Source organism: Coregonus lavaretus (assembly GCF_964263955.1).
Source record: "Coregonus lavaretus genome assembly, chromosome: 16".
Classification (NCBI taxonomy): Eukaryota; Metazoa; Chordata; class Actinopteri; order Salmoniformes; family Salmonidae; genus Coregonus; species Coregonus lavaretus.
Window position 1 is genome coordinate 46,503,787 of NC_140003.1, and position 72,089 is coordinate 46,575,875.

The 72,089-nt window shown below is 45.7% G+C and overlaps 1 protein-coding gene across 2 annotated transcripts; it reads left to right on the top strand.

Annotated features, from left to right (window-relative positions):
- Positions 1-2,981: 2,981 nt before the first annotated feature.
- On the top strand, positions 2,982-33,738 carry LOC311144127 (hemopexin-like). Of its 2 annotated transcripts, XM_084180112.1 has the most exons (12): positions 2,984-3,177; positions 3,537-3,559; positions 7,613-7,852; positions 8,489-8,728; positions 22,043-22,141; positions 22,593-22,747; positions 25,591-25,750; positions 30,416-30,628; positions 31,004-31,099; positions 31,347-31,480; positions 32,069-32,219; positions 33,335-33,738. In XM_084180112.1, the coding sequence occupies exons 1-12, from the start codon at positions 3,113-3,115 to the stop codon at positions 33,607-33,609; spliced, it is 1,851 nt and encodes a 616-aa protein (XP_084036238.1). In that variant the 5' UTR covers positions 2,984-3,112; the 3' UTR covers positions 33,610-33,738. The 2 variants fall into 2 exon arrangements, with proteins under 2 accessions (XP_084036239.1, XP_084036238.1); XM_084180113.1 differs by lacking the exon at positions 7,613-7,852 and having other exon boundaries at positions 2,982-3,177.
- Positions 33,739-72,089: the final 38,351 nt, after the last annotated feature.

Here is a 72,089-nt window from a genome sequence, read left to right on the forward strand (position 1 = left end):
GTAACTACAATCATGTTGATCCATCCTCAGTTTTCTCCTATCACAGCTATTAAACTCTGTAACTGTTTTAAAGTCACCACTGGCCTCATGGTGAAATCCCTGAGCGGTTTCCTTCCTCTCCGGCAACTAAGTTAGGAAGGACGCCTGTATCTTTGTAGTGACTGGATGTATTGATACACCATCCAAAGTGTAATTAATAACTTCACCATGCTCAAAGCGATTTTCAATATCTGCTTTATTTTTTATTTTCACCCATCTACCAATAGGAGCCCTTCTTTGCGAGGCATTGGAAAACCTCCCTGGTCTTTGTGGTTGAATCTGTGTTTGAAATTCAATGCTCGACTGAGGGACCTTACAGATAATTGTTTGTGTGGGGTACCGAGATGAGGTAGTCATTCAAAAGTCATGTTAAACACAGAGTGAGTCCATGCAACTTATGTGACTTGTAAAGCACATTTTTACTCCTGAACTTATTTATGCTTGCCATAACAAAGGGGTTGAATACTTATTGACTCAAGACATTTCAGCTTTTCATTTTATATACAAAATAATAATAAAGAATAAAATACAAGAATTAACATATTCCACTTTGACATAATGGGGTATTGTGTGTAGGCCAGTGAGACTAAATCTCAATTAAATCAATTTTAAATTCAGGCTGTAACAACAAAATGTGGAAAAAGTGAAAGGGTGTGAATACTTTCTGAAGGCACTGTATTTGAAAATGTCTACATTTGTCAGTCAAAAATGTATTTATTTTTTATTCTGTCATGGAAATAATTGTATTTCCTATTCCCACGTCATTTACAGTTTCTATGACTTTAGTTTTCCATGTGGGACAATTTATTGGTGAATTCTAAAAAGCTATCCAAGGATTGTTACATAAGGGGTGTGTTTTCAGGGAGTGATATCGGTTCTTGTAGAATACGTTTCATTTTCTTCCATACTGTTATAGTGTTGTTAACTATGAAGTTGTTCATGTTCTTAGATTTATCCTTTGACAACAGACACGCGAAAAATATTTTGTGAAAAGATTCTGGGGATGAGCATGTGAGTACAACAGAGGATCTGAAAGACCGTGACTGACATTATGAAAGCTGCTCTGGTTTGAACCAAAGCTCCAGGTCATGTAAATATGAAGGAGATAAGGACCATGTTCTGCATGTAAATTATTAATGTTTTTAATGGTCAAGGCTACACTGTACCATTGGGTCCATGCAAGAGACGGGTTGACGGCACGAGCTTAGAGCTGGACCTCTAGATGGAAATGAGCTGTTAGCTAAATCTGATGCATCACATCATTTCTCAGTATACTGACACTTATGTTTTTGTTGTACATTGTTCCTGTCCAAATAAACTTCATACATAAACTAAATGTAAAAAGTACTGTGAAGAGTTTTTATATGGTATAGCACAATATATAACAATATATAATAAGAGCACGTCAATAATACACTTTTTTTCGTAGAGCGTCTTTAATCTACAGCTTGAAGTGCTGAACAATCAAGCCTGGTTGACGAGACCACACAGCGAGGAAGAGCTGTGACTCACTGGTCTGGACAGGAGGCCGTTTGTTAATGCAATATTCGCTCAGAAATTGAGACCTCTTGGTTCTTTGGATTTGAAAATTCAACAGTTGTAATGGAAGCGGGCGGCGCTCGGGGGCTGTGTGTGGGTGGGCCTGTGGGTGTTTAAGTGAGAAAGACACGGAGGAGAACCAACCAGTAAAAGATCATATAAAAAAAAAATACATAGACAGTAAATCGAAAAACAGTAGAAAATAAAAACATGTCTACAAGACAACTGATTTAAGTCCAAACTGCCACTCAGGAACATTCAATGTCGTCTTGGTAAGCAACTCCATTGTATATTTTTGCCTTGTGTTTTAGGTAAAAGGACAAATTCCAACACAACACATCACTGAGTACCACTCTTCATATTTTCAAGCATGGTGGAGGCTGCATCATGTTATGGGTATGCTTGTCATCGGCAAGGACTAGAGAGTTTATTTTATTTTATAAAAAGAAACGGAATAGAGCTAAGCACAGACAGACTCCTAGAGGAAAACCTGGTTCAGTCTGCTTTCCACCAGACCCTGGGAGATTAATTCATCTTTCAGCAGGACAGTACTCTAAAACACAAGGCCAAATATATACATACTGGAGTTGCTTACCAAGACGACATTGAATGTTCCTGAGTGGCCTAGTTACAGTTTTGACTTAAATCTGCTTAAAAATCTATGGCAAGACTTGAAAATGGCTGTCTTGCAATGATCAACAACCAACTTGACAGAGCTTGGAGAATTTAAAAAATAATAATCGGCGAATATTGTACAATCCAGGTGTGCAAAAGAATCACAGGTGTAATCACTGCCAAAGGTAATTCTAACATGTATTGACTCTGGAGGTTGAATACTTATCTAATCAAGATATATTAATGTTTTATTTTCCATTCATTTAAAATAAATATTATACATTTTCTTCCACTTTGACATTACAGATTATTGTGTGTAGATCGTTGACAAAAAAAAAAAGACAGTTAAATCCATTTTAATCCCACTTTGTAACACAACAAAATGTGGAAAAAGTCAAGGGGTGTGAATACTTTCTGAAGGCAATGTAGGGATATTACCGTTCAGGTAATCAGTTTGTCATTACTCTATGAATTTGAAATTCTGCTCTTAATCTGACTAAGGAATTTAACTCAGATTTGACAATTGATAATTCTCTCTCCTTCTCGGCGGAGAAACTGTTTTGCTGTTGACGAGTTAGCCCCCTTCATTATCAACACATGGTGCCGACAACATCAAAACAGCCTTTCCAGACTCTCATCCTAAAAATGTCTCTCTCTCTCATCCTACATGTTTTTATATGATCCCTGACCCCCTTTAACTTCATGTCAATCATTAACCACTACACCCCACCCCTCAGCTCAGCCGCCACCGACAACCCCCCCACCACCATATCCCCCCGACCCCATCTCAGGTATAAAGGTCCAGCTGCAGCCCAGGTAACTTTACACACTGTGCTCTCTCCAGAACTTTCTCCTGGACCCAGAGGACTGCTCTCTTTTAGCTTGCTCTCTCCCTCTCTCTCTCTCTCTCTCTCTCATCATGAAGCTGCTCTCCCAGACACTGTGCCTGGCCCTGGCCCTGGCTCTCAGCCACACCGCGCCACAGTAAGTAACCACACAGAGCACTCTGCTCTCACCCTCATGTTTAGTGTGGATATTATTTATGCATTATAGAAAATGTTGTTAGTGCCAACCGTAATGTCTAGGTGCCCTCGGATACAAATAGTTGAAAACATGGTTTTTAGATTTGTTTGTACGGTGGGATGTCAATAACAGAGGACAGTCGTCTGGTCTCACTACAGTGGGATGTCAATAACACAGCGGACAGTAGTCTTGTCACACGGGTTTTCTGCTTTCTCAAGGCCAGGTTATATAAACGTTGAATCCAAGCAAACATGTTTTCTATCTGCATCAGCTGTACGCATCTGAGATGACAAAGTTTGCATTTCATCTTGTCTTTTCAGGAACCTTGAAGTCATGGTGAAAGGTGAGTTTGAGGAAAGGGAAAGGAAATGGGGGATACCTAGTCAGTTGTACAACTAAATGCATTCAACTGAAATGTGTCGTCCGCATTTAACCCAACCCCTCTGAATCAGAGAGGTGCAGGGGGGCTGCCTTAATCAATATCCACGTCATTGGCGCCGGGGAGCAGTTTAGTTGGGGTTAACTGCCTTGCTCAATGGCAGAATGGCAGATTTATTTGATTTTGAAGGCAACCCTGCAATTAACTACCTGTCATTTTCAATTATGTTATGACCTGGTTCAAAGGCTATACTGAATCAAGTGTAATGTAAGAACAACGCAATGAAAGAACAATCATTCTGCAATCATTTTGCAAATTTCCCCTATCAGCATTGAGCCCAATCTCATAGAGAGTAGGTATAGAAGTTATTTCAAAGATATAGCCCGCTGAAATAAAATGGTGATTAAATGCACCAATGATGGCATTTTTGTCCATAATTGGTCTAGAGTTTATTTGTTGGGGCAGAGAAGGGGGAAGTATCCCTTCAGAGATTTTACAATTTTCCAGAATTTAGCCTGATCCCCCTTACAATCAGAAATAGTGTTTACATAGTACTCAGACAGGCCTCAGAAAGAGTGTTTACATAATACTCAGACAGGCCTTTCTAATCAGTATTACACATTGATTCCTCAGTTGCCTAAAATACTGCCAATCTGGTCCTACGTTTATTTTTCTGGCCTTGGCCAAAGCAGCATCTCTCTTGTGTATAACTTCAGATAAATCAGGAGTGAACCAAGCGTTAGATCTATTTTTAACTCTCAGTTTTTTTGAAAGGGGCATGATTATCTGTGATTAGTATTGAAGACATATGAAAAGTAGCTTAAAGCTAATTGTTGTTCTGGGATAGATGAGAAGCCAAACATTTATAAAATGGCGCTGACAGAGAGGGCTGCCTCGCTTCTAGTCCTTAGGAAACTTTGCAGTATTTAGTTTTTTTTATGTATTATTTCTTACATTGTTAGCCCAGAAAACCTTAAGTGTTATTACACACAGCCGGGAAGAACTATTGGATATCAGAGCGGCGTCAATTTACCAGCACTACGACCAGGAATACGACTTTCCCGAAGCGGATCCTTTGTCCGTACCACCAAGGGCATTTTAACTGATTCCAGAGGCCGACCCAAAACAATGCTGCTGGAGGAGAGGCAGCCGGAGCTGTCTTCTAGTCAGACTTAGGAGGCGTGCACACCACCCATCGCTTCCGAGTATATTACTTGTTAATGTCCAGTCCCTAGATAACAAAGTTGACGAGCTCAGGGCAAGGGTTGCTTTCCAGAGAGACATCAGGGATTGTAACATCCTCTGTTTCACGGAAACATGGCTCTCTCGGGATATACTGTCCCCGTCCATACAGCCATCTGGGTTCTCAGTACATCGCACCGACAGGAATAAACATCTCTCCGGGAAGAAGAAGGGGGGTTATTTTTCATGATTAACGACTCATGGTGTAATTGTAACAACATACAGGAACTCAAGTCATTTTGTTCACCTGACTTAGAATTCCTCACAATCAAATGCTGACCGAATTATCTCCCAAGAGAATTCTCTTCGGCTATTGTTACAGCCGTTACCATGACAGCCCTCAAGGAACTTCACTGGACTTTATGCAAACTGGAAACCATATATCCTAAGGCTGCATTTATTGTAGCTGGGGATTTTAACAAAGCAAATTTGAGAAAAAGGCTACCTAAATTCTATCACCTGCGCTGGAAAAACGCTGGACCTTTGTTACACTAACTTCTGCGATGCATACAAGGCCCTCCCCTGCCCTCCTTTTGGCAAATCTGACAACGACTCCATTTTGCTCCTCCCTTCCTATAGGCAGAAACTCAAACAGGAGGCACCCGTGCTAAGGACTATTCGACGCTGGTCTGACCAATCGGAATCCACGCATAAAGATTGTTTTGATCAAGCGGACTGGGATATGTTCCGGGTAGCCTCTGAGAATAATATAGACGTATACGCTGATTCGGTGAGTGGGTTTATAAGGAAGTGCATAGGAGATGTTGTACCCACTGTGAATATTAAAACCTACCCTAAAAAGAAACCGTGGATAGATGGCAGCATTCGCGAAAAACTGAAAGCATGAACCACCGCATTTAACCATGGCAAGGTGACGGGGAACATGGCAGAATACAAACAGTGTGGTCGTTCCCTCTGTAAGGCAGTCAAACAGGCAAAACGTCAATATCGAAGCTGGTTGAGAGAATGCCAAGAGTGTGCAAAGCTGTCATCAAGGCAAAGGGTGGCTATTTGAAGAATCTCAAATATATTTTGATTTGTTTAACACTTTTTTTGGTTACTACATGATTCCATATGTGTTATTTCATAGTTTTGATGTCTTCACTATAATTCTACAATGTAGAACATAGTAAAAAATAAAGAAAAACCCTTGAATGAGTAGGTGTTCTAAAACTTTTGACCGTGTATGTGTGCATGTATGTATTTAAATCAGTGGAGGCTGCTGAGGGGAGGACGGCTCATAATAATGGCTGGAATGGAGTCAATGGAATGGTGTCAACCACATGGAAACCACATGTTTGATGTGTTTGATACCATTCCACTGACTCCATTCCAGCCATTATTATGAGCCTCCACGGATATAAATGTACACTATATATACAAAAGTATGTGGACAACCCTTCAAATTAGTGGATTCAGCTATTTCAGCCACACGCGTTGCTGACAGGTGTATAAAATCGAGCACACAGCCATGCAAACTCCATAGACAAACATAGGCAGTAGAATGGCCTTAATGAAGAGCTCAGTGACTTTCAACGTGGCACCGTCATAGAATGCCACCTTTCCAACAAGTCAGTTCGTCAAATTTCTGCCCTGCTAGAGCTGCCCCGGTCAACTGTAGGTGTTGTTATTGTGAAGTGGAAAGGTCTAGGTATCACGTTTCAGGTGAAGACCCAGATGCAGACAGTGTCGAAGACAGGAGCAAGGGGAAAACCGCTGGTGGGCTTGAAGAAACAAAACAAACTGGCAACAGACAAACAGAGAACACAGGTATAAATACACTGGGGATAATGGGGAAGATGGGTGACACCTGGAGGGGGGTGGAGACAATCACAAAGACAGGTGAAACAGATCAGGGTGTGACACTAGGAGCAACAACGGCTCAGCCACACAAGCTCACAGAACTGGACCACCGAGTGCTGAAGTGCGTAAAAATCGTCTGTCCTCGGTTGCAACACTCACATTAAATGTTTTACCGAGTTCCAAACTGCCTCTGGAAGCAACGTCAGCACAATAACTGTTCGTTGAGAGCTTCATGAAATGGGTTTCCATGGCCGAGCAGTCTAATATCACCACGCGCAATGCCAAGCGTTTGCTGGAGTGATGTAATGCTCACCGCCATTGGACTCTGGAGCAGTGGAAATGCGTTCTCTGGAGTGATGAATCACGCTTCACTGATAATCTTCCTGCAAGGAGCTTTAGCTATGAAACAGCCTACAAGGCAGAATCATGATTTATAAGCCTCTGAGGCTGCTTTTGAATCTAAACAAGCTCTGTGGCTGAAATTGTACCTGATCAGCCCGTCAGGAATGGAGTTCACCCACTCCGTAAATGTAAATATTATCCATACAACATTACTTATAAACTGATAATGAGCGCCAAACACAATTTTTGCCATGCGTTTTTTTTTTCAGGTGATCTAATAATTTAGCCAGGTAAAAATGTATTTGAAAGCGGATTTCACGATGTGACATAATGGTAGTCTACTGGTTGGGATTTACATTGGAGATTTGCAATTTTTATCATGGTTCTATGTCGAATTTGAAGCATTTTGAATGAAGAGCCGTTTGGGAGCCAAATGAGCCGGCTTATGAAAAAGACTACAGAAGTACCGAAAGTAAAACAAATTCTAGTACCAAACTATTTTTCATGTTCTAGTATTGAAAAAGTACTGATGTTTCGGTGTACCGTGCAACATTACTAGGAACCTATGTTTTTTGCAAAGATTAGATTGATCGAATACCTCTATAGTTAAACCCTTACCTGTCCCTACAGATCGCCCTGAGAGGCCCAAGACTCACTGTGAGAAGCATAGAGACGGTGACCAGACGACCAGTCCTAGTGGGCAACCTATCGTGGGGGCTTTTGTACCCCAGTGTGATGAGCAGGGTCTGTACAGAGCCTCTCAGTGCCATGGTTCTACAGGACACTGCTGGTGTGTGGACAGCAGGGGGCAGGAGAGAGCAGGGACCAGGAAAGGACCCGGCACTGGCCGGCCTAAGTGTGATGAACCAGGTGAGAACTGAGAAGAGTTTTAATTTATAAACACTACAGATAATAAAGTAATATCTATGTCATGATTGTAGTTGTAAATCTCCCAAATCCGTCATGAGGATTTGTTTGTTCTATGTAGTATGTATCTAGCAAGCTTTGATTGTTTGCATTCTAGTCAGGCAATTGTGGCTAAGCATCTTAGCTAGCTAGCTACCTAGTAGTTAGCAATGTTAGCTTTAGGAACTACTGCATACTAAAAGGGTAAAGGGTGTGTTTTTATTTGCGACTGGCGGGAATAGGTATGACCATTCAATCCCAGATTGTTTGACTTCAAGGCAGTTCCACTAACAACAGTCTCAAGAGAGTTAGCGCCCTTGGGAGTTCTCATAATGCCCTACTGTAATATACACTAATTGTACTAGCACACGTTTCTTACACCTGGAAAAGCTTTCGATAGCCTCCTGGATGGAGCGTTCCACTCAGACACCAATGGAGTGAATTCAGAGGGTAGCGTGACAGAGTCAAACCCGGTCCCTGCATCTGTCAGTCCAACGCTTTAGCCATTTTACGCCAAGAGGTCCACCCCTACTGACACGTTTGCTAGGTGTTGTATTAAGGATGCAACTTTATGATTTAGCAACTTACCTGTCTCTACAGATCGCCCTGAGAGGCCCAAGACTCACTGTGAGCAGCATAGAGACGGTGTCCAGACGACCAGTCCTAGTGGGCAACGTATCGTGGGGGCTTTTGTACCCCAGTGTGATGAGCAGGGTCTGTACAGAGCCTCTCAGTGCCATGGTTCTACAGGACACTGCTGGTGTGTGGACAGCAGGGGGCAGGAGAGAGCAGGGACCAGGAAAGGACCCGGCACTGGCCGGCCTAAGTGTGATGAACCAGGTGAGAACTGAGAAGAGTTTTAATTTATAAACACTACAGATAATAAAGTAATATCTATGTCATGATTGTAGTTGTAAATCTCCCAAATCCGTCATGAGGATTTGTTTGTTCTATGTAGTATGTAGCTAGCAATCTTTCATAGTTTGCATTCTAGTCAGGCAATTGTGGCTAAGCATCTTAGCTAGCTAGCTACCTAGTAGTTAGCAATGATAGCTTTAGTAACTACTGCATACTAAAAGGGTAAAGGGTGTGTTTTTATTTGCGACTGGCGGGAATAGGTATGACCATTCAATCCCAGATTGTTTGACTTCAAGGCAGTTCCACTAACAACAGTCTCAAGAGAGTTAGCGCCCTTGGGAGTTCTCATAATGCCCTACTGTAATATACACTAATTGTACTAGCACACGTTTCTTACACCTGGAAAAGCTTTCGATAGCCTCCTGGATGGAGCGTTCCACTCAGACACCACCTGTTAAACAATAATAAACCAAACACCTTGACTCAAGGCTTGAAAATGGATATCTAACCATGTAGAGCTGGAACGATAAACCAAAAATTATCGACACCGACCAAACCGACAACTTATCGTGGACATTTTGCCGATAACGTTCGTTACAATAAATTACCCATATGGCCCTACTAGAGTAATGTGAAGTTTGAACTTAAATACATTTGCTAATATGGGTGATTGTTAAAACCTTATTAGTACCTGCCATTATATCTCTAAATACTTTTTTTCCCCACTGTATATATACCCCTATATCTCTACTCCTACCTACTATATATATATACCCTATACCCATATATCTCTACTCCTACTATATATATATATATATCTACCTCTATATCTCTACTCCTACTATATATATATCTACCTCTATATCTCTACTCCTACTATATATATATCTACCTCTATATCTCTACTCCTACTATATATATATCTACCCCTATATCTCTACTCCTACTATATATATATCTACCTCTATATCTCTACTCCTACTATATATATATCTACCCCTATATCTCTACTCCTACCTACTATATATATATACCCCTATATCTCTACTCCTACCTACTATATATATATACCCCTATATCTCTACTCCTACTATATATATATATACCTCTATATCTCTACTCCTACTATATATATATGTACCCCTATATCTCTACTCCTACTATATATATATACCCCTATATCTCTACTCCTACTATATATATATATCTACCTCTATATCTCTACTCCTACTATATATATATATATCTACCCCTATATCTCTACTCCTACTATATATATATCTACCCCTATATCTCTACTCCTACCTACTATATATATATACCCCTATATCTCTACTCCTACCTACTATATATATATACCCTATACCCATATATCTATACTCCTACCTACTATATACAATGCATTCAGACCCCTTGACTTTCTTCCGAAATTTTGTTACGTTACAGCCTAAATCTAAAATCGATTAAATACAAGTTTTTTTTACACACAATCTACACACAATACCCCATAATGACAAAGCGAAAACGGGGTCTGAATACTTATGTAAATGTGATATTTCAGTTTATTTAATGTTATAAATTAGCAACAAAAAAAAAATTGATGAGGGGAAAAAACAATTTGATCCTTTTTAGAATAAGGCTGTAACGTAACAAATTTGAAAAAAGTAACGGGGTCTGAATACTTTCCGAATGCACTGTATATCTACCCCTATATCTCTACTCCTACTATATATATATATACCCCTATATCTCTACTCCTAATATATATATATATATATATATATATATATATATATACCTCTATATCTCTACTCCTACTATATATACAGTGAGGGAAAAAAGTATTTGATCCCCTGCTGATTTTGTACGTTTGCCCACTGACAAAGACATGATCAGTCTATAATTTTAATGGTAGATTTATTTGAACAGTGAGAGACAGAATAACAACAAAAAAATCCAGAAAAATGCATGTCAAAAATGTTATAAATTGATTTGCATTTTAATGAGGGAAACAAGTATTTGACCCCTCTGCAAAACATGATTTAGTACTTGGTGGCAAAACCCTTGTTGGCAATCACAGAGGTCAGACGTTTCTTGTAGTTGGCCACCAGGTTTGCACACATCTCAGGAGGGATTTTGTCCCACTCCTCTTTGCAGATCTTCTCCAAGTCATTAAGGTTTCAAGGCTGACGTTTGGCAACTCGAACCTTCAGTTCCCTTCACATATTTTATGTGGGATTAAAGTCTGGAGACTGGCTAGGCCACTCCAGGACCTTAATGTGCTTCTTCTTGAGCCACTCCTTTGTTGCCTTGGCCGTGTGTTTTGGGTCATTGTCATGCTGGAATACCCATCCACGACCCATTTTCAATGCCCTGGCTGAGGGAAGGAGGTTCTCACCCAAGATTTGACGGTACATGGCCCCATCCATTGTCTCTTTGATGCAGTGAAGTTGTCCTGTCCCCTTAGCAGAAAACACCCCCTTAGCATAATGTTTCCACCTCCATGTATGACGGTGGGGATGGTGTTCTTGGGGTCATAGGCAGCATTCCTCCTCCTCCAAACACGGCGAGTTGAGTTGATGCCAAAGAGCTCGATTTTAGTCTCATCTGACCACAACACTTTCACCCATTCTCCTCTTAATCATTCAGATGTTCATTGGCAAACTTCAGACAGGCCTGTATATGTGCTTTCTTGAGCAGGGGGACCTTGTGGGCGCTGCAGGATTTCAGTCCTTCACGGCGTAGTGTGTTACCAATTGTTTTCTTGGTGACTATGGTCCCAGCTGCCTTGGGATCATTGACAAGATCCTCCCGTGTAGTTCTGGGCTGATTCCTCACCATTCTCATGATCATTGCAACTCCACGAGGTGAGATCTTGCATGGAGCCCCAGGCAGAGGGAGATTGACAGTTCTTTTGTGTTTCTTCCATTTGCGAATAATCGCACCAACTGTTGTCACCTTCTCAACAAGCTGCTTGGCGATGGTCTTGTAGCCCATTCCAGCCTTGTGTAGGTCTACAATCTTGTCCCTGACATCCTTGGAGAGCTCTTTGGTCTTGGCCATGGTGGAGAGTTTGGAATCTGATTGATTGATTGCTTCTGTGGACAGGTGTCTTTTATACAGGTAACAAACTGAGATTAGGAGCACTCCCTTTAAGAGTGTGCTCTAATCTCAGCTCGTTACCTGTATAAAAGACACCTGGGAGCCAGAAATCTTTCTGACTGAGAGGGGGTCAAATACTTATTTCCCTCATTAAAATGCAAATCAATTTATAACAGTTTTTATGGATTTTTTTGTTGTTATTCTGTCTCTCACTGTTCAAATAAACGTACCATTAAAATTATAGACTGATCATTTCTTTGTCAGTGGGCAAACGTACAAAATCAGCAGGGGATCAAATACTTTTTTTCCTCACTGTATATCTACCCCTATATCTCTACTCCTACTATATACAGTGGGGGAAAAAAGTATTTAGTCAGCCACCAATTGTGCAAGTTCTCTCACTTAAAAAGACGAGAGAGGCCTGTAATTTTCATCATAGGTACACGTCAACTATGACAGACAAATTGAGGAAAAAAATCCAGAAAATCACATTGTAGGATTTTTAATGAATTTATTTGCAAATATGGTGGACCTACAAACAAGCAAGATTTCTGGCTCTCACAGACCTGTAACTTATTCTTTAAGAGGCTCCTCTGTCCTCCACTTGTTACCTGTATTAATGGCACCTGTTTGAACTTGTTATCAGTATAAAAGACACCTGTCCACAACCTCAAACAGTCACACTCCAAACTCCACTATGGCCAAGACCAAAGAGCTGTCAAAGGACACCAGAAACAAAATTGTAGACCTGCACCAGGCTGGGAAGACTGAATCTGCAATAGGTAAGCAGCTTGGTTTGAAGAAATCAACTGTGGGAGCAATTATTAGGAAATGGAAGACATACAAGACCACTGATAATCTCCCTCGATCTGCGGCTCCACGCAAGATCTCACCCCGTCGGGTCAAAATGATCACAAGAACGGTGAGCAAAAATCCCAGAACCATACGGGGGGACCTAGTGAATGACCTGCAGAGAGTTGGGACCAAAGTATCAAAGCCTACCATCAGTAACACACTACGCCGCCAGGGACTCAAATCCTGCAGTGCCAGACGTGTCCCCCTGCTTAAGCCAGTACATGTCCAGGCCCATCTGAAGTTCATTTGGATGATCCAGAAGAGGATTGGGAGAATGTCATATGGTCAGATGAAACCAAAATAGAACTTTTTGGTAAAAACTCAACTCGTCGTGTTTGGAGGACAAAAAATGCTGAGTTGCATCCAAAGACCACCATACCTACTGTGAAGCATGGGGGTGGAAACATCATGCTTTGGGGCTGTTTTTCTGCAAAGGGACCAGGACGACTAATCCGTGTAAAGGAAAGAATGAATGGGGCCATGTATCGTGAGATTTTGAGTGAAATCCTCCTTCCATCAGCAAGGGCATTGATGATGAAACGTGGCTGGGTCTTTCAGCATGACAATGATCCCAAACACACCGCCTGGGCAATGAAGGAGTGGCTTCGTAAGAAGCATTTCAAGGTCCTGGAGTGGCCTAGCCAGTCTCCAGATCTCAACCCCATAGAAAATCTTTGGAGGGAGTTGAAAGTCCGTGTTGCCCAGCGACAGCCCCAAAACATCACTGCTCTAGAGGAGATCTGCATGGAGGAATGGGCCAAAATACCAGCAACAGTGTGTGAAAACCTTGTGAAGACTTACAGAAAACGTTTGACCTGTGTCATTGCCAACAAAGGGTATATAACAAAGTATTGAGAAACTTTTGTTATTGACCAAATACTTATTTTCCACCATAATTTGCAAATAAATTCATAAAAAATCCTAAAATGTGATTTTCTGGATTTTTTTTTCTAATTTTGTCTGTCATAGTTGACGTGTACCTATGATGGAAATTACAGGCCTCTCTCATCTTTTTAAGTGGGAGAACTTGCACAATTGGTGGCTGACTAAATACTTTTTTTATAATAATAATAATATGCCATTTAGCAGACGCTTTTATCCAAAGCGACTTACAGTCATGCGTGCATAATTTTTTTTTGTGTATGGGTGGTCCCGGGGATCGAACCCACTACCTTGGCGTTACAAGCGCCGTGCTCTACCAGCTGAGCTACAGAGGACTTTTTCCCCACTGTATATATCTACCTCTATATCTCTACTCCTACTATATATATATATATATATATATATATATCTACCTCTATATCTCTACTCCTACTATATATATATCTACCCCTATATCTCTACTCCTACTATATATATATCTACCCCTATATCTCTACTCCTACTATATATATATACCCCTATATCTCTACTCCTACTATATATATATCTACCCCTATATCTCTACTCCTACTATATATATATCTACCTCTATATCTCTACTCCTACTATATATATATCTACCCCTATATCTCTACTCCTACTATATATATATATATATATATATATATATATATATATATATATATCTACCCCTATATCTCTACTCCTACTATATATATATCTACCCCTATATCTCTACTCCTACTATATATATATCTACCCCTATATCTCTACTCCTACTATATATATATTTACCCCTATATCTCTACTCCTACTATATATATATCTACCTCTATATCTCTACTCCTACTATATATATATATATCTACCTCTATATCTCTACTCCTACTATATATATATCTACCTCTATATCTCTACTCCTACTATATATATATCTACCCCTATATCTCTACTTCTACTATATATATATATATATATATATATATATATATATATATATATATCTACCCCTATATCTCTACTCCTACTATATATATATATATATATATCTACCCCTATATCTCTACTCCTACTATACAGTGCCCTCCACAATTATTGGCACCCCTGTTTAAGATGTGGTCGAGGACTTCCAAAAATTCTCATTTTTTTTTAAACAACATAGAACCGAAATGCAAAAAAAGAGAAAAATCCAACCTTTTATTTAAGTACATTACTTTGGTGTAAAAAATTTTTTTTCACACATTTAGAAAAAAAAAAACTTGAAATCATGTGTCCCACAATTATTGGCACCCCTGATGTTAATACTTTGTACAACCCCCTTTTGCCAACAAGACAGCACTTAATCTCCTCCTATAACATTTCACAAGATTGGAGAACACAGAGAGAGGGATCTTTGACCATTCTTCTTTGCACAATCTTTCTAGATCATCCAGTGTCCTGGGTCCTCTCTTATGCACTCTCCTCTTTAGCTCGCCCCACAGGTTTTCGATTGGGTTGAGGTCTGGGGACTGAGATGGCCATGGGAGGACCTTGAGTTTGTGACTGCTGAACCATTTTTGTGTAGATTTTGCCACATGTTTTGGATCATTATCCTGCTGAAAGACCCAATGACGACCCATCTTCAGCTTTCTGGCAGAGGCCATCAGGTGTATATTTAAAATGTCCTGGTAGTTCAAAGCGTTCATAATGCCATGCACCCTAACAAGGTTCCCAGGGCCTTTGGAAGAGAAACAGGCCCACAGCATCACAGATCCTCCACCATACTTCACGGTGGGCATGAGGTGCTTTTCGGCATACTCATCTTTTGTTTTACGCCAGACCCACTTAGAGTGTTTGTTGCCAAAAAGCTTAATCTTAGTCTCATCTGACCAAAGCACACGATCCCAGTTGAAGTCCCAGTGCCGCTTAGCAAACTCCAGACGTTTACGTTTGTCAGAATGGGGTGTGTAGATGAGTGGAAAGGAATCAAGCGCAGGAACCAGGATGACTTCAACCGTCTTTTATGTTACTGTTCAACACGTGAACAAAATAGTCGCCTACCCAACCGGGTGGCGCAAAACAATTACGCACAACACAGTGCGAAAATACACATGAAAAGCGCACGCAGTGCGAACTCTCGGGACACGCCAACAACGAGAGAAAATAGACTATACAGAGGCAGTCTGACAACAAACAATCACGCATAACACCTGACCCAAACACACGAACTAAATAAGGGAACAATTAAGACACAAATAAGGGACAGGTGTTATGAACAGACAAAACCAAAAGAACATGAAACATAGAACGGTGGCAGCTAGTACTCCGGAGACGACGACCGCCGAAGCCTGCCCGAACAAGGAAGAGGAGCAGCCTCGGCCGAAACCGTGACAGTACCCCCCCCTTGACGCGCGGCTCCAGCCGTGCGCCGACCCGGAGCTCGGGGACGACCCGGACGACGCGGAGCAGGGCGCGCAGGATGACCCCGATGGAAATCGGTCAGTAGGGACTGGTCTAATACGTCCCTCCTTGGCACCCAGCACCGCTCCTCCGGGCCGTACCCCTCCCACTCCACGAGATATTGAAGACCCCCCATCCGGCGTCTAGAGTCCAGGATGGACCTCACGGTGTACGCCGGAGCCCCCTCGATGTCCAACGGGGGCGGAGGAGTCTCCTCAATCTCAAAGTCCTGGAGTGGACCAGCTACCACCGGCCTGAGGAGAGACACATGGAACGAGGGGTTAATATTTTTGTAATCAACAGGTAGTTCTAACCTATAACTCACCTCGTTCAATCTCCTCAGGACTTTAAATGGCCCCACAAACCGCCGACCCAGCTTCCGGCAGGGCAGGCGGAGGGGCAGGTTTCTGGTTGAGAGCCAGACTCGATCTCCAGGTGCGTACACTGGCCCCTCACTGCGGTGTAGGTCGGCGCTCGTCTTCTGTCGACGTATGGCACGCTGCAGATGGACGTGTGCAGCGTCCCACGTCTCCTCCGAGCGCCGCACCCACTCATCCACAGCGGGGGCCTCGATCTGGCTCTCATGCCATGGTGCCAGAACCGGCTGGTACCCTAACACACACTGAAAAGGGGTTAGTTGGGTGGAGGAGTGGCGAAGAGAGTTCTGTGCCATCTCGGCCCAGGGCACATATCTCGCCCACTCCTCCGGCCGGCCCTGACAGTATGACCTCAGAAACCTACCCACATCCTGGTTGACACGTTCAACCTGCCCATTACTCTCCGGGTGGTACCCCGAGGTAAGGCTTACCGAAACCCCCAACCGTTCCATAAATGCTCTCCACACTCTAGAGGTGAACTGGGGGCCTCGGTCAGACACTATATCCTCGGGTACCCCGTAATGCCGGAAGACATGGGTGAACAGAGCCTCAGCGGTCTGTAGGGCAGTGGGTAGACCCGGCATGGGAAGGAGACGACAGGCCTTAGAGAACCGATCCACAACGACCAGGATGGTAGTATTCCCCTGTGAGGGGGGAAGGTCGGTAACAAAATCCACCGAGAGGTGGGACCAGGGTCGTTGTGGAATAGGCAGGGGTTGTAACTTACCCCTGGGCAAATGTCTGGGCGCCTTACACTGGGCACACACCGAACAGGAGGAGACATAAATCCTCACATCCCTAGCTAACGTTGGCCACCAGTACTTCGTGCTAAGGCAGTGCACTGTCCGGCCGATACCCGGATGGCCAGAGGAGGGGGACGTATGAGCCCAACAAATGAGGCGATCGCGTACCTCGAGCGTAACGTACGTCCGACCCACAGGACACTGTGGAGGACTCGGGTCGGTGCGTAACGCCCGCTCGATCTCACCATCAACCTCCCACACCACCGGAGCAACCAGACAAGACTCCGGTAGTATGGGCGTGGGCTCAACTGACCTCTCCTCTGCGTCATACCGCCGAGACAGAGCATCTGCCTTCCCGTTCTGGGACCCAGGGATGTATGTGATCTTAAACACAAACCGGGCTAGGAACATAGTCCAGCGAGCCTGGCGAGGATTCAGTCTCCTAGCTGCCCGGATGTACTCCAGGTTACGATGGTCAGTTAGAATGAGGAAAGGGTGTTGAGCCCCCTCGAGCCAATGCCGCCACACCTTTAGGGCCTGTACCACGGCTAACAGCTCCCTGTCTCCTACGTCATAATTCCGCTCCGCCGGACTGAGCTTCTTTGAGTAGAACGCACAGGGACGGAGTTTAGGTGGAGTGCCAGAACGCTGGGAAAGAACGGCCCCTATCCCGGCCTCTGACGCGTCCACCTCTACTTGGAACGGTAAAGAGGGATCCGGATGCGCCAACACCGGCGCCGAGGTAAACAGGTCCCTTAGTCTCCCAAATGCCCTGTCCGCCTCAGCTGACCACCGCAAGCGCACCGGACCCCCCTTTAACAGAGACGTTATGGGAGCTGCCACCTGTCCAAAATCCCGGATAAACCTCCGGTAATAATTCGCAAAACCCAAGAACCGTTGCACCTCCTTCACAGTGGTTGGGGTCTGCCAATTACGCACAGCTGACACCCGGTCTACCTCCATCTTCACCCCTGACGCAGATAACTGGTAACCCAGAAAGGAGACCGACTTCTGGAAAAACAGACATTTCTCTGCCTTGACATATAGGTCATGCTCCAACAGCCTCCTCAATACTCGGCGCACCAGGGCTACATGCTCAGCACGGGTAGGACTATACACCAGAATGTCGTCGATGTACACAACTACTCCCTGTCCCTGCATGTCCCGGAAAATCTCATCGACGAAGGATTGGAAGACTGAGGGAGCATTCATCAACCCATATGGCATGACTAGATACTCGTAGTGTCCGGAAGTCGTGCTAAACGCTGTCTTCCATTCATCGCCCTCTCGAATGCGTACCAAGTTATATGCGCTCCTAAGATCCAATTTTGTAAAGAACTGCGCACCGTGCAGTGACTCCGTCATAGTCGCAATCAGAGGAAGTGGATAGCTGTACTTCACTGTGATCTGATTGAGACCGCGGTAATCAATACACGGGCGCAGACCTCCATCCTTTTTCTTCACAAAAAAGAAACTTGAGGAAGCGGGTGAAACGGAGGCCCGTATGTATCCCTGTCTAAGAGACTCAGAGATGTATGTCTCCATAGCCTTTCTCTCCTCTTGAGACAAGGGATACACATGGCTCCGCGGGAGAGCTGCTCCTGACTGGAGATCTATCGCACAATCCCCCCGTCTATGAGGCGGCAGCTGCGCCGCCCTAGTCTTACTGAACGCCAGTGCCAAATCCTCATACTCGGGGGGAATCTGCAGTGCTGGCATTAGATTCGGACTCTCCACCGAGGTCGCCCCTATGGAAACACCCAGACACCGCCCCTCACATTGAGCAGACCACCCTTTAAGAGCTTTCTCTCGCCACCTAATAATAGGGTCATGAGTCATCAACCAGGGAAGACCCAGCACTACCGGATACGCAGGAGAGTCAATCAGATAGAGCTGAATTCTCTCCTCATGACCCTCCTGCGCCGTCATCTGAATGGGTGCTGTGACTTCCCTAATCAACCCAGACCCTAACGGACGGCTATCTAGGGCATGGACGGGGAAAGGCTTATCCACTGGAAGGAGGGGAATCCCTAACTCTATACAGAACTGGCGATCTACAAAATTCCCAGCTGCGCCTGAATCTACCAGCGCCTTATGCTGGGAACGAGGTGCAACCTGTGGGAAACAAACAGGCAAGGTTAGGTGCACGACAGAAAGCTCTGGGTAAGCAGGGCGCCTACTCACCTGGGGGGACCCCCCAATGCGTGACCTGCCATCTCCCTCACTGGAGGACCCGCCCCAACACCTAGCCGCGGTGTGCCCTCCACGACCACAGTTGGTGCAAGGGCCGGGTCCCCTCGGGCTCCTCCTCCTCCGTTCCCTAGCGCCAGCACCTCCGAGCTCCATAGGGCTCGGCTCGGAGGTGCTGGAGAGTGGAATGGGCGAACCCCCCCCTCCGGGACGCCCACGGGTGGCGAGCAGGGTATCCAGCCGGATGGCCATGTCGACCAGCTGGTCGAACGTCAACGACGTGTCCCTGCACGCCAACTCTCGCTGGACGTCCTCCCGGAGGCTGCAGCGGAAATGGTCGATATGGGCCCGCTCATTCCACCCTGCATCAGCCGCTAGGGTCCGAAACTCTAAGGCAAAGTCCTGGGCGCTCCTCATCCCCTGTCGGAGGTAGAATAGACGTTCCCCCGCCGCCTTCCCTTCCGGTGGATGGTCGAACACAGCACGGAAGCGGCGGGAGAACTCCGCATAGTTCGTGGTAGCGGCGTCCATTCTCCTCCACTCGGCGTTGGCCCACTCCAACGCCTTGCCGGTGAGACAGGAGATGAGGGCTGAGACGCTCTCGTGTCCCGAGGGCGCCGGGTGTACGGTGGCGAGGTAGAGCTCCACCTGCAGCAGGAATCCTTGACACCCGGCAGTGGAGCCGTCGTACGCCCTCGGGAGCGAGAGCCGAATCCCACTAGGTTCCGGAGATGAGACGGGGGGGCTGACCGATGGGGCTGGTTCGGTACGTGGAGGTGTGGGAACCCCGCTGGTCTCCCATCGGTGCAGAGTATTCATCACCCCCTCCAGGGCATGACAGACCTGGTTGATGCGGTCCTCCTGACCACGAAGACGTTCAGCCATCTCGGCTGTCGGCGCGGTCGCTCCTGCTGATTCCATGGTGGTGATGCGTGATTCTGTCAGAATGGGGTGTGTAGATGAGTGGAAAGGAATCAAGCGCAGGAACCAGGATGACTTCAACCGTCTTTTATGTTACTGTTCAACACGTGAACAAAATAGTCGCCTACCCAACCGGGTGGCGCAAAACAATTACGCACAACACAGTGCGAAAATACACATGAAAAGCGCACGCAGTGCGAACTCTCGGGACACGCCAACAACGAGAGAAAATAGACCATACAGAGGCAGTCTGACAACAAACAATCACGCATAACACCTGACCCAAACACACGAACTAAATAAGGGAACAATTAAGACACAAATAAGGGACAGGTGTTATGAACAGACAAAACCAAAAGAACATGAAACATAGAACGGTGGCAGCTAGTACTCCGGAGACGACGACCGCCGAAGCCTGCCCGAACAAGGAAGAGGAGCAGCCTCGGCCGAAACCGTGACAACGTTTGTGAGTGTTAATGAGAAAAGGCTTTTTCCTTGCATGCCTCCCAAACAGCTTGTTGGCATGTAGAGAGCGTCTGATGGTTGTTTTGGAGACTTTGTGACCCCAAGATGCCACTCTTTGATGCAATTCTGTGACAGTGAGCTTAGGACTTTTTTTTACTTCTCTTACCATCCTCCTCACTGTGCGTTGTGGCAAGATAAACTTGGGACCTCTTCCAGCCTTGTTTGTCACTGTTCCAGTTGTTTTAAACTTCTTAATGATTCCTCTGACTGTAGATACGGGCAAGTTAAGGCGAGTGGCTATTTTCTTGTAGCCATTGCCTGACTTATGAAGGTCGACACAAATCTGCCTTACTTGAATGGTGTGTTCTCTTGTCTTTGCCATGTTGACAAATGGGTAAGAGAATTAGGCCTCTGTGTCACGTCATATTTATACCCCAGGGAAACAGGAAGTCATGAATTACTAATTAAAAGTTCCTAGATACCCTGACCAACTTTAGCAACTACAGAAAAATATATTAAAAAATATATATATTAAAATTTTCAGCGGAATTGTTAGGGGTGCCAATAATTGTGGGACACAAAAAAGTTGATTAATTATGGAATTATGAAAAATATTAATAACATTCCACCCATGAGTCCGTTAGGGGGTGACTGCCCATGAGTCCGTTAGGGGGTGACTGCCCATGAGTCCGTTAGGGGGTGACTGCCCATGAGGCCGTTAGGGGGTGACTGCCCATGAGGCCGTTAGGGGGTGACTGCCCATGAGGCCGTTAGGGGGTGACTGCACAAAAGGGCTTTTTTTTTCACAACTGCCACCAGTTTGACGCCAAAACATTGACAACAAATACATATTTACATTTGACATTTTAGTCATTTAGCAGACGCTCTTATCCAGAGCGACTTACAGTTAGTGAGTGCATACATTTCCATACTGGCCCCCCGTGGGAAACGAACCCACAACCCTGGCGTTGCAAGCGCCATGCTCTACCAACTGAGCTACAGGGGACATGCTGAAAGCCTCATATTAAACACTAATGGTATTCACTAAGTTGATGGTTTATGTTTAGGATAATGTTTTACAGCTTTGTTGTCATTCAATTTTTTTAAATAATCTTATTTCATAATTTCATATAGTACATGTAGTAAGGTCACACAGAGGTCTAGAGATAATTACAGATGGTGTGATAATCTGAAGTCCCCAAAAGGCCACTAGATGTAATCTTATAATATTCCAAATAAACCTTGAAAGTTACCAACATTCTGGTAGTTTACTGGTAAACTTTAAAAGTTGTGAGTAATATACCCTCCCATTGCAACCCTAGCTGGACCAGATCACCATGGAGCCCAGTTGGACCGTTGTGAAGAGATTGAGTTTGATGCTATCGCCCCGGACGCCAAGAGAATCACCTACTTCTTCAAGGGTAACTAACTAACACGTCGCATTATGCACCACAATTGAAATAAGTAGCTAGGGTTCCATCCAACTGGCGACAGATTTTCATGTGAATATTCTAGAATTCGAATAAAGAAAATATATGCATTTTCCCACTTTATTGTGATATCCCTGACAAGTTTGAAAATGTATGTATTGTGTGTATATGTACTGTATTTTTTTAAACTGTCAAATAAAACCAATCAATCATCTCTACCAATGCAATCACCTTAATATTCACAACAGCCATGAACCCCAACTGTCTTTCAGTGTTGATGACTCATAATTCTACTATTATCTATTATTGATTAGTATTATTACTACAATTATTGATCAGTATGTTTAGATGCATCCCGAGAAAACAGTGACAGGCAGTCGTTGCCCAGTGGACGATCTTTATTAATCTGAGTTGACCGACCGTGTGGATTTGGTTCTGCCAGGTGACCACATGTGGTCCGGCTTCCATGGTCCCTCTGAGCTGATCAACGGTTCCTACAAGGAGCTGGACGATCATCATCACCTGGGTCACGTCGATGCTGCTTTCTGTCTCCACCAGCCTAACGACGAAGACCATTTGCACACCTACTTCTTCCTGGTATTGACCTCTCACTTCCTGTTTTTACCATCCCAGTGAGCAAAATTGGTTGAAAGGCGTCTTTTCAACATCTTTTAAACCAAAAATACTTATTTTTCAACTTCTAGGGATATCTACTGAAACGCTGGTAGGGTTGGGTAGGTTACTTTCTAAATATAATTTGTTACAGTTGCTAGTTACCTGTTCAAAAATTGTAATCAGTTACGTAACATTTGGATCACCCAAACTCAGTAAAGTAATTTGATTATTTTCAGTTACTTTTTGATTACTTTCAGTAATAGGCATTAGAAGAAGACAAAAAGGATCCATCAAACGCATTTGGTCTGTCATCATAGTGGTCTATGATTGGTGGTCATCATTTGGTCTGTCATCATAGAGGTCTCTGATTGGTGGTCATCATTTGGTCTGTCATCATAGTGTTCTCTGACTTGTGGTCAGACTAGCTCAGGTGGAATTGAAAACAAACATCCTTTCTGAATTTAAAAGTAATCCAAGAAGTAATCATCTAGTTTTTCAAAAGTATCTGTAATCTTATTACAATATTAGAGCTGGTACTGACTACAGTTACAGTAAAAAAAAAAATAATCTAATTACATGTAGCTGATTACATGCAATCAGTTACTCCCCAAACCTGAACATTGGTCCCGTCCAGAAACACCCTGGTCCCGTCCAGAAACACCCTGGTCCCGTCCAGAAACACCCTGGTCCCGTCCAGAAACACCCTGGTCCCGTCCAGAAACACCCTGGTCCCGTCCATGGTCCCGTCCAGAAACACCCTGGTCCCGTCCAGAAACACCCTGGTCCCGTCCAGAAACACCCTGGTCCCGTCCATGGTCCTGTCCAGAAACACCCTGGTCCCGTCCAGAAACACCCTGGTCCCGTCCAGAAACACCCTGGTCCCGTCCATGGTCCCGTCCAGAAACACCCTGGTCCCGTCCAGAAACACCCTGGTCCCGTCCAGAAACACCCTGGTCCCGTCCAGAAACACCCTGGTCCCGTCCATGGTCCCATCCAGAAACACCCTGGTCCCATCCAGAAACACCCTGGTCCCGTCCAGAAACACCCTGGTCCCGTCCAGAAACACCCTGGTCCCTTCCAGAAACACCCTGGTCCCGTCCAGAAACACCCTGGTCCCGTCCAGAAACACCCTGGTCCCGTCCATAAACACCCTGGTCCCGTCCAGAAACACCCTGGTCCCGTCCATGGTCCCGTCCAGAAACACCCTGGTCCCGTCCAGAAACACCCTGGTCCCGTCCAGAAACACCCTGGTCCCGTCCATGGTCCCGTCCAGAAACACCCTGGTCCCGTCCAGAAACACCCTGGTCCCGTCCAGAAACACCCTGGTCCCGTCCAGAAACACCCTGGTCCCGTCCAGAAACACCCTGGTCCCGTCCATAAACACCCTGGTCCCGTCCAGAAACACCCTGGTCCCGTCCATGGTCCCGTCCAGAAACACCCTGGTCCCGTCCAGAAACACCCTGGTCCCGTCCAGAAACACCCTGGTCCCGTCCATGGTCCCGTCCAGAAACACCCTGGTCCCGTCCAGAAACACCCTGGTCCCGTCCAGAAACACCCTGGTCCCGTCCAGAAACACCCTGGTCCCTTCCAGAAACACCCTGGTCCCGTCCAGAAACACCCTGGTCCCGTCCAGAAACACCCTGGTCCCGTCCAGAAACACCCTGGTCCCGTCCAGAAACACCCTGGTCCCGTCCATGGTCCCATCCAGAAACACCCTGGTCCCGTCCAGAAACACCCTGGTCCCGTCCAGAAACACCCTGGTCCCGTCCAGAAACACCCTGGTCCCATCCAGAAACACCCTGGTCCCGTCCAGAAACACCCTGGTCCCGTCCAGAAACACCCTGGTCCCATCCAGAAACACCCTGGTCCCGTCCATGGTCCCGTCCAGAAACACCCTGGTCCCATCCAGAAACACCCTGGTCCCGTCCAGAAACACCCTGGTCCCGTCCAGAAACACCCTGGTCCCTTCCAGAAACACCCTGGTCCCGTCCAGAAACACCCTGGTCCCGTCCAGAAACACCCTGGTCCCGTCCAGAAACACCCTGGTCCCGTCCATGGTGCCGTCCAGAAACACCCTGGTCCCATCCAGAAACACCCTGGTCCCGTCCAGAAACACCCTGGTCCCGTCCAGAAACACCCTGGTCCCTTCCAGAAACACCCTGGTCCCGTCCAGAAACACCCTGGTCCCGTCCAAAAACACCCTGGTCCCGTCCAGAAACACCCTGGTCCCGTCCAGAAACACCCTGGTCCCGTCCAGAAAAACCCTGGTCCCGTCCAGAAACACCCTGGTCCCGTCCAGAAACACCCTGGTCCCGTCCAGAAACACCCTGGTCCCTTCCAGAAACACCCTGGTCCCGTCCAGAAACACCCTGGTCCCGTCCAGAAACACCCTGGTCCCGTCCAAAAACACCCTGGTCCCGTCCAAAAACACCCTGGTCCCGTCCAGAAACACCCTGGTCCCGTCCAGAAACACCCTGGTCCCGTCCAGAAAAACCCTGGTCCCGTCCATGGTCCCGTCCAGAAACACCCTGGTCCCATCCAGAAACACCCTGGTCCCGTCCAGAAACACCCTGGTCCCGTCCAGAAACACCCTGGTCCCTTCCAGAAACACCCTGGTCCCGTCCAGAAACACCCTGGTCCCGTCCAGAAACACCCTGGTCCCGTCCAGAAACACCCTGGTCCCGTCCAGAAACACCCTGGTCCCGTCCAGAAACACCCTCTATCCCCAGCACTTTGACACTTGTGTAGATCTAAAAAAGATTGGATTGTTCTAAACAATATGGCAGTAGCTCCGCCTTTCCCTCTGATTCCTCTCTCCTCTCTAGGACAACAAGGTGTTCAGCTACCATGAGCATAGCCATAGCCTGGTGGAGGGCTTCCCCAAGGACATCTCTGAGGTGTTCCCTGGTGTCCCTGACCACCTGGACGCTGCTGTGGAGTGTCCAAAGGGAGATTGTCTCCGAGACTCTGTCATATTCTTTAAGGGTAAGCTAATCAATGTCCTATATCTCTATAAATCAACAATCAATCTCTATAAATCAACAATGTGTAAATGTAGCATTTTCAATTAAAACATTTCAATCCCTGTCCTCTGTAGCTCAGTTGGTAGAGCATGGCACTTGCAATGCCAGGATAGTGTTTCTTTCCTGGGACCACCCATAAGTAAAATATTCATGGACACATGACTGTAAACCGCTTTGGATAAAAATATACAGTTGAAGTCGGAAGTTTAAAACTTGTTTTTCAACCACTCCACAAATTTCTTGTTAACAAACATTAGTTTTGGCAAGTTGGTTAGGACATGTACTTTGTGCATGACACAAGTAATTTTTCCAACAATTGTTTACAGACAGATTATTTCACTTATAATTCACTGTATCACAATTCCAGTGGGTCAGAAGTTTACATACACTAAGTTGACTGTGCCTTTAAACAGCTTGGAAAATTCCAGAAAATGATGTCATGGCTATAGGAGCTTCTGATAGGCTAATTGACATACTTTGAGCAAATTGGAGGTGTACCTGTCGATTTATTTCAAGGCCTACCTTCAAACTCAGTGCCTATTTGCTTGACATCGGCAGGATAGAACGGCTGACTCTGGTAAGACAAGGGGTGGCGGTCTTTGTATATTTATAAACAACAGCTGGTGCACAAAATCTAATACTAAGGAAGTCTCGAGGTTTTGCTCGCCTGAGGTAGAGTATCTTATGATAAGCTGTAGACCACACTATTTACTAAAATAGTTTTCATCTATATTTTTCATAGCTGTCTATTTACCACCACAAACCAATTCTGGCATTAAGATTGCACTCAATGAGCTGTATAAGGCCATAACTAAACAGGAAAACGCTCACCAAGAGGTAGCGCTCCTAGTGGCCGGGGACTTTAATGCAGGGAAACTTAAATCCGTTCTACCTAATTTCTACCAGCATGTTAAATGTGCAACCAGAGGAAAAAAAACTCTAGACCACCTTTACTCCACACACAGAGAGGCATACAAAGCTCTCCCTCGCCCTCCATTTGGCAAATCTGACCATAACTCTATCCTCCTGATTCCTGCTTATAAGCAAAAACTAAAGCAGGAAGCACCAGTGACTCGGTTAATAAAAAAGTGGTCAGATGAAGCAGATGCTAAGCTACAGGACTGTTTTGCTAGCACAGACTGGAACATGTTCTGGGATTCTTCAGATAGCATTGAGGAGTACACCACATCAGTCACTGGCTTCATCAATAAGTGCATCGATGACGTCATCCCCACAGTGACCGTATGTACATACCCCAACCAGAAGCCATGGATTACAGGCAACATCTGCACTGAGCTAAAGGGTAGAGCTGCCGCTTTCAAGGAGCGGGACTCTAACCTGGACGCTTATAAGAAATCCCGCTATGCCCTCCGATGAACCATCAAACAGACAAAGAGTCAATACAGGACTAAGATTGAATCGTACTACACCGGCTCTGACGCTCGTCAGATGTGGCAGGGCTTGAAAACTATTACAGACTACAAAGGGAAGCACAGCCGCGAGCTTCCCAGTGACACAAGCCTACCAGACGAGCTAAACCACTTCTATGCTCGCTTCGAGGCAAGCAACACTGAAGCATGCATGAGAGCACCAGCTGTTCCAGATGACTATGTGATCACGCTCTCCGTCGCCGATGTAAGACTTTTAAGCAGGTCAACATTCACAAGGCCGCAGGGCCAGACGGATTACCAGGACGTGTACTCCGATCATGTGCTGACCAACTGGCAAGTGTCTTCACCGACATTTTCAACATGTCCCTGACTGAGTCTGTAATACCAACATGTTTCAAGCAGACCACAATAGTCCCCGTGCCCAAGAACACTAAGATAACCTGTCTAAATGACTACCTACCCGTAGCACTGACGTCTGTAGCCATGAAGTGCTTTGAAAGGCTGGTCATGGCTCACATCAACACCATTATCCCAGAAACCCGAGACCCACTCCAATTTGCATACCGCCCCAACAGATCCACAGATGATGCAATCTCTATTGCACTCCACACTGCCCTTTCCCACCTGGACAAGAGGAACACCTACGTGAGAATGCTATTCATTGACTACAGCTCAGCATTCAACACCATAGTGCCCTTAAAGCTCATCACTAAGCTAAGGATCCTGGGACTAAACACCTCCCTCTGCAACTGGATCCTGGACTTCCTGACGGGCCGCCCCCAGGTGGTAAGGGTAGGTAACAACACATCTGCCACGCTGATCCTCAACACAGGGGCCCCTCAGGGGTGCGTGCTCAGTCCCCTCCTGTACTCCCTGTTCACCCATGACTGCATGGCCAAGCACGACTCCAACACCATCATTAAGTTTGCCAACGACACAACAGTGGTAGGCCTGATCACAGACAACGATGAGACAGCCTATAGGGAGGAGGTCAGAGACCTGGCTGTGTGGTGCCAGGATAACAACCTCTCCCTCAACGTGACAAAGACAAAGGAGATGATTGTGGACTACTGGAAAAAAAAGTGGACTGAGCAAGCCCCCATTCTCATCGACGGGGCTGTAGTGGAACAGGTTGAGAGCTTCAAGTTCCTTGGTGTCCACATCACCAACGAACTATCATGGTCCAAACACACCAAGACAGTCGTGAAGAGGGCAGGACAAAGCCTATTCCCCCTCAGGAGACTAAAAAGATTTGGCATGGGTCCTCAGATCCTCAAAAAGTTCTACAGCCGCACCATCGAGAGCATCCTGACTGGTTGCATCACCGCCTGGTATGGCAACTGCTCGGCCTCTGACCGCAAGGCACTACAGAGGGTAGAGCGTACGGCCCAGTACATCACTGGGGCCAAGCTTCCTGCCATCCAGGACCTCTATACCAAGCGGTGTCAGAGGAAGGCCCTCAAAATTGTCAAAGACTCCAGCCACCCTAGTCATAGACTGTTCTCTCTGCTACTGCACGGCAAGCGGTACCGGAGCGCCAAGTCTAGGTCCAAAAGGCTTCTCAACAGCTTCTACCCCCAAGCCATAAGACTCATGAACAGCTAATCATTGCTACCCGGACTATTTGCACTGCCCCCCCACCCCCACCCCATCTTTTTACGCTGCTGCTACTCTGTTATATATTTATGCATAGTCACTTTAACTCTACCCACATGTACATATTACTTCAACTACCTCAACTAGCCGGTGCCCCCGCACATTGACTCTGCACCGGTACCCCCCTGTATATAGCCTCCCTACTGTTATTTTATTTTACTTCTGCTCTTTTTTGTTGTTGTTGTTTTATTGTAGTTTTTTATTAAGAAATAATTGCATTGTTGGGTAAGGGCTGTAAGTAAGCATTTTACGGTAATGTCTGCACCTGTTGTATTCGGCGCATGTGGCAAATACAATTTGATTTGATTTGATTTGATCATGGGAATCAGCCAAGACCTCACAAAGAAATGTGTAGACCTCCACAATTCTGGTTCATCCTATGGAGCAATTTCCAAACGCCTGAAGGTACCACGTTCATCTGTACAAACAATAGTACGCAAGTATAAACACCATGGGACCACGCAGCCATCATACCGCTCAGGAAGGAGACGCGTTCTGTATCCTAGAGATGAACGTACTTTGGTGCGAAAAGTGCAAATCAATCCCAGAACAACAGCAAATGACCTTGTGAAGATGCTGGAGGAAACAGGTACAAAAGTATCTATATCCACAATAAAACGAGTCCTATATCGACATAACCTGAAAGGTTGCTCAGCAACGAAGAAGCCACTGCTCTCCAAAACCGCCATAAAAAAGCCGGACTACGGTTTGCAACTGCCCATGGGGACAAAGATCGTACTTTTTGGAGAAATATCCTCTGGTCTGATGAAACAAAAATAGAACTGTTTGGCATAATGACCATCGTTATGTTTGGAGGAAAAAGGGGGAGGCTTGCAAGCCTAAGAACACCATCCCAACCGTGAAGCACAGGGGTGGCAGCATCATCCTGTGGGGGTGCTTTGCTGCAGGAGGGACTGGTGCACTTCACAAAATAGATGGCATCATGAGGAAGGAAAATGATGTGGATATATTGAAGCAAAATCTCAAGACATCAGTCAGGAAGTTAAAGCTTGGTAGCAAATGGGTCTTCCAAATGGACAATGACCACAAGCATACTTCCAAAGTTGTGGCAAAATGGCTTAAGGACAACAACAAGTAAAGGTATTGGAGTGGCCATCACAAAGCCCTGACCTCAATCCTATAGAAAATGTGTGGCCAGAACTGAATAAGCGTGTGCGAGCAAGGAGGCCTACAAACCTGACTCAGTTACACCAGCTCTGTCAAGAGGAATGGGCCAAAATTCACCCAACTTATTGTGGGAAGCTACGCGAAACGTTTGACCCAAGTTAAACAATTTGAAGACAATGCTACCAAATACTAATTGAGTGTATGTAAACTTCTGACCCACTGGTAATGTGATGAAAGAAGTAAAAGCTGAAATAAATCATTCTCTCTACTAGTATTCTGACATTTCACATTCTTAAAATAAAGTGGTGATCCTAACTGACGTAGAACAAGGAATCTTTACTAGGATTAAATGTATTCGGCTAAGGTGTATGTAAACTTCGGACTTCAACTGTATAATGCTATTATATATTATTGATACCTGAATTGACTCCAACCCTGCTTCCTCCCCCCAGGGCATGACGTGTTCCACTTTGACACCCACACTAAGAAAGTGAAGGCTAGCCAGTGGGACCACCTCCCCAACTGCACCTCAGCACTTCGCTGGTTGGATCACTACTACTGTTTCCATGGACACCAGTTCACCAGGTTCCACCCTTGGTCCGGGACTGTGACAGGGAAGTACCCCAAAGACGCCCGCGACTTCTTCATGAAGTGCCCCAACTTCAGTGAGTCCGGGGGGGGGGGGGGGGGGGCAGCTAAACACAGATCTCAAACACAGCTGACATCTTAACGTTGACCAGCCATGTATGGTTGTTATTAATGTGTTGTTAAAGGTAGACTCAGCAAGATGATGTAGATGCGGAAATTAAACAGCAGTAGTGGGTAAATCTCCGCAAAAACTAAGAGCGTTGAAGCGCGACTCTAAACGTCTCAGCTCTTTTTGTCCCATAACTACCACATTGTAGCAGTGTGAAGCGAACCCGTGCACAAGCGCAGATACACTCTGTGTGACTGTGTGAAAGCAAAAGTCTTGCATCGCTGAATCTACCTTTTAATGTGCATCTTTGTGAAGTTTCTGATTTGATCATGATGTCACCCAGGCCGTTTGAGCGACCACACGGAGAGAGAGCGTTGCAGCCACGTCCCCTTGGACGCCATGACATCAGATGACCTGGAGAAAGCCCTCGCCTTCAGAGGTGTATATGGCTTTGTTTTTTACTCGTTGTGTGTACCTGTGTGTCTGTTCATAGTGTGTTTGACCTCAGTGGTTGTGTACCTGTGTGTGTTGATATGGTGTTGTCGTGCACTGTAACCTGCACTGTAGCATTTTATTGTAAACGAGAAAGTCTCAATGACCTATCTGGTTAAATAAAGGCAAAATAAAATAAAAAATACTCCTCCCTATCTTAAATCTGTCCAAAACTGCTCGCCCGCTTCTCACAGGTGACTATTACCTGCAGAAGACTGAGGGGAGCAATGATGGCTGGCATGCCTTCCCCATCGCTCATACCTTCAAGGACCTGCAGAGTGACGTGACAGCAGCCTTCTCTTACGCTGGCCACCTGCACTTCATCAAGGTGAGAGGGAGGGAGGGAGGGAGGGAGGGAGGGAGGGAGGGAGGGAGGGAGGGAGGGAGGGAGGGAGGGAGGGAGGGAGGGAGGGAGGGAGGGAGAGAGAGAGAGAGAGAGAGAGAGAGAGAGAGAGAGAGAGAGAGAGAGAGAGAGAGAGAGAGAGAGAGAGAGAGAGAGAGAGAGAGAGAGAGAGAGAGAGAGAGAGAGAGAGAGAGAGAGAGAGAGAGAGAGAGAGAGAGAGAGAGAGAGAGAGAGAGAGAGAGAGAGAGAGAGAGAGAGAGAGAGAGAGAGAGAGAGAGAGAGAGAGAGAGAGAGAGAGAGAGAGAGAGAGAGAGAGAGAGAGAGAGAGAGAGAGAGAGAGAGAGAGAGAGAGAGAGAGAGAGAGGCCTTGGCCCCGTCACACATTAGCTGGAGCTGATTTCCAGTGATTGTCCCTCGATGGGCTTCTTCTCCTAATAACAATAATTGCTTGGATTTATATAGCGCCTTTCCAACCTACAGTAGGAGCTCAAAGCGTAATAGTAAGGCCTCTTCCATCACCAAGGTGTAGACCCACTTGTAATGTTTCTTCACTGGCGTATGCTGTAACAACAGGAAGAGCAGATGTTTGTGTATAAGTCTGGTGGTGAACAGTACCAGCTGGTGGAGGGATTCCCCAAACCCCTGAAGGATGAGCTGGGGATCGAAGGACCGCTGGACGCTGCCTTTGTCTGTGGAGAACATTCCATTTTGCACGTCATCAAGGGTGCGGTGCCAACCTTCTTTTGTCATACATTTACATAGAGGGTGCAATGTAATGAATACGACTCTTGTTTCCATTTGGTGACTTAATGAATACGACTCTTGTTTCCATTTGGTGACTTAATGAATACGACTCTTGTTTCCATTTGGTGACTTAATGAATACGACTCTTGTTTCCATTTGGTGACTTAATGAATACGACTCTTGTTTCCATTTGGTGACTTAATGAATACGACTTGTTTCCATTTGGTGACTTAATGAATACGACTCTTGTTTCCATTTGGTGACTTAATGAATACGACTCTTGTTTCCATTTGGTGACTTAATGAATACGACTCTTGTTTCCATTTGGTGACTTAATGAATACGACTCTTGTTTCCATTTGGTGACTTAATGAATACGACTCTTGGTTCCATTTGGTGACTTAATGAATACGACTCTTGGTTCCATTTGGTGACTTAATGAATACGACTCTTGTTTCCATTTGGTGACTTAATGAATACGACTCTTGTTTCCATTTGGTGACTTAATGAATACGACTCTTGGTTCCATTTGGTGACTTAATGAATATGACTCTTGTTTCCATTTGGTGACTTAATGAATACGACTCTTGTTTCCATTTGGTGACTTAATGAATACGACTCTTGTTTCCATTTGGTGACTTAATGAATACGACTCTTGTTTCCATTTGGTGACTTAATGAATACGACTCCTGTTTCCATTTGGTGACTTAATGAATACGACTCTTGTTTCCATTTGGTGACTTAATGAATACGACTCTTGTTTCCATTTGGTGACTTAATGAATACGACTCTTGGTTCCATTTGGTGACTTAATGAATACGACTCTTGTTTCCATTTGGTGACTTAATGAATACGACTCTTGTTTCCATTTGGTGACTTAATGAATACGACTCTTGTTTCCATTTGGTGACTTAATGAATACGACTCTTGTTTCCATTTGGTGACTTAATGAATACGACTCTTGTTTCCATTTGGTGACTTAATGAATACGACTCTTGTTTCCATTTGGTGACTTAATGAATACGACTCTTGTCACATGAGGTCTTCATACCTCTCCACTGCTCCCTCCCTCCCTCCCTCCCTCCCTCCCTTCCAGGGAACCAGATGTTTGACATTGAGCTGACCACCACTCCAAGAGGTGTGGTCATGGAGTCCAGGCTGCCGTTCCCCAAGGTGGACGCTGCCGTGTGCAGCCCCGACGGCATCAGGGTGTTTGTGGGAGCAGATTACTTCCAGTACGAGACCCCTATGCTGCTGGCTAACAGCAGGATCGTGCCTGAGCCACACAAGACATCACTGGAGATGTTTGGCTGTGGACACAATGGGACCAACGTGAGTCAGTCATTGACTATGCACGGTCCAAATCCTTGAGATAAATAACTTGAGATCCATGCTCTTAAATCGTGCTGTCAAATGACCTAGTGGCCTCCTGGGTGGAATGTTATTAAAAAAAAAATGCATAATTTCATAATTAATAAACATAAAGAAATACAAATTCTATGTCAAAGGGTTTTTGTTATATTTCAGTCTTCTGTGATGTATATAAAGTGTAATATTGGGATGAAAACTCACATTTGAATGCATTTCAACTCTATATCTGACATGGTACAAGGGGTCTTTTTTTTTTTTTTAAGCCCATAACCACATGTGTGAGGTGTATACTTTTGTTTCAATGTAGATTTGTTCAAGACTACCAAGAAACACTCTGTGCGACCCTGATTTAGCCCACTGCAGTAAATGGTTAAGGTCAATGTTAGTTTTGTAGGAAAACTCTAGTCACGCATGTGGATCTCAAGTTAAGATTTCTCCTGATGATTTGATGAGGCATCGATTGGGTTAAATCAGGACTGACGGGACAGTTTCTGATCACAGGTCCCGAAGTGTGTTTAGTGTTTTCATTGAGTTGACTTTCACTCATTATGTCATGTCAGTATTATATTTGTAACCAGGAAGAATGATCCTACCTCATATCCCCACTTCTTCTACTGTTAACTCCAGCTGTTGTTTGTCTGACATGTTGTCTGTCTGACATGTTGTCTGTCTGACATGTTGTCTGTCTGACATGTTGTCTGTCTGACATGTTGTCTGTCTGACACGTTGTCTGTCTGACACGTTGTCTGTCTGACATGTTGTCTGTCTGACATGTTGTCTGTCTGAAATGTTGTCTGTCTGACAAGTTGAAGTGTCTGACATGAACGAAGCAACACAACGATAATACTTCTGCTTTTATTGTGTCCATGTCTTCCAATGAATAGTACACTCAACTCTCCCAATATACTTACAGTATATTACAGTTCCAATATACTTTTGTGTTTCATACTATACATACCCCTGTTCACTATAGTAAAAAGATGACATCAAAGTCATTCTAAGGGATCAAAACTATATACAATAAATTACCAAAAGTATGTGGACACCTGCTCGTCCAACACCTCATTCCAAAATCATGGGCATTAATATGGAGTTGGTCCCCCCTTTGCTGCTATAACAGCCTCCACTCTTCTGGGAAGGATTTCCACTAGATGTTGTAACATTGCTGCGGGGACTTGCTTCCATTCAGCCACAACAGCATTAGTGAGGTCGGGCACTGATGTTGGGCGATTAGGCCTTGGCTCGCAGTCGGCGTTTCAATTCATCCCAAAGATGTTCGATGGGGGTTGAGGTCAGGCTCTGTGCAGGCCAGTCAATTTCTTCCACACAAAGCATTTCTGTATGGCCCTCTCTTTGTGCACAGGGGCATTGTCATGCTGAAACAGGATAGGGCCTTCCCCAAACTGTTGCCACAAAAATGGAAGCACAGAATCATCTAAAATGTCATTGCATACTGTAGCGTTAAGATTTCCCTTCACTGGAACTAAGGTGCCTAGCCCGAACCAGGAAAAACAGCCCCAGACGATTATTCCTCCTCCACCAAACTTTACAGTTGGCACTATGCATTGGGGCAGGTAGCGTTCTCCTGGCATCCGCCAAATCCAGACTTGTCCGTCGGACTGCCAGATGGTGAAGCGTGATTCATCACTCCAGAGAAAGCGTTTCCACTGCTCCAGGTTCCAATGGTGGCGTGCTTTACAGCACTCCAGCCGACGCTTGTTACCTGTATAAAAGACACCTGTCCACAGAAGCAAACAATCAATCAGATTCCAAACTCTCCACCATGGCCAAGACCAAAGAGCTCTCCAAGGATGTCAGGGACAAGATTGTAGACCTACACAAGGCTGGAATGGGCTACAAGACCATCGCCAAGCAGTTTGGTGAGAAGGTGACAACAGTTGGTGCGATTATTTGCAAATGGAAGAAACACAAAATAACTGTCAATCTCCCTCGGCCTGGGACTCCATGCAAGATCTCACCTCGTGGAGTTGCAATGATCATGAGAACGGTGAGGAATCAGCCCAGAACTACACGGGAGGATCTTGTCAATGATCTCAAGGCAGCTGGGACCATAGTCACCAAAAAAACAATTGGTAACACACTACGCCGTGAAGGACTGAAATCCTGCAGCGCCCGCAAGGTCCCCCTGCTCAAGAAAGCACATATACAGGCCCGTCTGAAGTTTGCCAATGAACATCTGAATGATTCAGAGGAGAACTGGGTGAAAGTGTTGTGGTCAGATGAGACCAAAATCGAGCTCTTTGGCATCAACTCAACTCGCCGTGTTTGGAGGAGGAGGAATGCTGCCTGTGACCCCAAGAACACCATCCCCACCGTCAAACATGGAGGTGGAAACATTATGCTTTGGGGGTGTTTTTCTGCTAAGGGGACAGGACAACTTCACCGCATCAAAGGGACGATGGACGGGGCCATGTACCGTCAAATCTTGGGTGAGAACCTCCTTCCCTCAGCCAGGGCATTGAAAATGGGTCGTGGATGGGTATTCCAGCATGACAATGACCCAAAACACACGGCCAAGGCAACAAAGGAGTGGCTCAAGAAGAAGCACATTAAGGTCCTGGAGTGGCCTAGCCAGTCTCCAGACCTTAATCCCATAGAAAATCTGTAGAGGGAGCTGAAGGTTCGAGTTGCCAAACATCAGCCTCGAAACCTTAATGACTTGGAGAAGATCTGCAAAGAGGAGTGGGACAAAATCCCTCCTGAGATGTGTGCAAACCTGGTGGCCAACTACAAGAAACGTCTGACCTCTGTGATTGCCAACAAGGGTTTTGCAACCAAGTACTAAGTCATGTTTTGCAGAGGGGTCAAATACTTATTTCCCTCATTAAAATGCTAATCAATTTATAACATTTTTGACATGTGTTTTTCTGGATTTTTTGTTGTTATTCTGTCTCTCACTGTTCAAATAAACCTACCATTAAAATTATAGACTGATCATGTCTTTGTCAGTGGGCAAACGTACAAAATCAGCAGGGGATCAAATACTTTTTTCCCTCACTGTATATATAAATATACATACATACAGTGGGGGAAAAATGTATTTAGTCAGCCACCAATTGTACAAGTTCTCCCACTTAAAAAGATGAGAGAGGCCTGTAATTTTCATCATAGGTACACGTCAACTATGACAGACAAATTGAGGAAAAAAAATCCAGAAAATCACATTGTAGGATTTTTAATGAATTTATTTGCAAATTATGGTGGAAAATAAGTATTTGGTCACCTACAAACAACCAAGATTTCTGGCTCTCACAGACCTGTAACTTCTTCTTTAAGAGGCTCCTCTGTCCTCCACTCGTTACCTGTATTAATGGCACCTGTTTGAACTTGTTATCAGTATAAAAGACACCTGTCCACAACCTCAAACAGTCACACTCCAAACTCCACTATGGCCAAGACCAAAGAGCTGTCAAAGGACACCAGAAACAAAATTGTAGACCTGCACCAGGCTGGGAAGACTGAATCTGCAATAGGTAAGCAGCTTGGTTTGAAGAAATCAACTGTGGGAGCAATTATTAGGAAATGGAAGACATACAAGACCAATCTCCCTCGATCTGGGGCTCCACGCAAGATCTCACCCCGTGGGGTCAAAATGATCACAAGAACGTTGAGCAAAAATCCCAGAACCACACGGGGGGACCTAGTGAATGACCTGCAGAGAGCTGGGACCAAAGTAACAAAGCCTACCATCAGTAACACACTACGCCGCCAGGGACTCAAATCCTGCAGTGCCAGACGTGTCCCCCTGCTTAAGCCAGTACATGTCCAGGCCCGTCTGAAGTTTGCTAGAGTGCATTTGGATGATCCAGAAGAGGATTGGGAGAATGTCATATGGTCAGATGAAACCAAAATATAACTTTTTGGTAAAAACTCAACTCGTCGTGTTTGGAGGACAAAGAATGCTGAGTTGCATCCAAAGAACACCATACCTACTGTGAAGCATGGGGGTGGAAACATCATGCTTTGGGGCTGTTTTTCTGCAAAGGGACCAGGACGACTGATCCGTGTAAAGGAAAGAATGAATGGGGCCATGTATCGTGAGATTTTGAGTGAAAACCTCCTTCCATCAGCAAGGGCATTGAAGATGAAACGTGGCTGGGTCTTTCAGCATGACAATGATCCCAAACACACCGCCCGGGCAACGAAGGAGTGGCTTCGTAAGAAGCATTTCAAGGTCCTGGAGTGGCCTAGCCAGTCTCCAGATCTCAACCCCATAGAAAATCTTTGGAGGGAGTTGAAAGTCCGTGTTGCCCAGCGACAGCCCCAAAACATCACTGCTCTAGAGGAGATCTGCATGGAGGAATGGGCCAAAATACCAGCAACAGTGTGTGAAAACCTTGTGAAGACTTACAGAAAACGTTTGACCTGTGTCATTGCCAACAATGGGTATATAACAAAGTATTGAGAAACTTTTGTTATTGACCAAATACTTATTTTCCACCATAATTTGCTAATTTTTTTTCCTCTAAGTTTTGAATCCGCCGTCATTTTGCGTATCAGTTCATAAACACTATGCCATGGAATCGGTTCGTCAAAAATCTCTTCCCAACTATTTTGCAATCTATATGGGACGGCTGTCAATCTTTTGGTCCTTAATTGATACTGGTAAACTTTACTATTTATCACAATTTTCTTTAAACAATGATGGTCTTTAATGCAAGGCCGACAGACAAGTTCCTTACTTTTTCCTCCTTCCACTTTCCTCTTCAATTTTTGCGGTAATGCTACAATTATTTGGTTGTAATTTTGGGTAGAGCAGACATTTCCATATGTTTTTGTTAGCTGCATGTGCGACATAACTCCACCATTCATACCGATAATATCATTTACGAAGATTATACTTTTTTTTTTAATGTTCTAAAAAAGAAAGTTGTTTTAATCAATTAGTATATTTGAGTTTAACCACAATATTTGTTACAATATTTTTTCTGTCATTTCTGGAGGATTAAATTGAAATTGCAACCAACTTTCTATGGCTTGTTTTAGAAATAGTTATATTTGGGAGATGATTTCCTTTTCAAATACCTGAAAGTGAGGGGTTGTAATCGGAATAAAGGGAAAAAGTCCCTTTTTGAACATTAGGTGAGACAATCTTACTAGTTTGCTAGAGAACCAGTTCGGATTTAAGTATAATTTTAGTGATAGGTCTAATGCTTTAATATTTAATCATTTCTGTCCTCCTAATTCATATTCATTATATAAATAGGCCCATTAAATTTTGTCTGGCTTGCCGTTCCAAATAAAATTGAATATTTTTTTCTCATATAATTTTTAAAACTGTTCACTAGGCATAGGCAAGGCAAGACCATAAGCAAATAGGTAAACTGGGATAATGCTAAAGAGTTAATCAGGGTGATCTTTCCACAAATTGACAGGTATTTACCTTTCCATGGTAGCAAGATCTTATCTATTTTTGCTAACTTTCTATTTAATAAAATTGGAGTGAGATCATTTATTTCATTTGGGATATGTATTCCGAGTATATCCACATCACCATCAGACCATTTTATTGGTAAACTTTTTTAGTGATCCGATACGTAATAGAGTACATTTATCATAATTTGGTTGTAATCCAGAGAGGTTAGAAAATGTATCTAGATCCTCTATGAGGCTGTGGAGGGATTCAAGTTGTGGATTTAAAAGAAAACATGAATCATCAGCGTACAATGACACCTTTGTTTTTAAGCCCTGGATATCTAATCCCTTGATATTATTGTTGGATCTGAATTTAATAGCTAACATCTCGATGGCAATAATAAATAGATATGCCGATAGTGGACAACCTTGTTTCACTCCTCTTGACAGTTTAAACCTTTCTGAGAAATAGCCATTATTTACTATTTTACACCTAGGGTTACTATACATGATTTTAACCCAATTTATAAGAGATGGTCCAAAATTGAAATGCTCCAGGCATTTATCTATAAACCCCAGTCGTACTTTATCAAATACCTTTTCGAAGTCTGCTATGAATAGCAGGCCTGGCTTCCCATATTTTCCATAGTGTTCTATTGTTTCCAGTACTTGTCTTATATTATCTCCAATGTATCGCCCATGTAAAAAACCTGTCTGATTAGAATGAATAATGTCCAACAATACCTTTTTAATTCTATGCGCTATACATTTTGCTAGAATTTTAGCATCACAACACTGAAGTGTAAGGGGCCACCAATTCTTTTAATGGACTGGATCTTTATATTTTCCACTTGTATCCTGTTTCAGTAATAATGAAATCAGGCCTTCTTCTTGAGTGTCTGATAATCTACCATTTACATAGGAGTGGTTAAAACATGCTAATAACAGTCCTCTGAGTATATCAAAAAAGGTTTGGTATACCTCGACTGATATGCCATCCAACCCTGGAGTTTTCCCGGACTTAAACTCTTTAATTGCATTCAGAAGTTCCTCCTCTGTAATTTCACCTTCACATGAGTCTTTCTGTATGGCTGTTAATTTTACATTATCAATAGAAGAAAAACATCTCTACAATTTGCTTCAGTTAGAGGAGATGGAGGCGACTGAAATGAAAACATATGCTTAAAGTACTTTGTTTTCTCCTTCAAAATATCATTTGGTGAATCATGGGTGACTCCGTCATTTGTAACCAGTTTCAGTAAATTATTTTTGGTAGCATTCCTATGTTGAAGATAAAAAAAATAATTTGGTGCATTTTTCCCCATATTCCATCCAGTTTGCTTTATTTTTATAACATATTACACTTGATCTTTCTTGAATAAGTTTCTCCATTTCTTTTTGTTTTTCCTCTAATTTATTCACAGCCTCTATGTTACAGTTTTTATTGCTATCTATCTGTTATGTTAGACCTTCTATTTCCTTTGTTAGTGTGGACTCTTTTGACCTAAATTGCTTTTGTTTTTGAGATAAGTACTGAATTCTGTACCGCATTCTGTCCCCTATCAACACTTTTTAAACTTTTGGTGCCAACGAGAATTACATAAGAAAGAAGTCAAGACGACTAGCTTGATTAAGTCTCCGCCATGTATATCTCACTAGATCAGGATATTTAAGCCTCCATATATCTACTAGTTCTAATGTATCCATGACAGTCACGATTTTCTTAAGAGCATGTGGGTGATTGTTTGTAGTGTGATTTCCTTTACGGTCCATTGAGCTATTTAAAACGGCATTATAATCTCCCACCATAATAATAGAGTCTTGAATTGCTTGCAAGGTCGATAATTTATTATATATATTTTCAAAGAAGTGTGGATCATCATTATTTGGTCCGTAATGGTTAATGAGCCATATTTGTTTATGGTCCAATAACAGATTTAAAATCATCCATCTACCTTGCGTATCTGTTTGGACAATTTGCACATTCGAATTGAAATTACTGTTAATTAATATCATCACCCCTTTTGAGTTTCTTAGCCCATGGGAGAAGTATATTTCTCCCCCCCCCCACCCCCCCCCCCCCCCATTCCCTTTACCACGACAACTTCATCTAGAATTGTTGAATGGGTTTCCTGTAAACAATAGATATTATATTCCTTCTCTTTGAGCCATGTAAATATTGTTCTTCTTTTGTTATTATCTGCTTAGCCATTACAATTATAACTGGCTATACTTATTTCACCACATACCATAATGAGATACAAGTTTCAAATCTATTTGTCATTATACAGTGGGGAAAAAAAGTATTTAGTCAGCCACCAATTGTGCAAGTTCTCCCACTTAAAAAGATGAGAGAGGCCTGTAATTTTCATCATAGGTACACGTCAACTATGACAGACAAATTGACATTTCTTTTCTCCAAAAAATCACATTATAGGATTTTTTATGAATTTATTTGCAAATTATGGTGGAAAATAAGTATTTGGTCACCTACAAACAAGCAAGATTTCTGGCTCTCACAGACCTGTATCTTCTTCTTTAAGAGGCTCCTCTGTCCTCCACTCGTTACCTGTATTAATGGCACCTGTTTGAACTTGTTATCAGTATAAAAGACACCTGTCCACAACCTCAAACAGTCACACTCCAAACTCCACTATGGCCAAGACCAAAGAGCTGTCAAAGGACACCAGAAACAAAATTGTAGACCTGCACCAGGCTGGGAAGACTGAATCTGCAATAGGTAAGCAGCTTGGTTTGAAGAAATCAACTGTGGGAACAATTATTAGGAAATGGAAGACATACAAGACCACTGATAATCTCCCTCGATCTGGGGCTCCACGCAAGATCTCACCCTGTGGGGTCAAAATGATCACAAGAACGGTGAGCAAAAATCCCAGAACCACACGGGGGGACCTAGTGAATGACCTGCAGAGAGCTGGGACCAAAGTAACAAAGCCTACCATCAGTAACACACTACGCCGCCAGGGACTCAAATCCTGCAGTGCAAGACGTGTATAAGGGATCGGGGTTTGGCTGGATCTAGACAGAGTCTGACACTTCCCCGATCTACAGAGAGGGGGAGTCATCAGACTCGATCTGTTTCACCTGAGTTCTGAGCACACCTGTCAGTAATTAGAGTAGGATATAAGGTGTGCTCAGAAGTTCAGTCGGTGCGAGGTATTGTTCCTTTGTGACTTGCTAAGCGTTTTGTTCAGAGAGAGAGAGAGAGATAGTTTGTTTTTGATTACCAGTGTACCAGACCTGTGCTTCGTTGTTTGACTCCCCGAATTGCTTAATCCTCTGCTTGTCTATCCCAGTGATTACCGTACTCTGAACCTGTGCCCGTGCCCTCGACTACGACTACGCCCGCTCCCTTGGTACCTCTGCCAGTCTCTGCCTTGCCCGGTTTTGACCCCAGCTCGCCAGACCACGATTAAGCTATTTCCTTGTCTGTACTCGAATAATTCTGCGATTGTATCTTACCACTCTGTCCGAGTATTCATTACAGAATACCTCGCCAAAACCATGGATCCAGCGGAATTACAGAGGCGATGGGAGATACAGGAGAAACGGATGGATGAACTCCTGCAACTACTCAACGCTGGTGCGGCTGAAGGCACCACCCCGAGCACAGTCAGTCCTCGTCATGCACCTCCGATTTCTCTACCGACTAAGTACGATGGGGAACCTGGCAAATGTCAGGGGTTTCTACTTCAGACGTCCCTGTATATGTCCTATAATCGTACTATGTTTTCCGATGACCGTAGCAGGGTGGATTTCATGATTTCTCTGCTAACGGGAAGAGCACTGGATTGGGCTACTGCGCTATGGGCAGCTGAGGTCCCCGAGTTGAATGTGGAAGTTCAGTTTAAGAGACTGTTCCGAGAGGTGTTCGACCACCCAGTATCTGGGCGTAGCGTGGGAGACCAACTATGCGAACTTCAGCAGGGCCGTCGCACAGTAGCCGATTACGCCTTAGAGTTTCGGACTATAGCAGCTGGTAGCGGCTGGAGCGAGACTGCTTTGCTCACCGTTTTCCGAAGAGGGCTGCGCAAAGAAGTACAGACTGAGTTGGCCTGTCGGGGAGATATCACTGCGCTACATGAATTTATCAACATAGCCATCTCTATTGATAATTTGATAGTGCAACACAAGGTATCCACAGTCCGGGAGCCCTCGGTCACTGGTCCTAAGCAATCGACAGAGCGGAGGAGAGAATCTGAGGAGGAACCCATGCAACTGGGACGGTCGCCCTTACAAAGTTCGGTGAGACAACAACGTCGGCAAGACGGACTATGCCTGTATTGTGGTCAGTCGGGTCATTTCATTCGTCAATGTCCGGTTCGACCAAACCGTACCCCAGAATATCGCCTCGGAACTGCCAAACCGGTGAGTGAGACTCACGTTTTCAACATTACATCTAAACAAATGTATGTGCCAGTTACCTTATCTGTCGGGGAGAAGGTGCGCAGGTTGGAAGGTCTTATTGATTCCGGAGCGGCTGCCAGTTTTATGGATATGGGTCTCGCTGAGGAATTGGGGGTTCATCTTATCCCAATTCAACCTCCCCTGCGAGTCAACGCGCTAGACGGTGAGCCCATGGGCACTGGGTTCATTACGCACCGTACAGAGGTAATAAAGTTACAAGTGGGCTCCATACACCATGAGAACATCATTCTGTTCGTCATCTCCGCTCCACGGGAGCCGCTAGTTCTCGGCCACCCCTGGCTCGTCACCCATGATCCGGTCATCTCCTGGAAATCTGGCGATATCACTGCTTGGAGTGAGGTATGTAGGGCAGAGTGCCTCAATTTACCGTGCAAAACGTCTACTGTGGAGGATGCGCAGGGTGCGGTGTCTACTGTTGTTCCAACAGAATACCAGGATTACGCGCAGGTGTTCTCCAAGGAGAGGGCTACCGTGTTACCACCTCATCGGGCCTGGGACTGCGCGATTGATCTGCTATCCGGGGCTACACCTCCTCGTGGAAGAATCTACCCTTTGTCACAGCCGGAACGAGAATCGATGAGCAAGTATATTGATGAGGCGCTACAGCAAGGGGCCATTCGCCCATCTACGTCTCCCGCCGCATCCAGTTTTTTCTTCGTGAAGAAAAAGGATGGCGGACTGCGTCCTTGTATACACTATCGAGGTTTGAACGATATTACCATCAAAAATCGTTACCCTCTTCCTTTGATTCCAGCAGCCCTCGAGCAGGTGGGGCAGGCCTCAATCTACAGTAAACTGGACCTCAGGAGTGCGTACAATCTGGTGCGCATTAGAGAAGGGGATGAATGGAAGACCGCCTTCATCACACATCGAGGACACTATGAATATTGTGTCATGCCCTATGGACTTACCAACGCGCCCTCAGTTTTCCAGGCGTTCATGAATGACATTTTCAGGGACTTGATTGATCGCTTTGTTATAGTGTACATTGATGACATCCTAATCTATTCTAACTCTCTGAGTGAACATGTGTCCCATGTACGACAGGTTCTGGACCGACTCCTACAACATTCTCTGTTCGTGAAGGCAGAAAATAGTGAATTCCATGTCACTACGATTTCCTTCCTTGGGGCCATACTCACTCCCGACGGGGTTAAACTGGATGGTTTAAGGTGCAAGCGGTACGAGACTGGTCTCGACCCCAGACGGTGAAAGAGCTCCAGAGATTCTTAGGGTTTGCCAATTACTATAGACGGTTCGTGCGTAATTTCAGCACTACCGCAGCTCCCCTGAAGGCGATGACCAGCTACAAGGGTCGCGGTTTGAACTGGACGGAGGGGGCAGTGTGTGCTTTTGAGACGTTGAAACAACGCTTTACCACCGCTCCTATTTATGTCAGCCGGACCCTACCTTGCCGTTTATCGTGGAAGTGGACGCCTCGGAGGTTGGAGTTGGAGCCGTGTTATCCCAGCGCCAAGGTGAGCCGCCTAAATTACGACCCTGTGCTTTCTTTTCAAGGAAACTGAATTCGGCCGAGCAGAACTACGACGTGGGTAATCGTGAATTACTGGCGGTGAAGTTAGCACTGGAGGAGTGGAGACATTGGCTGGAGGGAGCATATAATAATATAATATAATAATATGCCATTTAGCAGACGCTTTTATCCAAAGCGACTTACAGTCATGCGTGCATACATTTTTGTGTATGGGTGGTCCCGGGGATCGAACCCACTACCTTGGCGTTACAAGCGCCATGCTCTACCAGCTGAGCTACAGAGGATCACGTTCCAAGTGCTCACGGACCACCGCAACCTGAAGTATCTTCACAGTGCTAAACGACTGAACTCCCGACAGGCAAGGTGGTCTTTATTCTTCAACCGTTTCCGATTCACTGTCTCTTATATCCCCGGGTCCAAGAATGGGAAGGCGGACGCGCTTTCCAGACGGTTCGAGCGCGCGGAAAGACCCGTGGAACCAGAACCTATCCTCCCCATGAGTTGCCGTGCTGGTCCTGTGAGGTGGGCTATTGATGACACTATTCAGGAGAGCCTACAAGCGGAACCAGCCCCTCCAGAAACCCCGGTGTCAAAGGTGTTTGTACCAGCTCCGCTTCGACCTCAACTGATGGAATGGTGCCACACGTCGCTGGGATCTGGTCATCCCGGAATCACTCGAACTACACGACTCATCAGCCAAAAATACTGGTGGGATTCCCTCACAGATGACGTCAGAGACTATGTCTTATCCTGCCCAGTATGTGCTCAGTCCAAGGTACCTCGTGCACTACCGGAGGGTAAGCTGATGCCATTGCCAACTCCTCAACGACCCTGGTCGCACATTGCAATGGACTTTGTTACAGATCTACCAGAATCAGAGGGCCATACTGTAATTCTCGTGGTCATCGATCGATACTCCAAGATGTGCCGGTTAGTACCCATGACCCGTTTGCCTAACGCCACTCAGATGGCTGAGACTATGTTTAACCAGGTGTTCCGGCAGTTTGGTGTTCCGGAGGATATTGTTTCCGACCGGGGACCCCAGTTTGTATCCCGGGTATGGAAGGCCTTCTGCGAACGCTTGGGCATCTCGGTGAGCTTAACCTCCGGATATCATCCCCAGGCCAATGGGCAGACAGAACGGCTCAACCAGGAAATTGGGAAATATCTATGGCAACAATGTTCGCGGCAGCCGCAAGAGTGGAGCCGATTCCTTCCTTGGGTAGAGTATGCTCAGAACTCACTCATTCACACCTCCCTACGTCTAACGCCCTTCCAGTGTGTTCTAGGGTATCAACCACCCCTGTTCCCGTGGGATACCGCACCAGGGATGGTACCGGCTGTGGACGAGTGGTTCCGTCTGAGTGCGCAGGTCTGGGAGACGGCCCATCAACATCTCAGTCAGGCCTCACAACAGCAAAAGATCTACGCCGACCGACGCCGGAGACCTACTCCCACTTATCAATCTGGGCAACGAGTGTGGCTGTCTACCCGGGACCTGCGGTTCCGACGGAGCTGCTAGAAGCTTCAACTTAGGTACATCGGGCCTTTCAAGATACTGAGACGTATTAACCCTGTCACCTACCATCTGTTACTTCCCCGACACTACAGGATAACCCCTACGTTCCACGTCTCCCTGTTGAAACCTGTCCACTATAGCCCGATGTACCCCCCAATCGCTCAACAACCTACTACACCACCTTTGGAGGATGAACAGGACACCACCTATACAGTCCACGAGATACTGGAGTCAAGACGGAGACGAGGGGGCATCGAATATCTCGTGGACTGGGAGGGATATGGACCTGAGGAACGGTCCTGGATCCCTGCGAAGGACATACTGGATCCCGCTCTCAAGGCCACATTCCACGCTGAACACCCAGATCATCCAGGACCCCGACCCAGAGGAAGACCACCCGGTAGAGGTAGAAGGCTGTCAGGAGCCGGCCCTGGGGAGGGGGATACTATAAGGGATCGGGGTTTGGCTGGATCTAGACAGTCTGACACTTCCCCGATCTACAGAGAGGGGGAGTCATCAGACTCGATCTGTTTCACCTGAGTTCTGAGCACACCTGTCAGTAATTAGAGTAGGATATAAGGTGTGCTCAGAAGTTCAGTCGGTGCGAGGTATTGTTCCTTTGTGACTTGCTAAGCGTTTTGTTCAGAGAGAGAGAGAGATAGTTTGTTTTTGATTACCAGTGTACCAGACCTGTGCTTCGTTGTTTGACTCCCCGAATTGCTTAATCCTCTGCTTGTCTATCCCAGTGATTACCGTACTCTGAACCTGTGCCCGTGCCCTCGACTACGACTACGCCCGCTCCCTTGGTACCTCTGCCAGTCTCTGCCTTGCCCGGTTTTGACCCCAGCTCGCCAGACCACGATTAAGCTATTTCCTTGTCTGTACTCGAATAATTCTGCGATTGTATCTTACCACTCTGTCCGAGTATTCATTACAGAATACCTCGCCAAAACCATGGATCCAGCGGAATTACAGAGGCGATGGGAGATACAGGAGAAACGGATGGATGAACTCCTGCAACTACTCAACGCTGGTGCGGCTGAAGGCACCACCCCGAGCACAGTCAGTCCTCGTCATGCACCTCCGATTTCTCTACCGACTAAGTACGATGGGGAACCTGGCAAATGTCAGGGGTTTCTACTTCAGACGTCCCTGTATATGTCCTATAATCGTACTATGTTTTCCGATGACCGTAGCAGGGTGGATTTCATGATTTCTCTGCTAACGGGAAGAGCACTGGATTGGGCTACTGCGCTATGGGCAGCTGAGGTCCCCGAGTTGAATGTGGAAGTTCAGTTTAAGAGACTGTTCCGAGAGGTGTTCGACCACCCAGTATCTGGGCGTAGCGTGGGAGACCAACTATGCGAACTTCAGCAGGGCCGTCGCACAGTAGCCGATTACGCCTTAGAGTTTCGGACTATAGCAGCTGGTAGCGGCTGGAGCGAGACTGCTTTGCTCACCGTTTTCCGAAGAGGGCTGCGCAAAGAAGTACAGACTGAGTTGGCCTGTCGGGGAGATATCACTGCGCTACATGAATTTATCAACATAGCCATCTCTATTGATAATTTGATAGTGCAACACAAGGTATCCACAGTCCGGGAGCCCTCGGTCACTGGTCCTAAGCAATCGACAGAGCGGAGGAGAGAATCTGAGGAGGAACCCATGCAACTGGGACGGTCGCCCTTACAAAGTTCGGTGAGACAACAACGTCGGCAAGACGGACTATGCCTGTATTGTGGTCAGTCGGGTCATTTCATTCGTCAATGTCCGGTTCGACCAAACCGTACCCCAGAATATCGCCTCGGAACTGCCAAACCGGTGAGTGAGACTCACGTTTTCAACATTACATCTAAACAAATGTATGTGCCAGTTACCTTATCTGTCGGGGAGAAGGTGCGCAGGTTGGAAGGTCTTATTGATTCCGGAGCGGCTGCCAGTTTTATGGATATGGGTCTCGCTGAGGAATTGGGGGTTCATCTTATCCCAATTCAACCTCCCCTGCGAGTCAACGCGCTAGACGGTGAGCCCATGGGCACTGGGTTCATTACGCACCGTACAGAGGTAATAAAGTTACAAGTGGGCTCCATACACCATGAGAACATCATTCTGTTCGTCATCTCCGCTCCACGGGAGCCGCTAGTTCTCGGCCACCCCTGGCTCGTCACCCATGATCCGGTCATCTCCTGGAAATCTGGCGATATCACTGCTTGGAGTGAGGTATGTAGGGCAGAGTGCCTCAATTTACCGTGCAAAACGTCTACTGTGGAGGATGCGCAGGGTGCGGTGTCTACTGTTGTTCCAACAGAATACCAGGATTACGCGCAGGTGTTCTCCAAGGAGAGGGCTACCGTGTTACCACCTCATCGGGCCTGGGACTGCGCGATTGATCTGCTATCCGGGGCTACACCTCCTCGTGGAAGAATCTACCCTTTGTCACAGCCGGAACGAGAATCGATGAGCAAGTATATTGATGAGGCGCTACAGCAAGGGGCCATTCGCCCATCTACGTCTCCCGCCGCATCCAGTTTTTTCTTCGTGAAGAAAAAGGATGGCGGACTGCGTCCTTGTATACACTATCGAGGTTTGAACGATATTACCATCAAAAATCGTTACCCTCTTCCTTTGATTCCAGCAGCCCTCGAGCAGGTGGGGCAGGCCTCAATCTACAGTAAACTGGACCTCAGGAGTGCGTACAATCTGGTGCGCATTAGAGAAGGGGATGAATGGAAGACCGCCTTCATCACACATCGAGGACACTATGAATATTGTGTCATGCCCTATGGACTTACCAACGCGCCCTCAGTTTTCCAGGCGTTCATGAATGACATTTTCAGGGACTTGATTGATCGCTTTGTTATAGTGTACATTGATGACATCCTAATCTATTCTAACTCTCTGAGTGAACATGTGTCCCATGTACGACAGGTTCTGGACCGACTCCTACAACATTCTCTGTTCGTGAAGGCAGAAAATAGTGAATTCCATGTCACTACGATTTCCTTCCTTGGGGCCATACTCACTCCCGACGGGGTTAAACTGGATGGTTTAAGGTGCAAGCGGTACGAGACTGGTCTCGACCCCAGACGGTGAAAGAGCTCCAGAGATTCTTAGGGTTTGCCAATTACTATAGACGGTTCGTGCGTAATTTCAGCACTACCGCAGCTCCCCTGAAGGCGATGACCAGCTACAAGGGTCGCGGTTTGAACTGGACGGAGGGGGCAGTGTGTGCTTTTGAGACGTTGAAACAACGCTTTACCACCGCTCCTATTTATGTCAGCCGGACCCTACCTTGCCGTTTATCGTGGAAGTGGACGCCTCGGAGGTTGGAGTTGGAGCCGTGTTATCCCAGCGCCAAGGTGAGCCGCCTAAATTACGACCCTGTGCTTTCTTTTCAAGGAAACTGAATTCGGCCGAGCAGAACTACGACGTGGGTAATCGTGAATTACTGGCGGTGAAGTTAGCACTGGAGGAGTGGAGACATTGGCTGGAGGGAGCATATAATAATATAATATAATAATATGCCATTTAGCAGACGCTTTTATCCAAAGCGACTTACAGTCATGCGTGCATACATTTTTGTGTATGGGTGGTCCCGGGGATCGAACCCACTACCTTGGCGTTACAAGCGCCATGCTCTACCAGCTGAGCTACAGAGGATCACGTTCCAAGTGCTCACGGACCACCGCAACCTGAAGTATCTTCACAGTGCTAAACGACTGAACTCCCGACAGGCAAGGTGGTCTTTATTCTTCAACCGTTTCCGATTCACTGTCTCTTATATCCCCGGGTCCAAGAATGGGAAGGCGGACGCGCTTTCCAGACGGTTCGAGCGCGCGGAAAGACCCGTGGAACCAGAACCTATCCTCCCCATGAGTTGCCGTGCTGGTCCTGTGAGGTGGGCTATTGATGACACTATTCAGGAGAGCCTACAAGCGGAACCAGCCCCTCCAGAAACCCCGGTGTCAAAGGTGTTTGTACCAGCTCCGCTTCGACCTCAACTGATGGAATGGTGCCACACGTCGCTGGGATCTGGTCATCCCGGAATCACTCGAACTACACGACTCATCAGCCAAAAATACTGGTGGGATTCCCTCACAGATGACGTCAGAGACTATGTCTTATCCTGCCCAGTATGTGCTCAGTCCAAGGTACCTCGTGCACTACCGGAGGGTAAGCTGATGCCATTGCCAACTCCTCAACGACCCTGGTCGCACATTGCAATGGACTTTGTTACAGATCTACCAGAATCAGAGGGCCATACTGTAATTCTCGTGGTCATCGATCGATACTCCAAGATGTGCCGGTTAGTACCCATGACCCGTTTGCCTAACGCCACTCAGATGGTTGAGACTATGTTTAACCAGGTGTTCCGGCAGTTTGGTGTTCCGGAGGATATTGTTTCCGACCGGGGACCCCAGTTTGTATCCCGGGTATGGAAGGCCTTCTGCGAACGCTTGGGCATCTCGGTGAGCTTAACCTCCGGATATCATCCCCAGGCCAATGGGCAGACAGAACGGCTCAACCAGGAAATTGGGAAATATCTATGGCAACAATGTTCGCGGCAGCCGCAAGAGTGGAGCCGATTCCTTCCTTGGGTAGAGTATGCTCAGAACTCACTCATTCACACCTCCCTACGTCTAACGCCCTTCCAGTGTGTTCTAGGGTATCAACCACCCCTGTTCCCGTGGGATACCGCACCAGGGATGGTACCGGCTGTGGACGAGTGGTTCCGTCTGAGTGCGCAGGTCTGGGAGACGGCCCATCAACATCTCAGTCAGGCCTCACAACAGCAAAAGATCTACGCCGACCGACGCCGGAGACCTACTCCCACATATCAATCTGGGCAACGAGTGTGGCTGTCTACCCGGGACCTGCGGTTCCGACGGAGCTGCTAGAAGCTTCAACTTAGGTACATCGGGCCTTTCAAGATACTGAGACGTATTAACTCTGTCACCTACCATCTGTTACTTCCCCGACACTACAGGATAACCCCTACGTTCCACGTCTCCCTGTTGAAACCTGTCCACTATAGCCCGATGTACCCCCCAATCGCTCAACAACCTACTACACCACCTTTGGAGGATGAACAGGACACCACCTATACAGTCCACGAGATACTGGAGTCAAGACGGAGACGAGGGGGCATCGAATATCTCGTGGACTGGGAGGGATATGGACCTGAGGAACGGTCCTGGATCCCTGCGAAGGACATACTGGATCCCGCTCTCAAGGCCACATTCCACGCTGAACACCCAGATCATCCAGGACCCCGACCCAGAGGAAGACCACCCGGTAGAGGTAGAAGGCTGTCAGGAGCCGGCCCTGGGGAGGGGGATACTATAAGGGATCGGGGTTTGGCTGGATCTAGACAGAGTTTGACACTTCCCCGATCTACAGAGAGGGGGAGTCATCAGACTCGATCTGTTTCACCTGAGTTCTGAGCACACCTGTCAGTAATTAGAGTAGGATATAAGGTGTGCTCAGAAGTTCAGTCGGTGCGAGGTATTGTTCCTTTGTGACTTGCTAAGCGTTTTGTTCAGAGAGAGAGAGAGAGATAGTTTGTTTTTGATTACCAGTGTACCAGATCTGTGCTTCGTTGTTTGACTCCCCGAATTGCTTAATCCTCTGCTTGTCTATCCCAGTGATTACCGTACTCTGAACCTGTGCCCGTGCCCTCGACTACGACTACGCCCGCTCACTTGGTACCTCTGCCAGTCTCTGCCTTGCCCGGTTTTGACCCCAGCTCGCCAGACCACGATTAAGCTATTTCCTTGTCTGTACTCTAATAAAGCATCGCAATTCTGCGATTGGATCTTACCACTCTGTCCGAGTATTCATTACAACGTGTCCCCCTGCTTAAGCCAGTACATGTCCAGGCCCGTCTGAAGTTTGCTAGAGTGCATTTGGATGATCCAGAAGAGGATTGGGAGAATGTCATATGGTCAGATTAAACCAAAATAGAACTTTTTGGTAAAAACTCAACTCGTCGTGTTTGGAGGACAGAGAATGCTGGGTTGCATCCAAAGAACACCATACCTACTGTGAAGCATTGGGGTGGAAACATCATGTTTGGGGCTGTTTTTCTGCAAAGGGACCAGGACGACTGATCCGTGTAAAGGAAAGAATCTATCTAATATCTATCTATTATATATCTATCAAATCTATTTGTCATTATATATGTTTGTACATTTACACATAGAAAATACCATAGTGATTGAGTGTCCATATAGCTGTACCATGATATTTGCAATGTTACTAAATAACCCTCCAATTGTTCTCCACTAATTCCCCCGCTAAAACCCCTCCCCATCCCAAGTTGGGCCGTTATCCCAGTGATCAGCATACCACCCCTGTCCCCCCGGATCTCTATGCCCCCGAGGGGCCAGGACCCATCCATCGAAAACATCACATAGTGCCACCCACAAAACAGAAGCAGGTCAACCGCCAAAAGCATTTCCAATGCTCTCACCTCAATATATATGTAGCTATTTAAAAAAATATCTATTCAAATATCTTGCATATCTTATTTTCCATCATTATCAATTAATGTGCGTAATAATGTCGGCATTCATGCGTAGGATTTTAACCTATAACCCGAATTTCCATTGTATTACATTACATTTTTAACAAGCAACTACCACTTCATGTATATATATGTTCAGGCTGCATATAGGCAATTCACAGCAGGTCCATAAAACAGATGGGAACTTCTCTTTGGTGTATGGGTCACTCAGGTGGGTGTCCAGGATATAGGGTTGGGGATCGTTCCATCATGATAGGACAATAAAGAAATAGATTAGATGGATACTATATTTTAAAATGTATATCCCTCATCTACACAACATTGAAAGCTCCCTCTCACAACCCCTGCTCATAGACACGCGTTGGTTCTGGGATATGCAACCATTTCCCCTCTCACTCACTTAACGCCTGACTTTTCCAAACACAAAAACGCACTCCACATGGCTGATTGCGGAGGATAGAGGCCGAGCGCGTGCCTGCATCCCACACCTGCCACAAGGGGGAAAGGATGCCAGGGAGAACACAGGACCAACCACAACAACCGTCCGCCAAAACAACAATTGCCTGCCAAAAATGCAATGTTCTAATTAGTTGTATTTGAAGATGTATTATTATGCTTGTTATTTTTTCTTGTTATATCGTCTTATCCTATTATAAAATACTATACATGTTCTTTAATATTACAATCCCTACCATGGCTAGTATTGGGTGTTCCATTATTCGACTCCTCTATTAGAACTTTCAGAATAGCCATGGAGTAGTCTTTGTGTCTCGGAACATTTGGTTGTCAATATACAGTTTATCGACAACGAGTGCCTCACGTTTCCCTTGTAATCTATTTTCCTTGAAGATTGGATACAGAACTTTGCGCCTTTCTGCAATCTCCCTTGGAAACTGATCATTCATGCCTATTTTCGTGCCAGCAAGTCTTTTACCTAGGCTTTTAACCATTACATTATCCTTAAAGAAAGCACATTTGGCAACGATTGGACGCTCGTATTTCTGTCCTCTTTGTCCGAAACGGTGTACACTTTCGAGTTGGATTTTATCGACAGCCTCGAGTGGAATCTGCAGCGCTGTAAGAAGGAAGTCCTTCACAATATTCTCAGTTACTTCGCCCTCTTTTTCCTGAATACCCGTAAGTACTAGATTTTCTCTCATCGATCTAGTTTGGATGTCTAGTAAGGCTTCTCTCAGAAGGTTGTTCTCCTTGTTTAGTTCCCTAACGTCCGTTTCCATAGTTACTGTCACCTTTTAATGTTTTGGTTTCTTTCTCCATTATCGCAGCTTTTTCGTCGCTCATTTCAAGACTCGCTTTCAACTCCTTTACATCCTTACTGACCAACTCCAGTATGCCCAGTTTGTCATTTATCGACTTCAACAGGTCGCTTTCCACACTTACCAGACCCAGTGGTGAAAAGCATAAATCATCTGTATCAGTCGACGAGTCGCGTTTTCTCTTGGGGATTGGTTCTCCTCAGTTTATCTTCCGCCATGTTTGGGTGTTGCGTGTTGTTGTAATATTTGTCGATATATTTCTCTAGCCTTATGATTTGTTTTGTGTTATTATCCAGATTGAATTTGATTAACTGCAAATATATGAAATGCTAATATTTAGTCTAACTTACTAATTTTGAATATTATGTTTTTATCTTGAGGTGATTTGTACCCCCCCTGTCTATTCAATACACCATCTTGTCTACGCCTACGATAGATTTAGAGTTAGATAAACTTTGATTTTTCAGCAAGGACATACACAGGATACTACCCTCCACAACATAACCTTCACTCCAAATCAAAACTCTAAACCTACAACCTTATTTTGGACAACATTACCTGGAAGGATTCCTACTACCAGAGATCCAATCTATACTGCAAATGCTCTGCCAAACAAACAACAGAAACCTGAAAACTAAGTGAGTAATGTTTAGGCTGAAGCTACTTTTACAACCAAGAAGAAAAATACACCACAATGATATATTTTACTTTATATTGACTGAAGGCTATGTTAAGGCTACCAAGCTTGCTAGGACAGTATATCTGACTGCAACTTCAATTAGCACTGAGGTGTGAAGAGAGAGGTGTCGAAGCCCTTCAGCCCAACAATGGCAGGAGAGTTCCACAGCCTACCCCACCTAAATGCAGTAACTCAGGATATTAGACAACAAGGACTCTGAGTCAGCCAATATAAATCTGGAACAGTATTCGTAGAGGGCAACACCAAACAGTTTCTGCTGGACTTTCACCTAATCAAAGAAATAGCTCAGCAGGAGAAGCTCTCCTTTGAGAAAGATACCCCCACACGAGCGGGTCAGACCAGACCTCGTCATTGTATAACTCCACAGACGATCAACCCCAAACGGAAAGTAAACCTGCCAGCACAGAGTACTACTCCCTCATTGAAATGAAGGATACATTCACCCAGCTGGAGGTAAGGCACGTGAAGCTGGAACAGCAGGTGAACACACTCCAGTTAGCACAGACCCAGACAACAGTCCAGCACAACAACACCCCCTTAACTAGACCTGGAGAGCTGCAGGTAGAGAGAGACATGTCTGCACTCTGGACTGTGGTGAGACAACATCAACAGGAGAAAGAGCAGGAGCAGGAGAAGAACAGAGCACTAGAGGAGAGGATCAGAGTGCTGGAGGAGAAGGTGAGAACGATGACTGAGAACAACCCATTAGTGAGCTGGCCACGCCCACAGAGAAGCCAGCAGAACAGCCCACCCTAGACCCTGACCATAGCCTCGACATTACAGCCAGATAAACAAATGAAGAACCCCAAGCCCAGGGGATCCCACCCCCTCAGAGCACCCCCCGTCAGCCACCCTGATAGACCTCCTGACGACCCCCCCCCCCCCCCCCCCCCCACACCCACTGAGGACACACACAAGCCACATATTGTACACCTTATGGACTCAAACGGGAAATACATACAAGAAAATAAACGTTTCCCCAAACACAGTGTCTAAACTCTGGTGTCCAAACACCCAGCGCGCCCTAGACCTTCTGTCTGAGGACCGACTAGGATCACCCAGCCACATAATAATACACACAGGCACAAACGACCTGAGAACACAGCAGGAAAGGGTGGCCAAAGCACTCAAAGGAGTGATTGAAAAAGCTTATTCTACTTTCCCCAACGCACAAGTGGTTATCTCCACCCTGCTACCATGAAAATACTTCCATCCTGCTACCATACAGTGGGTAAACACAAGTATTTCCCGTGACTGTGCCTCAAAACCAAATATCTACCTGGCCCACCACTCCACCCTGGACGTGAACAGCCTTTATGACCAGGTCCACCTATACAAGGCAGCAGTGCCCACCTTCGCCCGGACCCTAAAGGACATCGCCCTCAACCGCAGCCCCAAAACCTCACACACGAGCAACAGATCAACAGACACCCCACCCAGATCAGCGAGACACTCTCCCAGACCTGCGGGACATCCCCCCGGACCTACACATAGAGGACACACGCCGAGAGGACCTACATCCAGACCACAGCACCACCAGCCACATCCACACCCCCACCTCGACCATGCCCACACCCCATCTAGGCCCCTTCAGATCAGACCTATACCCCTCCTACCCACCCCATGCCCTCCACTCCCGCAAAGAGGGCCTCAACATGAAAGTCACACATACTCCCAGGCCGTGAGCAGGCAAACAGGCCCAAGCCAATGGCATGTACCAGATGCTCAGCAGCTCTGCTCACACTTACTGGTCTGAGGCCAAACCACACGACTAACAACATTGGACACTTTATGGAGCACAAAGCCTTCACTATCTTATCCTGGAATATCCAAGGCCTGAGGTCATCTGCCTTTGGCCTAAAGAGCAGGGACCTGGACTTCACCAAAGAAAGCATCCTACAAGAAACATGGTATAGAGGAGATGGACCCACTGGTTGCCCTCTAGGTTACGGAGAGCTGGTAGTCACATCCACCAAACTACCAGGTGTGAAACAGGGAAGGGACTCAGGGGGTATGCTAATTTGGTATAGAGCAGACCTAACTCACTCTATTCAAATAATCAAAACAGGAACATTTTACATTGGGCTAGAAATTCAAAAGGAAATTATCTCAACAGAGACAAATGTCCTCCTGTGTGCTACCTATATCCCCCCACTAGAATCCCCATACTTTAATGAAGACAGCTTCTCCATCCTGGAGGGGGAAATCAATCACTTCCAGGTCCAGGGACATGTACTAGTCTGTGGCGACCTAAATGCCAGAACTGGACAAGAACCTGACACCCTCAGCACACAGGGGGACAAACACATACCTGGAGGTGACAGAATTCCCTCCCCCATATGCCCCCCTAGGCACAACTACGACAACATAACCAACAAAAACGGGTCACAACTCCTGCAGCTCTGTCGCACGCTGGGTATGTACATAGTCAGTGGTAGGCTTCGAGGTGACTCCTACGGTAGGTACACCTATAGCTCATCTCTTGGCAGTAGTGCTGTAGACTACTTTATCACTGACCTAAACCCAGTGTCTCTCAGAGCGTTCACAGTCAGCCCACTGACACCCCTATCAGATCACAGGAAAATCACAGAGCAATACTCAATCATGAGGCATCAAAGCTAAAGGAACTGAATAATATTAAGATATGCTATAGATGGAAGGAAAGTAGTGTAGAAACCTACCAAAAAACAATTAGGCAACAACAAATTCAATCCCTTTTAGACAACTTCCTGGACAAAACGTTTCACTGTAATAGTGAAGGTGTAAACTTGGCAGTAGAAAACCTAAACGGTATATTTGACCTCTCAGCTTCCCTATCAAATCTAAACAGAAACAGAAAACAAAACAAAATTAACAACAATGACAAATGGTTTGATGAAGAATGCAAAAACCTAAGAAAGAAATTGAGAAACCTATCCAACCAAAAACATAGAGACCCAGAAAACCTGTACAGCAGGCTCGTACATTTCCTCAGTGAAAACAATGTAGTGAGCAAATGTGAAATTGGCTTTTTACCAAATTACCGTACGACAGACCACGTATTCACCCTGCACACCCTTATTGAAAAACAAACAAAACAAAACAAAGGCAAAGACTTCTCATGCTTTGTTGATTTCAAAAAGCTTTTTACTCAATTTGGCATGAGGGTCTGCTATACAAATTGATGGAAAGTGTTGTTGGGGGAAAAACATACGACATTATAAAATCCATGTACACAAACAACAAGTGTGCGGTTAAAATGGGCAAAAAACGCACACATTTCATTCCACAGGGCCGTGGGGTGAGACAGGGATGCAGTTTAAGCCCCACCCTCTTCAACATATATATCAACGAATTGGCGAGGGCACTAAAACAGTCTGAAGCACCTGGCCTCACCCTACTAGAATCTGAAGTCTTCTGTTTGCTGATGATCTGGTGCTTCTGTCCCCAACCAAGGAGGGCCTACAGCACCACCTAGATCTTCTGCACAGATTCTGTCAGACCTGGGCCCTGACAGTAAATCTCAGTAAGACAAAAATAATGGTTTTCCAAAAAAGTTCCAGTTGCCAGGACCACAAATACAAATTCCATCTAGACACCTTAGAGCACACAAAAAACTATTCATACCTTGGCCTAAACATCAGCGCCACAGGTAACTTCCACAAATCTGTGAACGATCTGAGAGACAAGGCAAGAAGGGCCTTCTATGCCATCAAAAGGAACATAAAATTCGACATACCAATTAGGATCTGGCTAAAAATACTTGAATCAGATATACAACCCATTGCCCTTTATGGTTGTGCGGTCTGGGGTCCGCTCACCAACCAAGAATTCCCACAATGCAACAAACAACAAATTGAGACTCTGCATGCATAATTCTGCCAAAATATCCTCTGTGTACAACATAAAACACCAAATAATGCATGCAGAGCAGAATTAGCCCGATACCCGCTAATTATCAAAATCCAGAAAAGAGCCATTAAATTCTGCAACCACCTAAAAGGAAGCGATTCCCAAACCTTCCATAACAAAGCCATCACCTACAGAGAGATGAACCTGGAGAAGAGTCCCCTAAGCAAGCTGGTCCTGGGGCTCTGTTCACAAACACAAACAGGACAGCAACACAATTAGACCCAACCAAATCATGAGAAAACAAAAAGATAATTACTTGACACATTGGAAATAATTTTCAAAACAACAGAGCAAACTAGAATGCTATTTGGCCCTAAACAGAGTGTACACAGTGGCAGAATACCTGACCACTGTGACTTACCCACAATTAAGAACATCTTTGACAATGTACAGACACAGTGAGCATAGCCTTGCTATTGAGAAAGGCCGCCGTAGGCAGACCTGGCTCTCAAGAGAAGACAGGCAATGGGCACACTGCCCACAAAATGAGGTGGAAACTGAGCTGCACTTCCTAACCTCCTGCCAAATGTATGACCATATTAGAGACACATATTTCCCTCAGATTACACAGACCCACAAAGAATTCGTAAACAAACCCAATTTGGATAAACTCCCATATCTATTGGGTGAAATACCACAGTGGGCCATCACAGCAGCAAGATTTGTGACCTGTTGCCACAAGAAAAGGGCAACCAGTGAAGAACAAACACCATTGTAAATACAACCCATATTTATGTTTATTTATTTTCCTTTTTGTACTTTAACTATTTGCACATTGTTAGAACACTGTATATATACATAATATGACATTTGAAATGTCTTTATTCTTTTGGAACTTCTGAGTGTAATGTTTCCTGTTAATATTTATTGTTTATTTCACTTTTGTTTATTATCTATTTCACTTGCTTTGGCAATGTTAACATACGTTTCCCATGCCAATGAGAGAGAGAGAGAGAGAGAGAGAGAGAGAGAGAGAGAGAGAGAGAGAGGCCACACGGTCACTGACTTTGCTTGGTTCACCTTGGATCCACAGGGTAAGAGAGCAAGAGAGTGAGAGAAAGAGGCCGCACGGTCACTGACTTTGCTTGGTCCACAGGGTAAGAGAGAGAGAGAGAGTATTCATCCTCCTTGGCGTTTTTCCTATTTTGTTGCATTACAACCTGTAATTTAAATGGATTTTTATATGGATTTCATGTAATGGACATACACAAAATAGTCCAAATTGGTGATTTTTTTTTAATAGAAAATAAATAACGGAAAAGTGGAGCGTGCCCCTAAATAAGATAAGGTGCAACCAATTACCTTCAGAAGTCACATAATTAGTTAAATAAAATCCACCTGTGTCCAATTTAAGTGTCACATGATCTGTCACATGATCTCAGTATACAGACACCTGTTCTGAATGATTTGGGACTGGACCGGAGGTTCACCTTCCAGCAGGACAATGACCTTAAGCATACAGCTAAAGCAACACTTGAGTGGTTTAAGGGGAAACTTAAATGTCTTGGAATGGCCTAGTCAAAGCCCAATCCAATTGAGAATCTGTAGTATGACTTAAAGATTGCTGTACACCAGCGGAATCCATCCAATTTGAAGGAGCTGGAGCAGTTTTGCCTTGAAGAATGGACAAAAATCCCAGTGGCTAGATGTGCCAAGCTTATAGAGACATACCCCAAGAGACTTGCAGCTGTAATTGCTGCAAAAGGTGGCTCTACAAAATATTGACTTTAGAGGGGTGAATAGTTATGCATGCTCAGGTTTTCTGTTTTATTTTTGTCTTATTTCTTGTTTGTTTCACAATAGAAAATATTTTGCATCTTCAAAGTGGTAGGCATGTTGTGTAAATCAAAATGTTACAAACCCCATGTTATTAGGCAACAAAATAGGAAAAATGCCAACGGGGATTAATAGTTTCGCAAGCCACTGTAGAGGCCGCACAGTCACTGAATTGGCTTGGCTCACCTTGGGTCCACAGGGTGGGTGGGTGGGTGGGTGGGTGGGTGAGAGAGAGAGAGAGAGAGAGAGAGAGAGAGAGAGAGAGAGAGAGAGAGAGAGAGAGAGAGAGAGAGAGAGAGAGAGAGAGAGAGAGAGAGAGAGAGAGAGAGAGAGAGAGAGAGAGAGAGAGAGAGAGAGAGAGAGAGAGAGAGAGAGAGAGAGAGAGAGATTGCACGGTCACTGACTTTGCTTGGTCCACAGGGTGAGAGAGAGTTTAAGGGAGAGTTTTAGTTTTATAAACCCTTTACTTCATACTTAATTCTTAACACAAATAATGGCACACTATTCATTTACTATTAACAGTACTAATAACAGTACTAATGACAGTACTAATGACATCAAGGGTTGTTAGTAGTTGTAATTGTATTTGTTATTTTGATTTGATTTAACAGACAGTGTTGTTGTTTGTTTTGAATGCATGAATCACTATGTGAGTCATGAGTCCAAAGGGGGAATCACCAGTCCCCTGGGGCCCTTTTGTAAATATGCTAATTTATTTTCTTCACATGCCTGCCAGTAAAAGAAAAAATATATGTTGATAATGGTTGACAGTTACTCCAAATGGAATGAAAGAATGGTTTTCTGATCCACACCCCTAATTTATTTTTATTTTTAAGTTATCTGTGACCAACAGATGCATATCTGTATTCCCAGTCATGTGAAATCCATAGATTAGGGCCCAATTAATTTATTTCAATTGACTGATTTCCTTCTATGAACTGTAACTCAGTTAAACATTTTGAAATGATTGCATATTGTGTTTATATTTTTGTTCAGTGTAACATGGAATATTGGTAGTAGCAATCTGAATGATTCTAAACCTTCTACCAACTCCCCTGGTGATAATGCTGCTAAATATTTTATGCTGAACAGGAAATTACCGTGTTGGGACAAAGCCAGATACTTATCCCTCATTGGTTGCTTTGGTCAGGGTTACCAGGTGTAACACAAAAATTGTTCCAATGACCACTCAAAACCTACCCACAAGGCCTGAAAACTAGCCCAAAATGTGTTTGCCACAGCAAGACAGGAGTTGCCACATTTATCTAATATGTGTCTCCATAGTGACAATTTAAATTCAAATGGTAAAATTCCTTTACCTTGTCCTCTACATGTCTTTATTATCGATTCATTACACCAAATTACTTAATCTGAACAATATAAGTGATTGATAGTGAATGGTAAAAATGCAAGTTTTTTCAGAAAACATTATTGTGAAAGGGTGTTAATGTAAGTCATATTGCTCTACAAATAATCATATTTTCAACAGGAGTATACAACTCTAAAAGCCCCAACAGTTTGCTTTTTTGATTTATTTTATTTCATAACAAATGTCAATTAATGTCTGTCCCAGTCGTCCATCCCTCTGGAGCAAGATGGACAGGAAGGAGAGGAGATCCATCATGAGTCCAGTACAGTTTAGATAGTCAGTAATGGAGTTAATCAGTTCCTCACCTCACTCTCTCTCTCTCTCTCTCTCTCTCTCTCTCCTCTCTCTCTCTCTCTCTCTCTCTCTCTCTCTCTCTCTCTCTCTCTCTCTCTCCTCCTCTCTCGCTCTCTGTCTCTCTCTCCATCTCATGTCTCTCTCTCTCTCGCTCTCTCTCTCTCTTCTCTCTCTCTCTCTCTCTCTCTCTCTCTCTCTCGCTCTCTGTCTCTCTCTCTTCGCTCGCTCGCTCTCTCTCACTCTCTCTCTCTCTCTCTCTCTCATCTCTCTCTCTTCTCTCTCTCTCTCTCTGTCTCTCTCTGTCTCTCTCTCTCTCTCTCTCTCTCTCTCGCTCTCTGTCTCTCTCTCTCTCTCGGCTCTCTCTCTCTCTCTCTCTCTCTCTTTCTCTCTCTCTCTCGCTCTCTCTCTCACTCTCGCTCTCTGTCTGTCTGTCTGTCTCTCTCTTTCTCTCTCTCTCTCTCTCTCTCTCTCCTCGCTCTCTCGCTCTCTCTCTGTCTCTCTGTCTCTCTCTCTGTCTCTGTCTCTCTCTCTCTCTCTCTCTCTCTCTCTCTCTCCTCTCTCGTCTCTCTCCTCTCTGTCTCTCTCTCCTCTCTCTCTCTCTCTCCTCTCTCTCTCTCTCTCTCTCCTCTCTCTCTCTCTCTCTCTCTCATCTCTCTCTTCTCTCTCTCTCTCTCTCTCTCTCTCTTCTTACATCTAAAAGAACAGCCTAAGTTATATGCATATTTGCTACAGTCTCTCATGTCCACACCGATGTTGACATGAGAGAGGGGCCAGAAAATGTAGCCAAACTTTAAATGGACTTTTTTTATTTACCGAAATATAAGCTAAACGCCAGTCATGTTTGACAGTTATAATGTAAGATAATTCAAATTAAGGTCTGAAGTCTTGATTCTGTGGACATACTCGAGGCACAGTTCATTCAGATCCAATGGTCACAAGAGCACAGAAAAAGGCCCAGTTCCTGTTACGCCACACACCAACCACCTTCACAATCTTAGCGGAGGCAGTCAGCATTCACAATCCTAGTCGTATTAGCAACCAATGTTGAATGTTGCATCTGTACATTTCCCCTCTTTCTAAATCACTAACGGATATTTTAATCTCTGTCACATGAAACCTCTTGCACGTGTGGCAGTCTTTTTAGAGTGTGTTACAGCTAATTGCATGGCTTACTACCATGTGCACATTGCTGAGTTTATATTGTGATGAAATAATAGTTCATCAACATTTTAAGCTAAATGTTATGATCCGTTGCATCAGCCTCATTGCTTTATACATTTACGTTTATGTACAGTCAAATCAAATCAAATCAAATTTTATTGGTCACATGCGCCGAATACAACAGGTGCAGACATTACAGTGAAATGCTTACTTACAAGCCCTTAACCAACAGTGCATTTATTTTAAACAAAAAAAGTAAAAATAAAACAACAACAAATAAAGTGTTGAGAAAAAAAAGAGCAGAAGTAAAATAAAGTGACAGTAGGGAGGCTATATATACAGTAAAATAAAGTGACAGTAGGGAGGCTATATATACAGGGGGGTACCGGTGCAGAGTCAATGTGCGGGGGCACCGGCTAGTTGAGGCCTAGTGGTATGATTTATCATCCCAGAACTGTCAACCGGGACATATCCCCGGGACATATCACCGGGACATATCCCCGGGACTACAGGACACCCTGGCAATATAGCATACCCCAGAGAGAAAGCACATCATTCGATCCTCTCTCTCCTCTCTCTCTCTGAAACTGTTGAATGATTATTTCTCAGTTTCTCTCCCTTTCTGTGTTGGCTCTAGCAAACGCAGCCCCCTGCCGCCTGCTGCAGCTCTCTCAGTCACTCAGTCACTCAGTCACTCAGCAGCAGGTCACAGTGAAATTAATTTGGCGGACACGATGCAATTTAGAAGTAGCACCATAAAACCCGCAACTCACGATCCAATACATTTTCACCCTCGACATTTGTTTTCAAAGTAGCCCAATATGCATGAAAACTGCGGACATGGCAAAACCATGGCTTCAATAAAAGTCAACGAGATTGAGTGTAGATTGTGTGGAATGAGGTGTAGGCAGAAACCGAAGCCATGGCAGGGCCAGGCTGCGCAGAGGCCCCTGCTGCCAGATTGAACACTGGCCCACCAAAGCCATGGCAGGGCCAGGCTGCGCAGAGGCCCTGCTGCCAGATTGAACACTGGCCCACCGAAGCCATGGCAGGGCCAGGCTGCGCAGAGGCCCCTGCTGCCAGATTGAACACTGGCCCACCGAAGCCATGGCAGGGCCAGGCTGCGCAGAGGCCCCTGCTGCCAGATTGAACACTGGCCCACCGAAGCCATGGCAGGGCCAGGCTGCGCAGAGGCCCCTGCTGCCAGATTGAACACTGGCCCACCGAAGCCATGGCAGGGCCAGGCTGCGCAGAGGCCCCTGCTGCCAGATTGAACACTGGCCCACCGAAGCCATGGCAGGGCCAGGCTGCGCAGAGGCCCCTGCTGCCAGATTGAACACTGGCCCACCCAATCAAAAAGGTTTGCTAGTTTGAATCCCCGAGTTGCCTAGATGAAAAACCTGTCGATGTGCCCTTGAGCAAGGCACTTACCCTATTTGCTGCAAAAGAGTTTCTACTAAAATGTTACATTTGTTGTTTGGGTTTTCTCTACAACTTTTACACATTTCCCAGAGGCCACCGTGGAAGGCTAATCTGTTATAGAGGGATTGGAAGCACCTTCGAGGGGGGAGGTCAGGAATTCCCTTCCCTTATGGAAGTTTTGGACAGCTGTAGCCCTGACATGTTCCCTAACATCAATAGACTACCAAGGGCCATCATCACCCTTCCTATGACTTCGTGTAGTGTTGAGAGACTCTCCTCCACTAGAGGCCGTATCAAAACATCCATCAGATATTGCATGCTGACTGCACGTCTCTCAACAACTTAGCCCTGTTGTCCTTTAAAAGGAACCTCTGTGACCGTTTGGGGCTACGATGAAATAACCTCCATCTTCAACAACAAGCCTGGGCGTCTACCCCCCCATTTTCCTGTAGCATGTGAAACGCACAAGAAAGGTAAGCCCGAACACTGTTTCTGATTTAGCCTGATGTTGTCATGCCTGCCTTGGTAGGCCAGGTCTATGTTAGCTGAGTGCAGTGAGCTGGTGTATTCGTACCCGCCGTGGTACTATGTATGATGTTTTTATGTCTGAATGCCTGTACTGTAGCGTCTGCTTATTCAAAGTGAGCTATTCATTTCACACCCACCGTACAGTTCAAGATGTAGGGATGTAGCTCAGTTAGTAGGTGTTTGCAACGCCAGGGTTGTGGGTTCGATTCCCATGGGGGGGCCAGTATGAAAAAATATAAAATAATGTATGCACTAACTGTATGTCGCTCTGGATAAGAGCGTCTGCTAAATGACTAAAATGTAAATGTAAATATATGTCTAAAGTCATTGTAATGTATTGTGTGTGGCTGTTTTCATATGGCATGTGCAATAAGCCGTTTGCTGATGTCTGGCCGATGCGCTGACCATGGTCCTGAATCCAACCTGTTGTGCCTAGATTGGATTGGATTCTAGGTTGAAGGGTCACATGCACAGAGTTGCAGATGTAATTACAGGCTAGAGTAAAAACCTTCATGTCCGAATTCCAACAGAGAGAGAAATAAAAACAATACAAGTAATAATAAAGAATACAAATAAAATATATACATATTAACACTGAAACAACTGTAAATATATACATATTAACACTGAAACAACGGTAAATATATACATATTAACACTGTAACAACATAGCTGATAAGTGGTGGCTATCCAGCATGTTAATGTCCATTGGGGTGGGGGCAGGGTAAGATATCCGTTCCCAGAAAATGTCCGTAGTGGGAGTAGCTGGCATCTTCTTGGCCTTTCCTGCGACACCCGGTGGTGTAGGTGTCCTGGAGGCCAGGGAGTGTGCACCCAGTGGTGTCCTGGAGGCCAGGGAGTGTGCACCCAGTGGTGCGTTCTGCTGCGCGTACCACCCTCTGTAGCGCCTTGCGGTCAGCGGCAGTGGAGTTGCCGAACCAGGCTGTGATGCAGCCCGACAGCGAGGGCCCTTGGGGACAAGACACATTTATTCAACATCCTGAGGTTGAAGAGTCGCTGTCGTGCCTTCTTCACCACGGTGTCCGTGTGGTTTGACCATTTCAGCACCTCTGTCTCCACGACAGCCCTGTTGATGAGGATGGGGGGCGTGTCCGGCCTGGTTCCTCCTGAAGTCCACAATCAGCTCATTTGTTTTGCTGACGTTGAGGGAGAGGTTGTTTTACATGGCACCACGCCGTCAGACTGACGTTGAGGGAGAGGTTGTTTACCTGGCACCACGCCGTCAGACTGACGTTGAGGGGAGAGGTTGTTTACCTGGCACCACGCCGTCAGACTGACGTTGAGGGGAGAGGTTGTTTACCTGGCACCACGCCGTCAGACTGACGTTGAGGGAGAGGTTGTTTACCTGGCACCACGCCGTCAGACTGACGTTGAGGGAGAGGTTGTTTACCTTGCACCACGCCGTCAGACTGACGTTGAGGGGAGAGGTTGTTTACCTGGCACCACGCCGTCAGACTGACGTTGAGGGAGAGGTTGTTTACCTGGCACCACGCCGTCAGACTGACGTTGAGGGAGAGGTTGTTTACCTTGCACCACGCCGTCAGACTGACGTTGAGGGAGAGGTTGTTTACCTGGCACCACGCCGTCAGACTGACGTTGAGGGAGAGGTGGTTTACCTGGCACCACGCCGTCAGACTGACGTTGAGGGAGAGGTGGTTTACCTGGCACCACGCCGTCAGACTGACGTTGAGGGAGAGGTTGTTTACCTGGCACCACGCCGTCAGACTGACGTTGAGGGAGAGGTTGTTTACCTGGCACCACGCCGTCAGACTGACGTTGAGGGAGAGGTTGTTTACCTTGCACCACGCCGTCAGACTGACGTTGAGGGAGAGGTTGTTTACCTGGCACCACGCCGTCAGACTGACGTTGAGGGAGAGGTTGTTTACCTGGCACCACGCCGTCAGACTGACGTTGAGGGAGAGGTTGTTTACCTTGCACCACGCCGTCAGACTGACATTGAGGGAGAGGTTGTTTACCTGGCACCACGCCGTCAGACTGACGTTGAGGGAGAGGTGGTTTACCTGGCACCACGCCGTCAGAGTGTCTACCTCCTCCCTGTAGGCCGTCTCGTCATTGTTGGTGATCATACCTACTACTGTCGTGTCGTCAGTGAACTTGATGATGGAGTTGGAACTGTGTGAGGCCACGCAGTCGTTGGTATACAGAGAATACAGAAGGGGACTGAGGACGTACCCTTGTGGTGCCCCTGTGATGAGAATCAGTGTCGAGGAGGTAATGTTTCCTACCTTCACCACCTGGGGGCTGCCTGTCAGGAAGTCCAGGACCCAGTTGCATAGGGAGACGTTCAGACCCAGGGCCGTGAGCTTTGTGGTGAGCTTAGAGGGCACTATGGTACTGAAGGCTGAGTTTTAGTAGATGAACAGCATTCTCACATACAGTGGGGAAAAAAAGTATTTAGTCAGCCACCAATTGTGCAAGTTCTCCCACTTAAAAAGATGAGAGAGGCCTGCAATTTTCATCATAGGTACACATCAACTATGACAGACAAAATGAGAAAAAAAATCCAGAAAATCACATTGTAGGATTTTTAATGAATTTATTTGCAAATTATGGTGGAAAATAAGTATTTGGTCAATAACAAAGGTTTCTCAATACTTTGTTATATACCCTTTGTTGGCAATGACACAGGTCAAATGTTTTCTGTAAGTCTTCACAAGGTTTTCACACACTGTTGCTGGTATTTTGGCCCATTCCTCCATGCAGAATTCCTCTAGAGGAGTGATGTTTTGGGGCTATCGCTGGGCAACACAGACTTTCAACTCCCTCCAAAGATTTTCTATGGGGTTGAGATCTGGAGACTGGCAAGGCCACTCCAGGACCTTGAAATGCTTCTTACGAAGCCACTCCTTCGTTGCCCGGGCGGTGTGTTTGGGATCATTGTCATGCTGAAAGACCCAGCCACGTTTCATCTTCAATGCCCTTGCTGATGGAAGGAGGTTTTCACTCAAAATCTCACGATACATGGCCCCATTCATTCTTTCCTTTACACGGATCAGTCATCCTGGTCCCTTTGTAGAAAAACAGCCCCAATGCTTGATGTTTCCACCCCCATGCTTCACAGTAGGTATGGTGTTCTTTGGATGCAACTCAGCATTCTTTGTCCTCCAAACACGACGTGTTGAGTTTTTACCAAAAAGTTCTATTTTGGTTTCATCTGACCACATGACATTCTCCCAATCCTCTTCTGGATCATCCAAATGCACTCTAGCAAACTTCAGACGGGCAGGGGGACACGTCTGGCACTGCAGGATTTGAGTCCCTGGCGGCGTAGTGTGTTACTGATGGTAGGCTTTGTTACTTTGGTCCCAGCTCTCTGCAGGTCATTCACTAGGTCCCCCCGTGTGGTTCTGGGGGGGATGATAGTGGACATCATGAAGCAGGTGGGAATAGTGGCCTGAGCTAGAGAGAGATTGAAAATATCAGAAAACATAACAGCCAGCTTGTCTGCACATGCTCTGAGGGCACGGCAAGGGATGCTGTCTGAGCTGGCAGCCTTGCTAGGGTTAACACATTTGAATGACTTCCATACGTCCTCCGTGGAGACCGTAAGTAAGTAGCCCTCGTTGTCCTCAGCAGCTCAGAGTCGCTCCAAGCGGGAGGAAACTGAGTTTATCTCATCCGGTAGGGTGGTGTTGGTGTCTGCCACGTAACTGGCTTTCTTTTTATAATCTGTGATGGTTAAAAGCCCCTGTCACATACGCCTCGTGTCCGACCCGCTGAACTGATCCTCCACTTTGTCCCTATACTTGTGTTTCACCATCTTGATCGATCTTCGTAGTTCGTATTTCTACTGTTTAACCAAACTATTGTCCCCAGTCTCCTTGCCCTGTTTATAAGCATCATCTCTCTCTTTCAGTTTCCCTACAAGGCTGCTATCAATCCATGGTTGGTTTTGAAAGTTTTGAAAGACACCATCGGTATCATCAATGCATTAGTTTATGAATTCGGTGTCTGAGTCAGCGTATTCATTGATGTACATATTCCAGTCCACGTGATCAAAATAGTCTTGGAGCATGGGATTCTGATTGGTCGGACCAACGCTGTACAGACCTGACTACCGGAACTTCCCTCTTGAGTCTTTGTTTGTTGGTGGGGAGAAGCAAAATAGTGTCGTGGTCAGATTTGCCAAAAGGAGGGCCTTATACCCGTGTCTAAAAGGTGTGTAGCAGTGGTCCAGCGTCACCTTACCGCGAGATGGACAGTCAATGCGTTATTAATCATTTTGAGAGCAGGAACCTCAAATTACTTTTGTTAAAGTCTCCCGAAAATAATGAATGCTGCCTCCGGATATGCGGTCTCCAGTTTGTTCAAGGTCCAATGAAAGTGTTCGGTATTGACCTGTGGTGGGATGCACACAGCCGTGGCGATAATCCCTGCGAACTCTCTCGGAAGGTAAAAAGGAGACATTTGATTACCAATTATTCCAAGTCGGGAGAGCAGAAGCTCGTAAGTTCATGTACGTTCCCCCATCGCACCATATGTTGTTGGTCTTAAAGTAGAGCCAACCACCAGAGACAGCTCTCTTCCTATCCACTAATTTGGATATCGGAGGAGAGCCAAGTCTCAGAAGTATTGCAGAATCTGAATTCGTCAAGTTTGTTAATTAATGATTGAACTTGGCGAGAAGTATGCTGGGTAATGGAGGACAGTAGTATGCTGGCAAATGGAGGACAGTAGTATGCTGGGTAATGGAGGACAGTAGTATGCTGGGTAACGGAGGACAGTAGTATGCTCTGTAATGGAGGACAGTAGTATGCTGGCAAATGGAGGACAGTAGTACGCTGGGTAATGGAGGACAGTAGTATACTGGGTAATGGAGGACAGTAGTATGCTGGGTAATGGAGGACAGTAGTATGCTGGGTAATGGAGGACAGTAGTATGCTGGGTAACGGAGGACAGTAGTATGCTGGGTAATGGAGGACAGTAGTATGCTGGGTAATGCAGGACAGTAGTATGCTCTGTAATGGAGGACAGTAGTATGCTGGGTAATGGAGGACAGTAGTATGCTGGGTAATGGAGGACAGTAGTATGCTGGGTAATAGAGGACAGTAGTATGCTGGGTAATGGAGGACAGTAGTATGCTGGGTAATGGAGGACAGTAGTATGCTGGGTAATGGAGGACAGTAGTATGCTGGGTAATGGAGGACAGTAGTATGATGGGTAATGGAGGACAGTAGTATGCTGGGTAATGGAGGACAGTAGTATGCTGGGTAATGGAGGACAGTAGTATGCTGGGTAATGGAGGACAGTAGTATGCTGGGTAATGGAGGACAGTAGTATGCTCTGTAATGGAGGACAGTAGTATGCTCTGTAATGGAGGACAGTAGTATGATGGGTAATGGAGGACAGTAGTATGCTGGGTAATGGAGGACAGTAGTATGCTGGGAAATGGAGGACAGTAGTATGCTGGGTAATGGAGGACAGTAGTATGCTGGGTAATGGAGGACAGTAGTATGCTGGGTAATGGAGGACAGTAGTATGCTGGGTAATGGAGGACAGTAGTATGCTGGGTAATGGAGGACAGTAGTATGCTGGGTAATGGAGGACAGTAGTATGCTGGCTAATGGAGGACAGTAGTATGCTGGGTAATGGAGGACAGTAGTATGCTGGGTAACGGAGGACAGTAGTATGCTGGGTAACGGAGGACAGTAGTATGCTGGGTAATGGAGGACAGTAGTATGCTGGCTAATGGAGGACAGTAGTATGCTGGGTAATGGAGGACAGTAGTATGCTGGGTAATGGAGGACAGTAGTATGCTGGGTAATGGAGGACAGTAGTATGCTGGGTAATGGAGGACAGTAGTATGCTGGGTAATAGAGGAAAGTAGCATGTTGGGTAATGGATGACAGTAGTATGCTGGGTAATGGAGGACAGTAGTATGATGGGTAATGGAGGACAGTAGTATGCTGGGTAATGGAGGACAGTAGTATGCTGGGTAATGGAGGACTGTAGTATGCTCTGTAATGGAGGACAGTAGTATGCTGGGTAACGGAGGACAGTAGTATGCTGGGTAATGGAGGACAGTAGTATGCTGGGTAATGGAGGACAGTAGTATGCTGGGTAATGGAGGACAGTAGTATGCTGGGTAATGGAGGACAGTAGTATGCTGGGTAACGGAAGACAGTAGTATGCTGGGTAACGGAGGACAGTAGTATGCTGGGTAATGGAGGACAGTAGTATGTTGGGTAATGGAGGACAGTAGTGTGCTGGGTAATGGAGGACAGTAGTATGCTGGGTAATGGAGGACAGTAGTATGTTGGGTAATGGAGGACAGTAGTATGCTGGGTAATGGAGGACAGTAGTATGCTGGGTAATGGAGGACAGTAGTATGCTGGCTAATGGAGGACAGTAGTATGCTGGGTAACGGAGGACAGTAGTATGCTTGGTAACGGAGGACAGTAGTATGCTGGGTAATGGAGGACAGTAGTATGCTGGCTAATGGAGGACAGTAGTATGCTGGGTAATGGAGGACAGTAGTATGCTGACTAATGGAGGACAGTAGTATGCTGGGTAATGGAGGACAGTAGTATGCTGGGTAACGGAGGACAGTAGTATGCTGGGTAATGGAGGACAGTAGTATGCTGGGTAATGGAGGACAGTAGTATGCTGGCTAACGGAGGACAGTAGGATGCTGGGTAATGGAGGACAGTAGTATGCT

What these genes read in the sequence shown, in the direction of transcription:
- LOC311144127 (XM_084180112.1), top strand. Translation starts at nt 3,113, where the DNA reads ATGAAGCTGCTCTCCCAGACACTGTGCCTGGCCCTGGCCCTGGCTCTC. An exon ending in CCTTGAAGTCATGGTGAAAG is followed by an intron (nt 3,560 to 7,612) that starts GTGAGTTTGAGG and finishes CTGTCCCTACAG; the next exon opens with ATCGCCCTGAGAGGCCCAAG. An exon ending in TGCACACCTACTTCTTCCTG is followed by an intron (nt 22,748 to 25,590) that starts GTATTGACCTCT and finishes TCTCCTCTCTAG; the next exon opens with GACAACAAGGTGTTCAGCTA.